Here is a 72,089-nt window from a genome sequence, read left to right as displayed (position 1 = left end):
CACTGCAAATAACTCAATTGCATTTCTTTTTATGGCTGAGTAATATTCTACTGTATATATGTGCCACATCTTCTTTATCATTCATCTGTCGATGGACACTTAGGTTGTTTCCATGTCCTGGCAGTTGTAAATACTGCCACAATGAACATGGTGGTACATGTCTCTTTTTGAATTATGGTTTTATTAGGGTATATGCCCAGTAGTGGGATTGCTGGGTCATACGGTAGTTCTATTTTTAGTTTTTTAGGGAACCTCCATACTGTACTCAATAGTGGCTGTATCAATGTACATTCCCACCAACAGTGCAAGAGGGTTCCCTTTTCTCCACACCCTCTCCAGCATTTATTGTTTGTAGATTTTTTGATGATGGCCATTCTGACTGGTCACAGAAAGAACTTTGGCATGGTGTTCATCATCTAACTTATCCTAACATGCAGATATTTATGAGAGTAAAGTCAGGTCTTTGCCAGAGTGGGTTGCTTATTTGGGCAACTGGGTCAAATCAAGAAGGGCAAATGTAGGCTGCCAGGGTAAATAAGGAGAGGATAAACAAAAAGAACGAGCCATATCATTCATCAGTGATTTTCCCCCCAATATTCTTAGACTCCACCTATCTCCATCTCACTGGTAACACAGGAACTAGACTGAACAATCAGGTAAAAGGTCTCTACGGAAACTGAGGTAATATAGAAAATTAAAAAAACATAATATTGTACATTTTCTTCCTAGGGATAATTGAGATGATACTTCAATAATAACATAAGATCAGGTGAAGTCTAAAGAAATTTTAGAAAACCTGGATACAGTAAGAAAACATCTGTTCGCCAGCATCTGAATGTTAGAGAGACACCAAGACATGTGGGCCAAGTTCAGGAGAGAAGGGAAACACAGACGCAAGCTTGACATTTGGTGCTTTTCTCCTTGGGGCATTTGCTGATTCAACTCATACAGCCTAGGACCTGAAAAGCCAAGGAGTTCAAAAGACTGTAACCACAGAAGGCAAACAGCAAGAGCTCAAGCTAAAAGCAACAACTAATGGAATGACAAGCTTCACGTATCCTTAGTCTCAGAGGGCTGGGGGAACCATTACATTTAAAGCCTAACAAATACAAGGGTAGTTGGGAATAGGGAGAATCCAGACTTTCACATGGTAATCCCAAAGGGCAACACCGGTAGAGGAAGGACAAGACAGAAATAGAGCACCCTTCACACAGACTGAAAAACAGCTTTGAATGAGCTCAAAATGAGAATGGACTAAGGTTTCCAGTCCCTATGGTAACTGTCTGCCATGGGCAAGAGGAAATCTTTTCAAGAGAACGATAACAACATCCAGAATATGGAGGTATCTTTACAGTTTCCTAAAATAAGTTAAGCCCAATTTTAATATAAAAATAATTGGACATACCAGGAAAAAGACTAAATGATCAAAAGCTCAAAAAAAAGAAAGAAAGAAAGAAAAAAGACAATATAAATAGACACAGGAGGACAAGAGTTAGTGGGCGTTGGTTAAAAAACAAAACAAAACAGACACATGGCAAATAAGCATATGAAAAGATGCTACACATTCCATGTCGTCAGGGAATTTTAAATTAGAACAATAACGAGATACCACTACACACCTATTCAAATGGCTAAAATTCAAATAATGAAATACCAAAGTTGTTTACGATGCAGAACAACTGAAATTCTCATTTGTTGCTAGCAGGATACTTGGCAGTTTCTTACAAAACGAAACATACTTTTACCATACAGTGATCTAGTAATCATGCTCTTTGGTATTTACCCATAGGAACTGAAAAGTTATGTCTGCATAAAAACCTGCACATGGATGTTTATAACAGTTTCTTTCATAATTGCCAAAACTTGAAATCAACCAAGATGTTTTTCAATAGGTGAATGGATAAACAAGCTATGGTATATCAGTACAAAGGAATAGCATTGGGCAATAAAGAGAAAAGGCTATGAAGCCATGAAAAGACATGGAAGAAGCTTGAATGCATATTGCTAAGTGAAAAAAAGCCAATCTGCAAAGGCTATATGCATATTATACGATTGCAGCTATATGAAATTTAGGAAAAGGCAAAAGTGTGGAGACAGTCAAAAGATCAGTGGTTGCCAGAGGTTGTGGGGAGGGAGAAAAGGATGGGTGAAGCGTGGAATTTTAAAGGCAAAGAAATTCCTGTGTATGGTTTTGTAATGGTGGATACAGGTTATTGCACATTTGTCAAAAATCAGATAATGTACAAAACAAAGAGTGAAGTCTAAAGTAAACCATGGACATTAGTTAGTAATAATGTATCAATATGGGTTCATTAACTATAACAAATGTCTTACGCTAATGTAAGATGTTAATAATAGGGGAAACTGGCTAGAGAGGTAAGGAGGTATGAGAACTCTGTCCTTTCTGCTTAATTTTTCTGTAAACCAGAAACTTCTCCTAAATAGTCTGTCAATTTAAAAAACAAATCTAGACCTGCATATAAAACTTGCACATAAATCCAACCACAGCAGCATTATTATTCATAAGAGCCCCAAAGTGGAAATAACCAAATGGCCATTTACTATGAATGGATAAATGAAACATAGTAATATCCACACCATGGAATATTATTCAGCCATAAAAAGAAATCAAGTACTGATGCATGCTACAACATGGATGAACCTTGAAACCATGCTAAGTAATTGTATGATTCCATTTGTATGCAATGTCCAGTCTAGACAAATCTGTAGAGACAAAGTATATTAGTGGCTGCCTAGGGTTTGGAGAAATGGGGGAGTGAGTGACCTATAATAGATTCTTTTTCTTTTTGGGGGTGGATGAAAGTTCTAAAATTGATTGTGGTGGTAGATGCATAACACATTAAATTGTACACTTTAAATAATATGGAAAGTAAATTATATCTAAATGAAACTATTATTTAAAATTATGATTAATGTATTAAAAAAGGGACATGTACAATTTAAGCAAAAATTATCTGAAATGCAACCAAAAGAAACTTCTAGAATTAAAAAAGTTGAAATTAAGCACTCAGAAGTTTGGTTGAAGAGTACCTTAGTCAAACAAAAGAAAGGAATACAAATGTCAATTAAAAAATAACTACACAAAAATTTGGAGGGAAAATGATGGAAAACAGAGAAGTAAGTACTTAAGACATATAGAGTATATGTGAAACACCGTGTCTAGCCAGCCGCAAGTCACACAGCCTAGGGAGGAGACACACAGCCTACCTGAATCACGAGGACTTCTCCAAAGTAAAAATGAGGTTCTGATGCCAGAAGTGGAAGGAATGAATTACAAAGAAAAAGAACAATGGTAAACTATGATGTAGATACACATCGGTAAATACATAGGTTCCCTGGGGTTGTGATCTGGTACAAACAATAAAAAAAAAGATAAGACTCATAGTAGAGGCTGCTAGATTCTGCTGAGGAAAATGTCCAGGGAGGGAAGAGTTGATTTATTTCATTACTTTTTTAGAGTCCACATATAAGTGACATCATGCACTATTTGTCTTTGTCTTATTTCACTTAGCATAGTGTCCTCCAGTTTTATCCATTTTGACTTAAATGATAGGATTTTCTTCTTTTTTAAGGTTGAATAATATTCTATTGTATATATATACCATATATCCTTTATCCATTAATCTACTGTGGACACTTAGGTTGTTTCCATACCTTGGCTCTTGTGCATAATGCTACAATGAACATGGGAGTACAGATATCTCTTCAAATCATGATGATGTTTCCTTTGGATATATACTCAGAAGTGGGAGTGAGGAGGAACTTATGACACAAATCAACCATGTGTAAAAGATGTTGTAGGAATGAAAAAGTCTGAACACCTAGGAAGAGTGTGGAGTATCTGGAAAGGTCATTGTTCAAGGTCGTACATAGTTTAAAATTATGACATTTCAGTGAGCCTGTGTGCATGAAGGCTTGCTTATATTTTGGGATTTGAATACAGTGCAAAGAAGTGTTGCTAAATTTTTGATCAACATCAAAAAAAGGGTGGAAATGTTTTGTCTTTGATTATGAAACTGCAGGAAAGGCAAGCCTAGAATTCTAGGCCCACTAGAATTTTCCCTGATGATAGTGCTAATTTAGGAGAAGAAGAAGGATCCAAGGCCATAGAACAATTTTGAAAGCAAAATAAGACTGCTGAGTCTTCACCCAGTGTATGAGATTAAGTTTTAATGGCGTATGATGAAGTGGCCATGACACAGCCGGCAGAGCTCGTTGAGTTGTTGAAAATGGCTCTTGAAGCTACAGGAAATGGACAGTAGACATAGAAAAAGAACAAGGTAAATCCCAAAGAGTGGAAGGACAAAATTAATCAAGAGGAAAGTCAAAAATAGAGAAGAAAAGCAGTACACTTGACAAATAAAACCAAAAGCTTGTTCTTTACAAAGATCAATAAAATAAGCAATATTTGGCAAATATGATAGAGATGGGACTAGCTATAAAACAGAGAATTTTTTTTAATTATAAAAGAATACTATGGTAGCTTTATACCAACACATTTGAAAATCTGGACAAAATGGCTGATTATTGATTAGTTATATGCAGACATTATTTATACCTGTTTTGAGTAGAGAATACAAGAAGCTTTATGAAAATAGAAACTATAATCAAAGATATACACCTTAGAAAGACATGAGTTATTTTCCAATGTATATAAAAAATTAGACGAGTCCTAATACAAAAATCAGATATGGGGCTTCCCTGGTGGCGCAGTGGTTGAGAGTCTGCCTGCCGATGCAGGGGACACGGGTTCGTGCCCCAGTCCGGGAAGATCCCACATGCCACAGAGTGGCTAGGCCAGTGAGCCATGGCCCCTAAGCCTGCGTGTCCAGAGCCTGTGCTCCGCAGCGGGAGAGGCCACAACACTGAGAGGCCCGCGTACCACAAAAAAAAAAAAAAAAAAAAAAAATGAGTGAGAACTTAAATGATATATGAAATATTTTGCTGACTTACAAGAACATGCAGAATTAAATATGACCCAGTTGAAATGTTAATTTTATTTTAATGTGTATGTCGGGGTGGAGTCTTCAAGGTGCCAGAAAACAAGCATTCACCCATCCTGTTTGGAACTGCAGCACACAGACACCTTCAGTTACCAGTTCTGTTCATTCTACAGAATCATGTTGAGAAAACATACTGTTTTTTATGGACCTGGTATATATCTTAATTAGTTTGAAGAATTTCCCAAATACCTGTTAATATATAGTTCTCCAATTCCAATCTTGTCACGTCCTGTACCAGTGACACAGCACATAGGAGTTTTATTTCTCTTTCTTTCTCTGGGTTGTTCACAACCCAATGAAAGAACAATGGAATGGCATCAAAGAGATCAGGGTTCTTGACTCAGATTTACCATAAAATAATAGTGTCCTCTTGGGAAAAGTATAGTTATTCTAGGCCCCTTTCCTTTTCTTTCCTTTGACAGAGCTGCACTAGATGACCCCAAGTAACATGCACTCTTTGCAGTAGTGGCTTAGATGTTATTGGTTTTCTGAAACAAATGAAGACAATGACACATGAAACTGTGCAACATCTCTGCAACTATGTTTTCTTAGAGTTGCCTCCATTCTACAGATGATAAGATGGCTGAGCACAGAAGTAGATGTCTTGACCAGAGGTTCCAGAGTAGATGGAACTGAACCTCAAGTTTCCTTCTTTCCTGAAGCTCACTTAGCCAAAACATAGGCTTCTGAATATTAAGCTGTAAAGCATATTATCAGTATGCTTTAAAAGAAGTGGCTCTTCTAGGATTTCCAATTAATAGCAGGAGGTTTTGAAATTCTTCAAAGATCATCTAATTTTGTGAGATTTACAGCTCTATTTTCCTGTCAAGCAAGTTGTATTAGTGCCAGATAATCATGTGAGCTTCCGGATGCTTCTCTGAACCTCTTGGAGTTTTCTTTTTGCTATCTGAAATTCATGCCAGATAAGCCTTTTTCTAGAGCATATGTACAGACTTGTGTGTTTTTATACAGAAAAGCGATGCAGTGAGTCAGGATGGGGGTTAAGCCCTCATTCTCAGAGTGGTGTTGAGCTCCTGGTGAAATATAATCATCATTTCCTCAGAATCGAAAAGCAGTTATCTCTAGTTTTTAATCCCATTAACTATTTATACATTTATGTATGATACATGTATTTATTGTACCTACTAGGTGTGTTCTCTTTGGGAAGTACAAAGCTCTTTGAGACATAGGTTGTTCATTTTTTTGTTTTCCCACAAATACTGTGACCTTTTGAGCAGGAAGGTCTATATTTTACTAACATCTAGAACCAGCAGTTAACACGGTGTCTAAGATGTAGTCAATAAATATGAAATACATAAATGAACACATTTTTAAGGAAGGGCCAGGACATGAACAAATAGAAATTTTTCATTTTCAGTCACAAAGCAACCAGAGACATAAAACTGATACAGAAAACAAGTGCTGTGGTCATTCAAATAAGGCATAGAATAGATACAACAAGGATCTCCTCTATGGCACAGGGAACTCCACTCAATATTTTATAATAACTTATAAGGGAAAAGAATGTGAAAAAGGAATCACTGTGCTGTACACCTGAAAGTAACACAACATTGTAAATCAACTATACTTAAATTAAAAAACAAACAAACAGACAACAACAACCAAAAAAAACTGAAAGAGGTCATAGAAGTTTTTATGAGATTCCATAAGAGAAGCCAAATGAGGATGGGAGAGACGGCTTTTGAATCAATTCGGAGGAGAAGTTACAGAGAAACTTGTCTTTGACCTGAACTTGAGTTTCCATTAAAATTGCATCACAGAGATATTACAGATGAAGGTAATCACATAAACTTACTACACTGAGACTTGCAGAGGTTATGAGCATTGTTCAAGGTCCCAAAGCAAGTGCAATGTGGAATCAGAATTTTAAGTGAGGCCTAATGAACTAAAAACAAACAAACAAAAAACCAAGCCCTTTCTGTGATACCATGTTGCCTTTGAAGTCGTTATTTTGGTGGGTTGGTAGAAACTGGTTCCAGTGTTTCTTGCAAAAATGACTAGTTCTGTCCCCACCGCGGCCCCCCACCCCCGAGTTGATCCTCAAAGTTTCCTTTAGAATGGACTTGCTAAAATGCAGACCTGCAAGTATTCATGACGCCTGTGTCCAATCATTTCTCCTGCCATTGCCTACTTCACTTCTGGATTATATGAACAATTCACTGTCTTCATTTATGCTTTTCCCTCCTCCAAGAATTCCTTTCTCCCTATGGGGTACCTGGGCAACCCACTTCATTTTTCAAACCTCAGTTTACACATTATGTCTTTTGTGCAGTCTTCTTTTTAGTGTTGTGATCACACGCTCCTTTTTGCTACCCTTGCACTTCTGCGTTCCTGGTTGTTGCACTCGCTACACTGGATTGTGATTGTATTTTTTTACATATATCTGTGTTCTCCTGGGCAACATTCCTTGGGGCCAGGGACTACCTTTTTTCATCTATTGATGTTGCCTTAGCGTGTTACTTGTTGCGAAGTAGTTATAAAAATGAGATTTGATTAAATTGAAAATTGTTATGCACATATTAGTTATTATCATTTACAGATATAACAGGAAAAAATATTAATGTTGGTGCTGAAAGTTCACTTCTAGTAAATGGTGGTGGTACATGACTTCACTTATATTATTTTCCCCACTATTTTATATCTTTCTACCTAATATCTCTTCTTTATTTCCATCTCTTTCTTTATTACTAAACCAAGAAAAACAGGGATGAGGGTAGGGCTAGGCCATACTTGGCTGGAATAGTAAAGAAATTGTGTGGGGTTTTGGTGAGAGAATCCTGAAGCATACAGGTCTGCATCTTCCTATATTTTTTATTTATTTATTTATTTTTTTTGCGGTACGCGGGCCTCTCACTGTTGTGGCCTCTTCCGTTGTGGAGCACAAGCTCCGGACGTGCAGGCTCAGCGGCCATGGCTCACGGGCCCAGCCGCTACGTGGCATGTGGGATCTTCCCGGACCAGGGCACGAACCCGTGTCCCCTGCATCGGCAGGTGGACTTTCAACCACTGCGCCACCAGGGAAGCCCCTGTTTGAAGTTTTTTGATAAATAAGATTCGATAACACCGTTTTATAAAAACTTAGTTTGGACATTTCTGAACCTCTTTTCTTGTTTCCTTATGGAAGAAAGCTGCTTGTTAAGGGTTAATACTAATTCAATGGGGGTAAGATTTACACAGGACCAACCCTAGCATTTATAGTGTGTGGCACAGGAAACAACTTTGAATGGCCATTTCAAGGAACAATATACTTAAGTGTATACAATGAATAAAATGGATGAACTACACAAATTTATGAGTTGAAAACCATAGAATCATAGAATTTTCTCACTGTAAAGGCTCTTACTTTTCCAACTGCTTAACTTCAACCTCTGTTAAAGCACTTCAGTAACCGGGAGTTCTTGAGTTTAAAATGCAGTCGGTCCATTTTATAGTTGAAAGGTTCTACTTGTCAAAATATTCATCCTTTTATCAACCTAAACCTGTCTACCTGCTCTAAAATCTTCAGTGTGGGACAGTCTAAACCCTTTTTCATAGGACAACTCCTAAAATAGTTTAGAGCGACCACCTACTTCTCTCCTGGTCTTGTTTCATGTCATCTATTCCCAGTTCCTTCAATTACTTCTTATATAACAATATTTTAGATTCCAGACACTTTACTGAATTCATCACTTTCTTCAGTATAATAACTCATTTGCTGAATGGGATATTTTGATCCTAAAGGGATTTGTTTACTGTTTTCCGAAAAGAATTAAAACATAAAATGTCCAATCAACCAATAATTCTTCACCTAACATGATTCATATACACCAATTGATAAGGAAAAGTTAAAAATTCAAATTACTTCATTCTTAAAGAGTGATCATAGTATGTCCTTATTTATAATGTGCAGGAAATATGAATTTTCTTTCTGTGCATCTGTAACAGTGCCCTCTTGCAGGGTACAGAGGATACTCCATTGATGCTGCCTAATGATGTGTATGCGATATCCTGATATTTACTAAGAAGTTAGACATTCAAGAGGATTTTTTGTTCCCAACAGACATACATATATGAATTTTGATTCTCTATGTTTTGTGTGTTTCTAACTTTTATTATTCATCTATTGGCACTTAAGTGCATTCACCAAACTGCATCATAAACATCACAGCAGATTACTTCACTTTACCTTTTATGAGATTATTATACTTATCAACCAATATCTGAGCCCTTAATATGGGCAAATCATCCTAGCCTGTTAAGCACAGAGGTACAGAGCATGGAGTTGAAAGGGCACACACCAAGATTTGAACAAATTACTTAATCTCTCTAAGTCTTCATTTTTGTATGTGAAAAATGAGAATAATTACAATGATTGAACTCATAAGGTGGATCGTAGAAAACATCTAGGTGCTACATGTAAAGAGCTTGTTTGACTACCTGACAAAAATATCCATTCTTTATTAACATGATGGTGATGATGATGATGATGAAGCTACCAGCAGGTGTCCTTATTAGGTCGGTAAGAATGGTGAACAAGACACAAGATCATGTCTGTGAACATTTGCATTCTAAGGCTACACTGCCTTTGCCTTCCCAACTCCGGCTCCACTCCTCATCTGTTTAAACATCTCCCAAGATAGCTCAGGTCTTCTCCTCTATGAAGCTATTCTGAACGACGCCTCTAGAATGAACTTAAAGTACATTGCTTGCACTTCTATTAATTTATATCAAGTACAAACTTCTGCAGTGGAATTGATTACACTTTCTTGTAATTTTTGGCTCTATATCAACTTGCAACTCTTTTGAGGAAAGAAACTGGGTCTTATTCCTAGAAACGAAAACAGTGACAAGCAAATAAGTCATAAATGTCTAAATCAGCACATTGAAGTTATTTTTTCTAGAATGTTAGGGAAAACACTTAAGGGAAAGTCAGATTCATTGTTGTTCACACAGTCCTAAGAATGGACTTTCTCATAACTTGTATAATTCTATATGTAGCAAGTGAAGATTAATCAATGGCAGGTTTTCCTTCATTTATATTTATATAATCTTAAACTAATTTAAGAAAAGCCATCTCATCCTTCTGAGTTAAGTTACAAACATTAAGCATTTTAATATTTAAATAAGAGTGAGACTAGCTTTCTTCACAATTCTGTGTTCTCATATTTTAAAAGGATGTCAAAATTTAAACTTTTTTGTCTATCATCTTCTTCCAGATTCACTTAAAGTGTGGTTCTTAACATAATCCCAAGTTCTGAAACTAATTGAAGGTTAAACATCTAGTGATTTCAACCTCTTTTGGTCAGCCTCAACATTTCCTTCAAAAATAATTCCCACTGACCACAATATCTATACTTCCTGTCTATTTTTTCCCTATAAAAACAAGAAAAAATTCATGGTGACAGTTCCAGATTCATCCATGAGGGGGCAAACATGTCTCATACACACAATGAAGGGAAAACTAGTAATAAACTAGTTACACTGGGAAAAAAATGGACATGGTGTCAATAGCAAGATTTGGCCCATATTAGAAAGAAAACAGTGATCCATATCTGTTTGAAGATAATATGTTTGTTTAATTTTTACATTTTACTCCTATTTTCAATGCCAGAGGAAGAACACCTGAAGGATGGTGCTTGGTGTAATAGTCAAACAAATGTCTCTTTAGAGAAAAGAAAAGCACTTGAAAACATTGCAAGCTCTGTTAAACTTATTTCTAGTCTAACAACTTTAACATTAAAAGTAGTCTTGTAAAATGCATTTCTGAAAGACTTTATCAAAAATGCATACCTCACCTCAGATAATGGCACTGAATTAAGGATCAAGAAATTAGAGACAGGAATTCAGCTGAAAGAAACATGGAGAATTCCTGTGTAACAGAGTGAAATGTGGAGGTTCTAGCTGTGTTTGCCCTTACCATACCATTATCAGTCAAGATTTTCAGTTTTGTGTTCCAACCTGCAGTTAAAATCAAGTGTAGCACTCAAGGCGTAATTCCTCAGTTCTCTGCTTACCCTGATTAGAGCCCATGGTCTGTCATTAGAATCACTCTTTTGCAGAGACACTGTGAAGTCCCTTGGCCCTCACTCTTAGTCATATTGGCAGTGCAAAATGCCAGCCCTAGTGAAATAGAACTTATGCCAATTCAGCATCTGGGCCAAACAATTAAACATGGCTGGAGGAAAAAACGAGCAACCTTTCTAATTTGCCTCATTGAAATTCATAATCATTTTACCCCATGTGAACTCTTAGTACTTACTAGAAAACTGATTGCTGAATCAATTCTCTTTTCTTCTGTCCTAGAGAACAATTTCATAACTCCTCTTTCTTTACGTCTATAACATGTCTTCCTCTAAATTCTCAGCTGCTTCCTAATTCTCTGAGAATACAGGAGGGATCAAAATCGAATATCCGTGAACTCCAAACACCAAGTCTACCATCCTGCCTGGATCTCTCTGAAACCACGTGTTCTGCCTTCCTTCGTCCTTGGGCAGAAGAAATGTTTGTCCTCTGTTCTAAGGCCGAACCCTCTACTCTGCACTGGATCCCTCCCTTCTGGCCGAATCAGGGATTTCTCTTCCACTATGTCTCCTCTTCCCTGTATCTTCCATTGTTTGCTCTCTCCCAGATGCTTTCACTAGCATGCAGAGATCTAATCCCGTTCATCTTAAAGGGAAAAATTCCTTCTCTCTTCCCACATCCACTTCGAATCATGGCCCCATTGCGCTGCTCCTCTTTAGAGCAAAACGACTCAAGCAATACAGCTCTACTTGATGTTTCATTGCCTTATCTCCCACTTACCTATTCTTGTCCTCTCCATTACACAGAAACTGTTCTTCTTAAGGTTATTAGTGACATCTATTATATGTTGCCAAGTCCTATATTAAAGGATCAGTTCTCATCTTAATCTACCAGTAGGATTAATAATAACGCCCTCTTCCTTCTAACACCTACCACTTGGCTCATGAGACAATTCGTCTTATCTCCCTGCTCACTTCTTATATCCTTTGCCGCATCCTCTAGAGGATGGAGTGTCTCCTGGCTCAGTCCTTCAACGTCATGTATTCTCTGCCTACACCTACTTATAAAGTGATTTCATCTTTAAATCTAGAGACTTTAAATACCATGATGATTTACCGATTTTCATCGACAGCCATGATAATCTCTTGCTGCTGAAATTCAGACTAGTATATCCAGTTGTCTACTTCACATGTCCACACATGCCATCACAAATTTAGTATGTCCAAAAACAAATTCTTAATCCTCTAAAGTTCTCTCTTGGCCATCGCCTAAAAGACCCTAAGTGATTTTTCGCTAACCTAGCTTTCTAACCTTATCTTCTAACAATTTCCCCTTTGATCATTTCACTACAAACAAACTAACCTCCTAGTCTCTGGAACACATAAAGTATAAGTCCACCCACCTGCATACACCAAGCCTCTTTTTCAGTGTATTCATATGGTTTGCTCCCATACTTCTTTCAAATCTCTGCTCAAATGTTCCCTGACCACCCTATATACTTGCCCTAAACCTTGCATCGTTACGCTGCTCCTTCATGGTCCTTCCACTAACTAACATGCTATATTTATGTGTTTATGGTGGTCTCCTTCCACTGGAACATAAGATCCATAAAGAAGAGATTTATTTGTTCACTCCTGGAGCCTAGTGCTCTAGTGCCTAGAACAGCAGCACATATTAGACACTCCATCAATATCTGCTGAATGGATGAACATCAACTTGCCTGATGACCAAACACAGTTCATTGAAACTTACTTTTTAATCAAATTTAAATTTCCTCTTCTTATTAGCTTAAATTTGATTTGAAAAGCTGAATATTCATTTTTATAAAAAATGAATAATTATAGAGACATAATTCTTTATAAATACTATTTAATAATCTATTCATTACAAAACAAAAGTTTTATTCAAAGTATACCTTTCTCCAGAAGGGATTTTTTGGTTTTCTTAGATTCTTTAAAAACTTAAGGTTAAAAAATTTAAAGAGCAATGCCTAAGTACATTGTTTTATTTCATGACTTCTACATGATGATTTATTTTTAAAAGGGTTTATTTGAGAATTACTTACACCACACTATTGAATGTATCATATGCCATTTACCAAGCATCTCACTGAAGTACACATACATTTCTCAATTAAATCTAGGCTTCCAATTATAGAATACTACCTGTATTATATAGGTCTGGTATTATATGTGAACTCCTTACCAGTAAAAACAAGGTGAATTCTTAGTGATGTCTAAAGAAACAGTTACTGTTCTGTTTGTAGTCATTTCCCTTCTTCCATTTTCCTATTTCTGTTACAGATATTCAATATGAAATATCAATCTTCATATGAATGATCATTTTCTTGTATTCTTGTATCCGTGCTTTCATATTAATGCAGGAAATTTTTAGTCCAGCTATAATTACTTGAACGCAATTCTATTTCTATTACTATAGCTTTGCCATCCTGGACTACATTTGTGCATATTTTACATGATACACTTTCTGGCCTCATTGAAATGGTAGATGTTTATCATAAAATTTTAAGATTTCTGTAGAGTATGATTAATCAACCTAAGCTGAGCAGCTACCACACACACACACACACACACACACACACAAAGGTACTATTAGTATAGAAATTCTCCTCCTACCCTTTCTCATAAGTCAAAATTATGTAAAACAATATTGATTGTCATGCAGTGAGTGCCCAGTTCTTTCCTAGTAAACTAAGTTCCCAGCTTTAGGCAGACTCCTATGTAGTGAAGAGGGCAGGAGACCTGGCAGTCAGTGGATGACAGATGCCTGGGCCAAATCACCCTGACAACTCCTCTCCATAATAAATCTGAGAAGCTAATCTCTGCTAAATTGTTAATGGCTGCTAATCAGATACTGGATACATGGTTACCCCTCTTGATAGTATATTTGCATTTAAATGAGTCCTTTCTGGAAGGACTCCTTAACCCAAAGGAGTGGTTCTAATGCTGACAGCTTCAGGCACCCAGGGCCTCTGGCTCAGGTTTTCATATTGTCCTTTGCGGATACCCATGATATCATGAGGCCATTTGATCTCTAATTCCAGAATATCAGAAAGGAATTACTGCAGACCTCAAAGTCATGATCTGAAGATTGTTTTTTAAAAAAGGGTTGTTCAATGAAAAGTCATAGATTAAAAAACTGATCTATTTCACCTCACCCTAGCCACTATTCATTAAATTAAATTATCTGGCAGACTGGTGTATGTCAAGTTCCAAGCAGATAGATTCAAACCGTACATGTTGACGTAAGACATTTCTCATCGCATTTTTTTTCTTTCTCTTTTCCCTATGTCTCTCGCCATGGTATAGTATCTGAAGCAGTTAATTCCTGCCATTTAATATCTTTAATTTTTGTTTTTTCCCAAGCATCATCAACACTGATTGATTGTCTTCTATGAGTAAAAAGCACCTGGCAAGGGTACTTTCATGGATGAAGGAGCCTGAATTATCATGAGAAACTATCTATACCTCCAGTGAGTCTGGCTTCACAGAGTGAAAACTATACAAGGAAGGACAATCCACTATGTTATGTAACTGTCCCAAGTCGCCACACTTCATCCCCACTGTCTCAAACAAGTTGAAAGAAAAGATTAAACATCTACTTTCACTCTTAAGGACAAGCCTATGTAATGGCCATTGTTCTCCTTATTTCAAAAATGAGACAAAGTCAGGCTGTGAATGGAAGGATCCAATCCCCAGTCTGTTCAACTACAAAACCCCTGACCTTCAGGGTCATCCTTGTCTTCTTCTCATCCTCTGTCAACCTTATATGGACCTTTACCTCCAACACTGATACCTAGCAAATCCTTCCACTACATTATAAATTATTAACCATAAGGTTTAGCATGTTCTCTCTTCCAAGGTATTTAGAACTTTAAAGGAGAAAGAAGCCTGCCCAAGTGGACAAAGCTAACACTTATCAAGCATGAGCTCCCAACATTTGCACCAGACAATTTCACATCATCTCCTTAGAAACTGACAATAATCTTTGTAAGGTTGAGATCCTAACCTTCTTTTTACTGTGGATCCCTTTGACAATATGGAGTAGCCCATGTAAATAGTCTTAAAATAACACTTTTAAATTCATAAAATATAATAGAATCTCAAAAGAAATTAGTTACTATGTTTTTTTGTTTTGTTTTGTTTTGTTTTGTTTTTTTTGCCGTACGCGGGCCTCTCACTGTTGTGGCCTCTCCCGTTGCGGAGCACAGGCTCCGGATGCACAGGCCCAGCGGCCATGGCTCACGGGCCCAGCCGCTCCGTGGCATGTGGGATATTCCCGGACCGGGGCATGAACCCGTGTCCCCTGCATCGGCAGACGGGCTCTCAACCACTGCGCCACCAGGGAAGCCCAGTTACTATGTTTTAAATGCAGTCATTAGAATATTTTAAAAACCAAATTTGTGATATAGAAACGAATGGGTATTTAAACTCATTAAATAACAAGTTACAACAGAGACTCTATTAACTACTCTACTTAAAAATAGTGATGTTGGGGTGATGGGTTAACAATTCTGATACATGTGTACTGAAATTGAACAATTAAATAAATAGATGGTGGATGGTGGTAGCCACATTTCTCAATATTGAAGTATGAATTTACAGATAAACAAGAGGAGAAAGCTAAACTAATCTCAGCATTAATGGATTATAGTTGCAGACATCAGTATACACTCAGCTCAATACAGATATAGATAGTTATACATAGAAATGTTTACTGATATGTGTATATACATGGGTTACTATACATATCTATTTCTTTGTTCTCTCAGTGAAGAGAGCCTAATCAAATAACACCCCATTAGCAACAGCACATCTAGAGTCCAGCTCTTGGTTTCTATTACTACTCTCCAATAAGAGGAATCAGGGCTCCTCAGAGAAACGACTGATTCTAGGACTGGGGCAGGAAATACACAAAATGAGCCTGGAGCACCGTGTGGTACCAGAAAGTCGGGAAGTGTTAAACACACACACAAACATGCATGCTAAACACATATACACACAGATACACACACACACACACACACAAACTCACACACCCCAAAGGGAGTATGTCAAAGGAGTACAGGCGCCAAAAGCAAAAGCTCCCAATGGCCAAAGCTGGAACAATTCAAACAACAAACTAAAGTAGTATTGGATTATAACCCAAAGGATAAAATAGATATCCACGAGTCTATACTGATATAAATAAATATCAATAATTGAATAAATTAATATTTGGGGGAAATAGACAACTCTGTGTGGAAGAATTCCAAATACTTTATGTACATATCTGTCCTCAAGGAGGTGGATCATAACTCTCCACTCCTTGGGTTTGTGCTTCACACAGTGACTTCCTTCCAACAAGTGTAGTGTGGAAGGGGTGGGGGAGTAACTTTACAGTGGAGAAATCTGAGACACGACCCCAGCCAGGTTATCAAGGTCAACATCAACAGCCAAATCACATTGACAGCATGTACCCTTGAGAAGATGTTATAAAAAAGGCACTCTATCTGGTTGTCTTCCCAATAAACCATAATCCCAGTCTTACCATGAGAAAAGTATTGGACAGTTTACATTAGTGAGGTATGCTACAAAACACTTGATCACTGCTCCTCAAAACCGTCAACGTTGGGGCTTCCCTGGTGGCGCAGTGGTTGAGAGTCCACCTGCCAATGCAGGGGACACGGGTTCGAGCCCTGGCCTGGGAAGATCCCGCATGCCAGGGAGCAACTAAGCCCGTGAGCCACAACTACTGAGCCCATGTGCTGCAACTACGGAGGCCCACGCGCCTACAGCCCGTGCTCCACAACGAGAGAGGCCACTTCAATGAGAGGCCGGCGCCCTGCAACGAAGAGTAACCCCCGCTCTCCGCAACTAGAGAAAGCCTGCGCGCAGCAATGAACACCCAACACAGCCAAAAATAAATAAATAAATAAATAAATAACTGTCAAGGTTATCAAAAACAAGAAAAGCCCGAGAAACTACCGCAGACAAGAGGAGCCTAAGGGGGCTTGATAACTAAATGTAATGTGGTGTCCTGGATGGAAGCCTGAAATGGAATTAAGGACACTAGGCAAAAGCCAAGGAAATCTGAATAAAGTACAGACTCTGGTTAATATTATTGTATTAATATTGGCTCATTAATTGTAAAAAAGGTACCACACTAGTGTACGGTGTCAATAATAGAGGAAATTGGGAATGAGATATATAAGAACTCTTAATTTTTCTGTATATCTAAAACCATTCTAAAATAGATATAGTCTATTAGATAAAACAAAAAAGGTAATGATGATTTGATTGTAACATCAGAGTAGGGATACTTTGAGATATCTATAAAAAGTGCCTTAGGAAATTGTCTGTGACATCTGCTGGGGATATAGTCACAGGTACTCCTAATATTATTGTGGTTTGTTGTCTGCATTTAGATTTAAAGGACATGCTAAATACTAAATTGCAGTTAGAGGTTAGTGAAATTAAAGATGTAATATTCCCATCCAGATTCCACATACACTTTGATACATATTAAGAATCCCCTGCTCTTTGGTGAGGTCTAATTTTATGAAAGTGAAACTCAGAGAGATGAATTAGGTTGTTCCAGCTTTTAAAAAGCCCACATTCTAGGGTCAAGAATTCTTACTGAGCCTTGTTGAAACTGTTTGCTACACTACCTCCTAATTTTGGAACTGCCAAACAGAGAGTTGGGAACTCTTCCTAGATTAAAAGTACTGCCTTGGCCTTGTGCAATTATACTGTTTAGGTTGCTGGACAAATCCAAGGATAAAACTGGCCAGGACCTAGTGATGGGCAATTCCAAAAGCAAGCTGAATGTGAGAAGTTCACTCACAGAGAACCCTAGTGTCAAAAAGCCTCTCTACTTGGGAATGGCTCAACACTGGGAAAATAAACCCTGGTTCAGCTGTAAAGAGAGCACATCCTTGGCCTTTTTTCCCCCCTTAAGTCCGGAAACTGATGATCTGGTCAGCTTAGGAGAGGGAGGGAGGGAAGGAGGGAGGGAGGAAGATGAGAGAGAGAGAGAAACCTGTTCATAGCTGGTGCCAATTTAAAGAGAGGAGGAAAGGGCTTATTATATACGTATATGCTAATATTATTCTTAAAGCCAATTCTGATCAATCCTTCGGGAAAGAAAGAGATGCAGCCATCTGTTAATGTGGCTTCAGCCTCTTTGTTTTCAAATGTTACAGCTGTCACCAGACCAGCCATTCCACTTGGGGCGAGGCCAGGGGGTTAGAGGGGGAACATCTGTCCACTAAGGACACCACTAAACAGCAACAGAATCTTGGGGCGACCCCTCTCTCTTTCCTCGAGTGCTTTCGCTAGCCGGTCCTACTTCCCCACTCCTTTGGGAGTTTCCTGTTCCATTACGTAGGCAAGAGGGCGAGAGGTCCCAGCTTTCCTAATTGTGAGTGGTTTGGCTGGGTGTGTACGTGCGAGTAACTGTGTGTGTGTGGGGGGGAAAGTGGAGCTCGCTACAAGGGGCTTAGAAAAACTCGTCGCCAATTTAAAATATTTTCGGAGTGTTTGAATGATATCTTAAGAGCGAATCCCACTCTCAAATTCAGCGAAATGAACAATACAGATAAGGACGATGAAGAGGGTGGAAAACCCACACAGCGGAATGGAGCCGTCCATGCCGCGGGAGTGACGGGGGGGGCGCTCCGAGGAACGGCGCTCTGCAGGGAAAGTCACTCTGGCTCTTCTCTCTCGGTCCACCAGCCGGCGACGCTTCTTCTGTAAAAGCGTTCCTAGAAAATAACCCTACAACCGGGAAGGGTAGCGATCGTGGAGCTCAGTTTCCAGGAGCCGGTCCCGGAGCCGGGAGAGGTCCCTCTCCCCCCGCGGCTGGCGCGGAATGTGGCGATCCGGCCCGGCGCGGGGGATGACTTCCTGCGGCCGGCGCTCGGCGCCGGGAGCAGCTGCTGCAGCTGGCAGGTGGGGTGGGGGCCGGCCGAGCTGACCACGCACAGACCCGGCGCGGCGGCACTGTGGCCCCGGGACAGCCCGCGCCGGGGACATGCGCTGATTCGATCCCTCCGGAGACGGTAAGCAGCCCGGCTATTATTAGCCTCGGCCACACTGCGCGGTGCTTTCTGCTTGGTTAGTAACGGGGTTTGTAATACAGAGGGAAGAAGGGGAATATCCCTGCCGCCTTCTGCAATGGGCAAAGGAGCAACAGCTGGAATTGAAATGTTACTCAGCCAAGTGCTTGAGATTATTGGAGGAGCGGTGTTACTGGGCCAACAAAGAAGGCGGTCAGCCTCTGTAATCTTAAGATAATCAACCATTGCTGTGCCACACTCGCTTAGATATTGAAGAGGATTCAGAATGTAAAATAATTTGAGTTGCACGTTTCTACCTTCAACCTTCGCTTGGTTAATTTGTGGTTTGCGAGCAACAGGTTCTTGTCAGCAGCCTGGAGAAGTAATCGGAAGTCTTCCCTCTCCTTTTGCCTTCCTCAGTCTTCTCCCTTTCCAGTTATCAGAATGGGTCTGCACATTTCAACGTCAAACACCCACTTCAATATTGAACCTTTAGAAGGAATCTCAAATTAAGGAGAAACTTACCTCCTGGAGTTCAGCTTGGGTTGAGCAGCACTTGTCCCCACTTTTCCCTTCATTTACCATCTTCTCTTGTCAATCATTTCATTGATTCCTCCCACCCCCACCCCGGGGATGCTGTGCCCATTAATAAGCCAGCTCTTGTCAGCTCCTGTCCACCACCTCTGTTCCGTGACTGATTTTTCAAGGACCCAGAACGGGCATTGCCTTATACCACGTTTGGACTATTACCTGTGTCCTTCCCCAAAATGCATGGCATGAAAAATCCTTTAAGCCCAGTACCAACATGGTTTCCGATAACTCCCTTCATTGTAGTCAATGCAGCTACCAGATGGGTTTCAAGGACAGCAGAATCTGTTGGGGTGTGAGAAAGAGGACTATACCTACATCTTTTACTCCATGTGCATAAGAGTAGGTGGAAGTAGAAATGCAAATGTCAGTCTATGCCGTTTTTCTTGAAGCTTTTTTAGTCCAGCTAGGTTGTGAGACACCTAGCTGGGTAGGGTATGGGGCAAGTCCTCCTGCAAAAGCAAGCAGTGTATTTGTCCTAGGATTCCCCCAATAACCTCAAAAGAGTTTCCAGAGAGGCTTTTCCCACAGGTAGTCAGAAAGCCAGGGGAGGTGGCCAAGGTAAACCTCAGGTTATTTGGGCATCTTCAAGTTAGTCTCCCCTTTTAGGGGTTCTGACCTAGGATTTCCCCACAAACGCCTTTCTGCTGAGCTCAAGTGCCCATTCTTGTTGCCCACCTAGGGATGTACAATTGAATGATATTCTGTGAAATGGTGAAGATTGCTATGGTGGGGATTGCAAATATGCCACTTCACCAACAGAGAACAGTTGCAGTAAGCCAGACTGTGTGGTGTCTGTGTGCCAATATTCCATTTAAAAAGAGATTTGTTATCTTTAAATCTGAAATTAAAGAGACAGTTTGACTCAAAAGACCATGGATTTTATTTTAACAAATTAAAATAGGAGATCAATGAAAAAGAGGGCCAGGGTTTATAGCTAACCTTCTTACCTTCTTTTTAAATATTGCTTTTAGAACAAGATACTGGTTCTGAAAAATCATGTTACTTCTATTATATATCATTATTGTTTTTCTGATTACAAATTCTCTTTGTAAATACACTTTGAAAAAATTTGAGTTGGTTTCTTTGTCTCTATCTTCAGTATATGAGGCAGAAGGAGTGGAGAGGGGTGGGCAAATCCCACTCCACATGGCCCACTCAGAGAACTGTTCCCCGGACCATGCAAACCTCTGGACCAAAATTTTTTTGGCTTGTTGTTATTATCATCTTTAAATGTGGTTTGGGTTTGAAATATTAAATTTTCAATATTCTAAGATTTTGACTCAGGCACACCAAGTAGAAGAGAGAACAGAGAACAAGAATAGCAAAACTATTTTCCACCTTTCTTACCTAATTGTAAAATATTTAATTATATGAATAATTATTCTGAATAATAAGTGAAAACATATTAAAATAATAATTCATTTTTAAGAAAGTAGCCCAAGGTTTATGAAATCCAGGTTAGTGCAATTGAGCTTAAGTACAGTAAAAATTTCTGTAATTTTAAAAGGTGTTTTTATGTTGACTATTAGTACGTGAAAATATACTAATGATGGTTAGAAATTGAAATGTCTGTTACTTGGTTTCTGAAGAAACTGAATTCTTTGGCAAGAAATGGGTCAGGATTAGGGGACTGGAGCCGCCAAAGCCGGCATCATACCTGCCAGTGATTTTATAGGTGAGATGAATGCATTAACTTATGGATTAGGGCTGGAGAAACCTTCTGGGGAAGAAAGAAAACAAGATAGAAAATAGAATTTGTTATTTTAGTGCAACTAAGATAATTAAATTTAAGGTATTTCTGAATTTGGACTTCGTTATATTTAAACAATTTCTGAGGAAAGTTTCTAAATTCAAAGCCCTAGGTAGAAATAGTTGTATGATTTCCTATCCAAAACTGATTTATGTCTCTATTTCCTTTGTTAAAAACGTTTCCCAGAGACAGGCAAAATTAATTGCCCGGTGTTAAGGAGGAGGAGTAATACCAAATAGAAGGATTTACACTATTAGTTTCTAAATGAACTGTAGGAACTTTTTTGTAGATTTGACAAGATAGAATTGAAATCAATCTGTTGATTTCCAATCACGTAAAAAAAACCATTTAGTCTGGTGGGTGGTCAGTGTTATCAGTAATTTAAGACTTGAGTACCGATTTAGGATTCAAAGTTACCTCTCCTTACAAAAGGCACTTTCTGGTGCTGCATTACTGCCATTAGCTACAATTGAAATAGACTTATCCTGAGATTTTGAAAAACAGAAAAAGAAATAGTAGGATTAATAAGACTTTGCCTCCACTGAGAATGGGTAGAAAAAGTGCTATTTTGAAAGTTATCAATGGCCTCTTAATTGCCAGATTTCTGCGCTGTTTCAACCTGTTCTTTATGTCTTTATTTTTAAGTTCTCTTCTAAGTTCTTTTTTAAAAATTTTACTGCTTAGTGTTTTATTCACTAAAATAGCATTTTTAATTGAAGTATAGTTGATGTGTAATATTATAAAGTTACAGGTGTAAAATATAGTGATTCACAATTTTTAAAGGTTATATTCCATCTATAGTTATTATAAAATATTGGCGATATTTTCTGTGCTATGCAATATATCCTTATAGCTCATTTTATAATAATAGTTTGTACCTCCTAATCTCCTATCCCTATATTGTTCTTTTTTTTAAATTAAATACTTGTGTTCAAAAGTATTATTAATAAGTAATATATAAAGAGATATCTCTTTACCTAGTTTCTCACTAATCCCCTTAAATTACCTCATGACCAGCCTAGAACAAGTGCTGTTTATTTCTAGTTTGTGCCTCATGATATCACGACTATATGTCTTCATTTGTTCCTTTCACTCACCCTGCTACACGTTGAAACCTTGCTCACAGCATACACTGCCTCTTCTATGAACCCTTCCCATACCCACCTTCCTTCTCATTTCAGATGTGTTTCTCCCTTGTCTAAATTCCTATGGCACTTTCTATTTTGGTCTATCCTTTAGTTTGAACATGATTTGCTGTTGTAAAATAACCCTAGTTATTGACTAACAACTTTTTATTACCTGCAACTCATAATACATTGCCTAGCTATGTATATGCAAAGTAGATGTTCAGCAATTTGATGTTAGTGAAGAAATTAGCTATTATTTTCCAGGGGTGTATATCCACCTACTCTAATATCCAAGTTAGGCTCTAAATAGTGTGTGCAAGTACATTTTAGTTTAAAATCCCTATATAATAATATAGTGAAAGTACATTGAAACAGTTATATTCAACAAAAGTTATTGTGAGCTTACATGCCCTTAAGTGGATATTGGCTCATCCGTATCAAAAAGCATAGTAAGCATTACAAAAGAAAACTTTAAAGAAGACATTGTACCAGCTTTTGGTATGCTTTCATTCTACTGAAAACAAGTAAGCAGGGGAAGATGTCTTGCATAAATAAGTACTAGTCTTAAAGCGCTCTGCTAGGTACTTTCATCTATGGTGTATAACTTCATCCTTGTACTATATGCTAATTTTACACTGAGACTCAGAGATCTCACCTAAATGGCAGAGATCCTTTCCACATTCACATGCTGTTCTTTGAAGTGCTAACGAGTGAAGGAAAACTATAAAACATAATCAGAGGAGTTTAAAATGGTTTTGTGATCAGGCTTTCCAGTGCTTTTTAAACTTTTGCGTCTTAACATCCCCTTTAATAATTCAGTAAAGGCTATGCATCCACTCCACAAGTACATACACAACACACACACACAGAATTTTGCCTGTAATTGCAGGTGTTTGCGGACCTAATAAAGCCCTCCTTTGCAAATGCTTTAAGGGCATCCACGCTGGGCTCAGTTTTTCTTTTTGCGTGTTCTATGCTTAATATTTATTTTTGTACCTATTAAAATTAAACAACTTGTTATCTGTTATAGTTGAGGTATAAACCTAAGCAGCTTCGTACTTTACAACTTTTCTTTTTGCATTTCTGTATTCTGTCCTTCTCTCTCACACAAACACACACATTTATATAAAGGAGATCAAATAACACTTTTTTGTGAAGAGAATGCTTAGAATTTATTCTTAACGATTTTTCTATATATCACACGTCAGTGTTAGCTATAGTCATCATGTTGCACATCATGTCCATAGTATGTATTTATCTTACAATCGGAAGCTTGTACCTTTGACCGTCTTCCTCCAATTTCCCCTCCCCTGACCCTCTGTCTCCTGTAACCACAGGTCTGATCTCTTTTTCTATGATTGTTTTCTTTTTTTTTTCGGTTCCACACATAAGTGAGATCATATAGTGTTTGCCTTTCTTTCTCTGACTTATTTAACTTAGCATAAAGCCTTCAAGGTCCATTTCTGTTGTCTCAAATGGTAGCATTTCTTTGTTTTCTTACAGATGAATAATATTTCAGTGTGTGTGTGTGTGTGTATACATATAATATGTATATATCTATAAATATATAAAACAACCTCTTTACCCATTTGTCCATCAATGGGCACTTAGATTGTTTCCATGTCTTGGCTATTATAAATAATGCTGCTATGAACATGGGGGTGCAGATATCTTTTTGAGTTACTGTTTTCATCTTCTTTGGATATATTCCCAGAAGTGGAGTTGCTAGATATATGTAGTTCTAGTCTTAATTTTTGAGGATCCTCTGTACTGTGTTCCATACTGGCTTTACCAATTTACAGTCCCACCAAGAGCACAAGGGTTCCCTTTTCTCCACATCCTCACGAGCATTTGTTATCTCTTGACTTTTTGAGGATGACTGTTCTAACAGGTGTGAGGTAATATCTCAGTGTGGTTTTACTGTGCATTTCCCTAATGACTAGTGGTATTGAGCATCTTTTCATGTACCTGTTGGCTTTTCGTGTGTCTTCTTTGGAGGAATGTCTATTCGGGTCCTTTGCTCATTTTTTTTAATTGGGTAATTTTTTTTTTGCTATTGATTTGTATGAATTTTCAATTTATTTTGGATATTAACCCTTATCAGATATATGGTTTACAAATATTTTTTTTCCCATTCTATAGGTTGTCTTTTCAATCACTGTTGATTTCTTTTTGTTTTTGTTTTTATTTGCTGTGCAGAAGCTTTTTAGTTTGATGTAGTTCCATTTGTTTATTTTTTATTTTGTTGTTTGTGTTTTCAGTGTCATATCCAAAAAGTCATTACCAAACCCATGTAATGAGCTTTATTCCTATGTTTTCTTCTGGCAGCTGCATAGTTTCAGGCCTTACATTTGAGTCTTTAATCCAATTCAAGTTAGTTTTGTGAGTGGTATAAGATATTGGTCCAATTTCATTCTTTTACATGTAAATATCCAGTTATCCCAGGGTTCCCTTGTATGTAACTTCTCTCTTTTCTCTTGCTGGTCTTAAGATTCTTTCTTTGTTTTTGAATTTTGGTGATTTAATTGCAATGTGTCTCAGAGTAGCCCTATTTGAGTTCAACCTATTTGGGCTTGTTTGGGCTTCATGGATCTGGATGTCCATTTCTCATCCTAGGTTTGGGAAGGTTTCATCCATTATTGCTTTAAATATACTTTTTTCCCCCTTCTCTCTCTCTTTTCTTCTTCTGGAATTCCCATAACATGAACATTGTTTACTTTATTGTGTCCCATTATTTCCATAGGCTTTCTTCACTCTTTTTATTCTTTTCCTTTTTGTTCCTTTCACTGGGTAATTTTCAATGTCCTATCCTCCAGTTTGCTGATTCTTTCTTCTGCATGGTCGAATCTACCTTTGAAACTTTCTATTGAATTCTTCAGTTCAGTTATTGTATTTTTTAAATCTAGTGTTCCTGTTTTTTTGATGTTGCTATTTCCTGGTCAAACTTCTTGTCTTGTTCATGCATTGTTTTCCTAATTTCACTTAGTTGTCTGTGCTTTCTTGTAGTTCACTAAACTTCCTTAGGAGGATTATTCTGAATTCTTTGACAGTTCATAGATCTTCTTTTTTTTTTTTTTTTTTTTTTTTTTTGCAGTGTGTACGCCTCTCACTGTTGTGGCCTCTCCCGTTGTGGAGCACAGGCTCCGGACACGCAGGCTCAGTGTCCATGGCTCACGGGCCCAGCCGCTCTGCGGCATGTGGGATCCTCCCGGACCGGGGCATGAACCCGCATCCCCTGCATCGGCAGGCGGACTCTCAACCACTGCGCCACCAGGGAAGCCCAGATCTTCATTTTTTTAAGGTCAGTTATTGGAGTTTTATTACTTTCCTTTGGTGGTGTCATATTTGCCTAATTTTTGTGATCCTTTATTCCTTACATTGGTATCTGCATATTTGAGTAATTGGGCTCTTCCTCCAGACTTTACTGGGTATTATATTCAGTAGTAGTAGTAGATAGGGCTATGAATTAGTTTCCTGGCAGAGAATCAGAGCCTGTATAGGACCTGGCTCTGGACAGGACCCAGAGCCTGTATAGTTCATTGTTTGGGAACCCAAATCAGGCCAGAGTGTGCACTTAATTCCCTGGTCAGGTGAGGGCACTGGTTTTGCCTTGCAGATGGGGGAGGCCACAGGCTGTGCTGTCTATTCCAGTGCCACTGTATAGGGGTGTTTGATGGGCTGTACAGCTTCCCATGTTCTCTGGTTAGGTTCCCCAGTTGGACGTGCTGAAGGCTGTATTCAGTGATGAGCAGGGCTATGAATTAGATTTCCTGCCTGGGTGCAGCAGGAGAAGCAGCTCTAAAGCCAGTAAAGGTCTTTGTTGTCTCAACTCAAGCGGATCCACACTCCACGTTCTGTGGCTGAACAAGGCCCCTGGCTTGGCTTTGCAGACTCTCAGCTCTGTCTACTCTTCTCTCGGCTTGAGCACTGTTGGGCCGCACAGTGTCTAGGAGTTGTCACCAATCCTTCTAGTCAGATGGGCCAGGAAGACACTCTCCACAGCAGATGGGGTGGGGCTAGTCCCAGTTCCTTTGCCTGGGTGGGATGAGGAGGGGCCACTGCAGGCTACTCTTAACTTCTCAAACAGGCTCCCCAGTCGGGAGGAGCTGGGAGCTCCTCTCAGCCTTGGATATGAATTAGTCTCCGTGCCTGTGCATGGTACAGGATCCCTCCACACGTGGTACTGGCTCTGCTTTGTACCAGAGCCAGTGATGAGCTCTGGCTGCCTGCCTCTTGGCTGGAGCACGACTGGGCCAAATAGCTTCCAGGATTTACTGCCAGCCCTTTTGGTCAGATGGCCAGAAGCCACTCTCCACAGTGGGTGGGCTGTGACTCTGCTCTTTCCCTGGCTGTGGGCAAACCAGGTTCAAGGGCCAGATGCGTATCAGGTGGATCTGTACCCTGCTGAGTGCCCTGGTTGTAGTGCCCCGCCAGCCTGGCTCTGTAGATAAGCAAAGATGCCCGCTGTGATCCCTACTTGGGCCCTGCAGGTATGACTTCCATCGGTCGCCATCCATGTGCTGGCTGTTGCGTGCCCCTTCCCCCTCCATCACAGCCCGACTCTTAGTGGTCAAGCCCTGCAGACTCCCCTGCAGTCCCAGTGGAGCAGGTTAGAGCAGCGGCTCCCACAAAGCAACCCCAATGCTAGGGGTGGTGCTTGCTGTCCCCCAGTTCTCTTCTCCTACTGGAGGAACCAGAGGTTCAGGGGAGACCGCACCCATGGCGCTCCACGGGCCTGGGGGAGGGGCAGCGTGGTCAACGCGTAGCTCCTGCTCTCACGCTTCTAATGCAGTCTGTCTTGGTCTCTGTGGTGCACGGGGGTGCTTCAGCCTCACCTCCACGTTCTAGGATTCTCTCAACTAGTGTCCTGTTTCCAAATATTTGTTAGTTGTTCCTCCTGGGGGGGACGCGGAGCCAGGAATGACCTTGGTGATGTCACCCCACTCTGGGCTTACTTTGAGAATATGTGTGTCCTTTATAGCCCAGACATTTCTGGTACTTGAAAGGAGGTTCTCCTTTTATTGTTCTCCCTGCTTTAGGACCTAAACTGGGAGCTCTTCCTTAGCACTGGCACAAAGGCTGCTGAGATGACTAGGAAGCAAGTGCCAAGGAGAATAGTGAATCAAAGAACCTTGATTCATGGAAAAGGAATCCCAGAAGGAGCTCTAAACGTTACACATTCCAAACGATTTATTCAGGGTTTTCCAATAGAAATCATTTTTACAAAAAAGAAACAGTTCTCAGACTTAGAGTACTATACTGCCAAGTATGTGGAAGAACATTGCCAGCAGTTGAGTGGTGTGGTCTGCTTTGAAATATATTCAGTTTTCTTAGGATGGACATATGTCTACTTCAAAGTTACTATTTCTTTCTAGTAATGCTGTCTACAGTAATATATTTGCTTTTGCCAAGTTAAGAAAACAGTGACATCCCTCCCAGGTTCTAAAACAATTACCAGCATAAAAATACATTAAAATTTTTCGCTGATACTTAAGGAAACCAGTACTAGCTAGCATTCCTACTGATGCTGGTATTCAAAGAGAGGCGTGACAAAACCATGAATCTGGAAAACACCGGGTTGGAAAGATGGAGAGAAAGAACTCAAGAGGACTACTTAAGCTGTTGCTTTCTTTACATGTCCCCAAATATGATAATAACCATATAAGCTCCTAAAATAAGTGCAACTTTATGCAAACTTCATAGTATGCCTAGTAGGAGGTAAATTTTTACTTTATTTTATAGTATATTTTTTATTTTGTTAAAATGTCCCATAATGTAAAATTTACCATTTTAACCATTTTTAAGTGTATCATTTATAGGTATTAAGTACATTCACAATGTTGAGCAACCATGACCATTATCCATTTTAAGACCTTTCTTATTATCCCAAACAGAAACTGTACTCACTAAACAATAACCCCTTATTTCTCCCCTCCGCTTAGCCTCTGGTTAACTCTATTCTATTTTCTGGGTTTATAATTTGCCTATTCCAACTACCTCATATAAGTGGAATCATACAATAGTTGTCCTTTTGTGTCTGGCTTCTTGCACTTAACATAATGTTTTCAAAGTGTATCCATGTTATAGCATGTAGCAGCATTTCATTCCTTTTTAAAGCCATACAATGTATAGTGATTTTTAGTTGCAAAACACTTTTAGTACATTGTGTTTCTATTATATTAATGATATCTAGCATATATCACTACCATATTACCTTTAGTAGATGCCCAGTAATGTGTACTATGAGTGAGCCATAATTTCGTTCAGTCAAAACCCATTGATAAACATTTATTAAGTTCCAAACAGTTTTATGATTTCAAGAAATGTGGTAATGGACATAGAGGTTCATGTCTTTGTGTACTGGATTTACTTTTGATGGAAGAATTCTTGGAGTGGCATGGAATGGTATTGTTGGGTCAGAGATTATGCAGAAACATTTATAATTTGAATACTTACATTGACTATAAAAACCATAAACTTCTTCAACAAATAATATTCCTGTATTTTATGTAACCATTTATGACTATCTTAAAAATGAATGCAAGTAATATAAGGGAATCCACTTAATGTGACTTGAGCAAGGAAACATTCTCACTTTTTTCATTTCTAGTTCATGAAAGAAAATTCCTATACACAAGTATTGAAATATTTCAAGTCTCTGGATCACACATTTCATCATTTCAAAAATATTAGAGTACACCACGGATGTCAGTCAAGTCTTGTAACAACAGTGTAGAAAACTAGTAACATTTATAGCTATTTTTTTTTAAGCTTCAGCAATGGATCAATTCTATCCAGCCTAATCTGTAATTTTAATTAGATTAAGTTTTAAAATAAAAAAGATTAATTTTTAATTTAAAAGTATTTTTAGTTCATATTTATGTACCTGCATTATGGTAAATCTTTTATTTTGTTGTTTTTTTTTCTGAGTTTCTCTTTAGAGTATCTTTTAAAATTTATTTTATTTTATTTTATTTATTTATTTTTTTTATTAGTTTCTGCTTTATAACAAAGTGAATCAGTCATACATATACATCTGTTCCCACATCCCTTCCCTCATGCATCTCCGTCCCTCCCACCCTCCCCATCCCACCCCTCCAGGCGGTCACAAAGCACCGAGCTGATCTCCCTGTGCTCTGCGGCTGCTTTCCACTATCTATCTACCTTACGTTTGGTAGTGTATATATGTCCATGCCTCTCTTTTGCTTTGTCACAGCTTCCCCTTCCCCCTCCCCATATCCTCAAGTCCATTCTCAAGTAGGTCTGTGTCTTTATTCCCGTTTTACCCCTAGGTTCTTCATGACATTTTTTTAAAATTCCATATATATATGTTAGCATACGGTATTTGTCTTTCTCTTTCTGACTTACTTCACTCTGTATGACAGACTCTAGGTCTATCCACCTCATTACAAATAGCTCAGTTTCGTTTCTTTTTATGGCTGAGTAATATTCCATTGTATATATGTGCCACATCTTCTTTATCCATTCATCCGATGATGGACACTTAGGTTGTTTCCAGCTCCGGGCTATTGTGAATAGAGCTGCAGTGAACATTTTGGTACATGTCTCTTTTTGAATTATGGTTTTCTCAGGCTATATGCCTAGTAGTGGGATTGCTGGGTCATATGGTAGTTCTATTTTTAGTTTTTTCAGGAACCTCCATACCGTTCTCCATAGTGGCTGTACCAATTCACATTCCCACCAACAGTGCAAGAGTGTTCCCTTTTCTCCACACCCTCTCCAGCATTTATTGTTTCTAGATTTCCTGATGATGGCCATTCTGACTGGTGTGAGATGATATCTCATTGTAGTTTTGAGTTGCATTTCTCTAATGATTAATGATGTTGAGCATTCTTTCATGTGTTTGTTGGCAGTCTGTATATCTTCTTTGGAGAAATGCCTATTTAGGTCTTCTGCCCATTTTTGGATTGGGTTGTTTGTTTTTTTGTTATTGAGCTGCATGAGCTGTTTATAAATTTTGGAGATTAATCCTTTGTCAGTTGCTTCATTTGCAAAGATTTTCTCCCATTCTGAGGGTTGTCTTTTGGTCTTGTTTATGGTTTCCTTTTCTGTGCAAAAGCTTTAAAGTTTCATTAGGTCCCATGTGTTTATTTTTGTTTTTATTTCCATTTCTCTAGGAAGTGGGTCCAAAAGGATCTTGCTGTGATTTATGTCATAGAGTGTTCTGCCTATGTTTTCCTCTAGGAGTTTGATAGTTTCTGGCCTTACATTTAGATCGTTAATCCATTTTGAGCTTATTATTGTGTATGGTGTTAGGGAATGATCTAATCTCATACTTTTACATGTCCCTGTCCAGTTTTCCCAGCACCACTTATTGAAGAGGCTGTCCTTTCTCCACTGTACATCCTGCCTCCTTTATCAAAGATAAGTTGACCTTATGTGCGTGGGTTTATCTCTGGGCTTTCTATTCTGTTCCATTGATCTATCTTTCTGTTTTTGTGCCAGTACCACACTGTCTTGATTACTGTAGCTTTGTAGTATAGTCTGAAGTCAGGGAGCCTGATTTCTCCAGCTCCGTTTTTCGTTCTCAAGATTGCTTTGGCTATTCGGGGTCTTTTGTTTTTCCAAACAAATTTTGAAATTTTTTGTTCTAGTTCTGTGAAAAATGCCAGTGGTAGTTTGATGGGGATTGCATTGAATCTGTAGATTGCTTTGGGTAGTAGAGTCATTTTCACAATGTTGATTCTTCCAATCCAGGAGCATGGTATATCTCTCCATCTATTTGTATCATCTTTAATTTCTTTCATCAGTATCTTATAATTTTCTGCATACAGGTCTTTTGTCTCCTTAGGTAGGTTTATTCCTAGGTATTTTCTTTTTGTTGCAATGGTAAATGGGAGTGTTTTCTTGATTTCATTTTCGGATTTTTCATCATTAGTGTACAGGAATGCCAGAGATTTCTGTGCATTAATTTTGTATCCTGCTACTTTACCAAATTCATTGATTAGCTCTAGTAGTTTTCTGGTAGCATCTTTAGGGTTCTCTATGTATAGTATCATGTCATCTGCAAACAGTGACAGCTTTACTTCTTCTTTTCCAATTTGGATTCCTTTTATTTCCTTTTCTTCTCTGATTGCTGTGGCTAAAACTTCCAAAACTAGGTTGAATAAGAGTGGTGAGAGTGGGCAGCCTTGTCTCGTTCCTGATCTTAGTGGAAATGGTTTCAGTTTTTCACCATTGAGGACAATGTTGGCTGTGGGTTTGTCATATATGGCCTTTATTATGTTGAGGAAAGTTCCCTCTATGCCTACTTTCTTCAGGGTTTTTATCATAAATGGGTGTTGAATTTTGTCGAAAGCTTTCTCTGCATCTATTGAGATGATCATATGGTTTTTCTCCTTCAACTTGTTAATATGGTGTATCACATTGATTGATTTGCATATATTGAAGAATCCTTGCATTCCTGGAATAAACCCCACTTGATCATGGTGTATGATCCTTTTAATGTGCTGTTGGATTCTGTTTGCTAGTATTTTGTTGAGGATTTTTGCATCTATGTTCATCAGTGATATTGGCCTGTAGTTTTCTTTCTTTGTGACATCCTTGCCTGGTTTTGGTATCAGGGTGATGGTGGCCTCGTAGAATGAGTTTGGGAGTGTTCCTTCCTCTGATATTGTTTGGAAGAGTTTGAGAAGGATGGGTGTTAGCTCTTCTCTAAATGTTTGATAGAATTCACCTGTGAAGCCATCTGGTCCTGGGCTTTTGTTTGTTGGAAGATTTTTAATCACAGTTTCAATTTCAGTGCTTGTGATTGGTCTATTCATATTTTCTATTTCTTCCTGATTCAGTCTCGGCTCGTTGTGCATTTTTAAGAATTTGTCCATTTCTTCCAGGTTGTCCATTTTATTGGCATAGAGTTGCTTGTCGTAATCTCTCATAATCTTTTGTATTTCTGCAGTGTCAGTTGTTACTTCTCCTTTTTCATTTCTAATTCTATTGATTTGAGTCTTCTCCCTTTTTTTCTTGATGAGTCTGGCTAATGGTTTGTCAATTTTGTTTATCTTCTCAAAAAAACAGCTTTTAGTTTTATTGATCTTTGCTATCGTTTCCTTCATTTCTTTTTCATTTATTTCTGATCTGATCTTTATGATTTCTTTCCTTCTGCTAACTTTGGGGTTTTTTTGTTCTTCTTTCTCTAATTGCTTTAGGTGCAGGGTCAGGTTGTTTACTCGAGATGTTTCCTGTTTCTTAAGGTGGGATTGTATTGCTATAAACTTCCCTCTTAGAACTGCTTTTGCTGCATCCCATAGGTTTTGGGTCGTTGTGTCTCCATTGTCATTTGTTTCTAGGTATTTTTTAATTTCCTCTTGGATTTCTTCCGTGATCACTTCGTTATTGAGTAGTGTATTGTTTAGCCTCCATGTGTTTGTATTTTTTATAGATCTTTTCCTGTAATTGATGTCTAGTCTCATAGCATTGTGGTCGGAAAAGATACTTGATACAATTTCAATTTTCTTAAATTTACCAAGGCTTGATTTGTGACCCAAGATATGATCTATCCTGGAGAATGTTCCATGAGCACTTGAGAAAAATGTGTATTCTTTTGTTTTTGGGTGGAATGTCCTATAAATATCAGTTAAGTCCATCTTGTTTAATGTATCATTTAAAGCTTGTGTTTCCTTATTTATTTTCATTTTGGATGATCTGTCCATTGGTGAAAGTGGGGTGTTAAAGTCCCCTACTATGATTGTGTTACTGTCGATTTCCCCTTTTATGGCTGTTAGTATTTGCCTTATGTATTGAGGTGCTCTTATGTTGGGTGCATAAATATTTACAATTGTTAAATCTTATTCTTGGATCCATCCCTTGATCATTATGTAGTGTCCTTCTTTGTCTCTTCTAATAGTCTTTATTTTAAAGTCTATTTTGTCTGATATGAGAATTGCTACTCCAGCTTTCTTTTGATTTCCATTTGCATGGAATATCTTTTTCCATCCCCTTACTTTAAATCTGTATGTGTCTCTAGGTCTGAAGTGGCTCTCTTTTAGACAGCATATATATGGGTCTTTTTTTTGTATCCATTCAGCCAATCTGTGTCTTTTGGTGGGAGTATTTAGTCCATTTACATTTAAGGTAATTATCGATATGTATGTTCCTATTCCCATTTCCTTAATTGCTTTGGTTTCGTTATTGTAGGTATATTCCTTCTGTTGTGTTTCTTGCCTAGAGAAGTTCCTTTAGCATTTGTTGTAAAGCTGGTTTGGTGGTGCTGAACTCTCTCAGCTTTTGCTTGTCTGTAAAGGTTTTATTTTCTCCATCAAATCTGAATGAGATCCTTGCTGGGTAGAGTAATCTTGGTTGCAAGTTTTTCTCCTTCATCACTTTAATTATGTCCTGCCACTCCCTTCTGGCTTGTAGAGTTTCTGCTGAGACATCAGCTGTTAACCTGATGGGGATTCCCTTGTGTGTTATTTGTTGTTTTTCCCTTGCTGCTTTTAATATGATTTCTTTGCGTTTAATTTTTGACAGTTTGATTAATATGTGTCTTGGCATGTTTCTCCTTGGATTTATCCTGTATGGTATTCTCTGTGCTTCCTGGACTTGATTAACTATTTCCTTTCCTATATTAGGGAAGTTTTCAACTATAATCTCTTCAAATATTTTCTCAGTCCCTTTCTTTTTCTCTTCTTCTTCTGGAACCCCTATAATTCGAATGTTGGTGTGTTTAATGTTGTCCCAGGGGTCTCTGAGACTGTCCTCAGTTCTTTTCATTCTTTTTTCTCTATTCTGCTCTGCAGTAGTTATTTCCACTAGTTTATCTTCTGGGTCACTTATCCGTTCTTCTGCCTCAGTTATTCTGCTATTGATCCCATCTAGAGTATTTTTCATTTCATTTATTGTGTGTTTAATTGATGCTTGATTCATCTTTAGTTCTTCTAAGTCCTTGTTAACTGTTTCTTGCATTTTCTCTATTCTATTTCCAAGATTTTGGATTAACTTTACTATCATTATTCTGAATTCTTTTTCAGGTAGACTGCCTATTACCTCTTCATTTGTTACGTCTGGTAGGTTTTTATCTTGCTCCTTCACCTGTGTGTGTTTTTCTGTTTTCTCATTTTGCTTATCTTACTGTGTTTGGGGTCTCCTTTTTGCAGGCTGCAGATTCGTAGTTCCCGTTGTTTTTGGTGGCTGTCCCCAGTGGCTAAGGTTGTTTCAGTAGGTTGTGTAGGCTTCCTGGTGGGGGGGACTAGTGCCTGTGTTCTGGTGGTTGAGGCTGGATCTTGTCTTTCTGGTGGACAGGTCCACGTCTAGTGGTGTGTTTTGGGGTGACTGTGGCCTTATTATGTTTGTAGGCAGCCTCTCTGCTAATGGGTGGGGTTGTGTTCCTGTCTTGCTAGTTGCTTGGCATAGGGTGACCAGCACTGTAGCTTGCTGGTCGTTGACTGAAGCTGGGTGCTGGTGTTGAGATGGCGATCTCTGGGAGATTTTCGCCGTTGGATATTGCGTGGAGCTCGGAGGTCTCTTTTGGACCAGTGTCCTGAAGTTGGCTCTCCCACCTCAGAGGCACAGCACTGACTCCTGGCTGCAGCACCAAGAGCTTTTCACAATGTAGAGAACATATCATGGGAAGCACATAGAGAGTTGTTAAGCTACTCCACTATATGATAAAATTCTTGAATTATTACATTATAAACCGGTCCAGGGAGGAAGGTGCCATCCGGGAGCACGTAAGGGCTGCGCGGCGCAGGCGGCGGGCAGGGCCGAGTGGTGGTGGCGGCGCTGTCCTAGGAGAGGTACTGGAGCCGGGGGACGCCGAGGCGGCGACAGCGGCGGCGGGGGCGCGGGGCCCTCTCTTTGTGTCTTAATGAACAAAGGATAACTGGGCCTTTTTTGAAGTCTTTGCTTGAGTTGAAGACACAAAATGCAACCTGTACTCTTATAGTGTGTTCAGTTTATCAGCACACAAACTTATAAACCGTGAATTTCCCTAAAGTTATTATACCATTTAGAAGATGTTTGCTTGGACGTTTACTTAAAACCAAACAATTGAGGTCTATATGTCCAAATTATTTCCTTCTCTCTTGCTGTCTCCATTTCAGTTTCCTGAGTTTCTGGGAAGGCCTGGTTTCCCCAAAGGAACGATTTCTGATAGAATTCTGAAGGTCTGACCCAAGAAAAAAAATCCAATATAGCCAATGAATTGAGGACAAGAAGGTTTCCAGTCAGGAACATTTAACCTCATACATTACAATCACCTTAAGTAAGGTGTGCTGGTAGCTGGATATGATTTAACTGCTTGGAAAAAGATGCATACATAACCTACCCCACAAGGAAGCTGTTCTCAATTCCCTTAGTGGTTGTGGTGTTTATCAGAGAGTGCCTTGGGGGAAGATGAATACAATAACAGTATGATGCTTTTCTTTTCATTTTTAGCTCATTGTTGCCACGTACACTTGGTGATCTTGGTGCCTGTGGTTTAATCCCAGGAGGTTAGACATGTGGAACAGCACATTAACCCTTTTTAGTATTTTCTCCCAAGACAAATCATTTTTATAGGTTGTCTCCATGGTCTTCTAGTTGCTTATCAATATTAAGCATCAAGTCTTCTAAGTGAGCAATAGCCCAGTCAGTGTGACGAAATCAGCTTGGTTCTTATTGGGGCACAAATTCTTGGTCTTGGCACAAAGTGAGTTCACATAGGGAGTTAGAAGGAGGAGAATGGGGCATGCGAAAGGGGAGTTCTCTGTTCTCATTTCCCTATGCATGTTGAAACTCCACTAACAGTTTTATTTTCATTAGCAATTTGTGATAAAAACTTAGGGTAAAGGGAATAATGAAGCTGTCCCATTATATGGCAGGACAAAAGATAGTAGTGACATCAAAATCAGGGCCTATCCATCTCATTTGCAGTTATATACTCAGTGTTTAGCATAGCATTTGACCCCTCATCAGTATTCAATAAGAAGATGCGTGTTGAATGACTTAGGGATGAATTAATGAATGAAAAAAGTTAATATGGTAGAGAATGTGTTTTATCCTTGTAGTTTCATGTGTTGACTTCTGTATTTCAAGACCCAGCACTGTAACTGACACATAGAATATAAGCAGTAAAATTTGTTGAAAGAATGAATGAGTCCCCAGAATTCTAAGAATAATTTTAAGACCAACACAGACCCCATATCTGCCAAGGTCTATGACAGAAGTATCCAGAGATGAAAGCCTGGATCTCAGCGAGTGGTAGAGCTGACAGAATTTATCTAGTTTTAATAATTTACAGCTCATCTCATTACATCTAGGCATAGTACCTACGTGAGCCATACAGTTAAATGTTGACTGAAAAAAATGCACAACCTAAAAGTTGAGAATTATGTTTTATTTGGAGGACATACTGAGGACTTAAATCAGGAGACAGCCTCTCAGATAGCTCTGAGGGACTGTTCTGAAGAGGTAAGGGAGGGCACAGGATATTTAGGGGTTCTTGCAAAAAAAACCCCCAGGTAGTTGGAACATCAAAAGATTACTGTTAATTAAAGAAACTAGACATCTTAAGTTAATAAATTCAGCACTTTTCTATATATGGTGAGATGTAAGAATCTGGTCTCATGGAAATCATTCCCTTGATATGCACTTTAATTATCTAGGGCCAGTATCCTGTTTTCTCCATCCTGAATCCCCTCAGGGTGCAGCATTGGGGGTGGCTTCAGTGGCTGATGGCTTGATGGCTATAACATCCTTTGTTACTGATACCACAGGCTACATTCTTTGTCCACGTAAATGACTTGAATATGGATAGTAAATCTGTGGATTTGCAAAACGTAATTCTTGGAGCATTTTTAGAAGGACAAAGTTAAGGGCAATTTCAGAATCACTAGCAGCTAAAATTGCTATTTATACTTTTCCACCGGTAGGTAGTAACCTGCTGTTGCTATCTTCAGTATTCCCAAGGGATAACAAAAGCCATTTAATTCAAGAAAGAAATGTAAACTTTAGCACAATGCAACTTCCACAAAACCAAACACACACCCAACTTTCACAGATATGAAGTAATAATCTAAAATAGAATCCTGGAACTAATTGGAAAAAAAGAGCAAATGTACTCATATTGGATAATTTTATTCTTTTATTAATGTTTGATATATATATAGATATGTATTTATTAATAAAATTCAGAGGTGCTATATGGAGAAATAGCTTTGTACGAATATTGTCTTTGTATGTGTTTATCAATAATGTATGAGATTGCCTCCTATGCTCCTTTTCCTTTATTCTCTTGCAGGCAGTAGATGTAGTTATCAGTTGTTTTTAAAATTTCTAGGCAGCCAAAGGACTAGCATCACTTAAATAAAGAAGGCAAATTGTCCCAAAGTAGGAACAATTTTCCTTCATTATGGAACATAAAGTCCTCATATGAAGGGGGAAGAATTTCATAGCTAAAAGCTTTCAACTACAGAAGATTTATGAGTAACTATGTATGTTGTTTCAAAGTGGACTCTCTATAATTAATGTCTGGGGGTTATCTTTGGTATATAATGGATTTTCATTTTTTAAATATTATTAGATAATATACAAAATAATATGTTTAATTATATGTAAGTTATGAGAGATAATAAAAACTCCTGCAAACACACCACCGAAACTAAGAACTAGAATCAAAACTGCTGAGTCTTCTCTCTGTTCTCTACCCTGATCCCACCTTCCTGCTTTCACCAAAGAAATCACTCTGATCTTGGCTTTATGTTCAACATCCACATAATTTTTATCTGATTTTGCTTATTATTGAGATTTATAAAATTGATATCATACTTTAGTCTTCTGTGCTTGCTTTTTTTACTCAACATTATGTTTCTAAGGTTCATCCACTTTGCTTTAACTAGTGTTCATTCATTTGTACTACTGTATAATATTTTATTGTATAAATACAAGAAAATGTGTTTATTATTCTATTAATGATATTTGGGTTGTTTTGGGCCTATTACGGACAATACTTTCATGGACATTTATTTTAATGTTTCCTGGTACACATGTGCAAGATTTAACATAAGTAAAAGAGTAGACATACTAAGAGTAGAATTGCTGAGTTGTAGGGAATTCAAATATTCAACTTTAAAAATTCATGTCAAAATGTTTTCTGGGCCTCCCTGGTGGCGCAGTGGTTGAGAGTCCGCCTGCCGATGCAGGGGATGCGGGTTCGTGCCCCGGTCTGGGAGGATCCCACATGCCGCGGAGCGGCTGGGCCCGTGAGCCATGGCCGCTGGGCCTGCGCGTCCGGAGCCTGTGCTCCGCAACGGGAGAGGCCACAACAGTGAGAGGCCCGCGTACCGCAAACAAACAAACAAACAAACAAACAAACAAACAAAATGTTTTCCAAAGTTATGGAATCAATTTTCAGCCCTTTTGCTCTATAGCTTCACCAGTTAGAATGGCCATTTTAGTCTTTTGTTCCTTGTATTAGTCTGCTCAGGTTGTCCTAGCAAAATACCTCAGATTCAGTGGCTTAAAAAACAAGTGATTTATCTTCTCACAGTTCTGGAGGCTGGAAGTCCAGGCTCAAGATGTTGGCAGTTTTGGGTCCTCCTGAGGCCTCTTTCCTTGACTTGCAGATGACCACTGCTTTGTAGCTATGTCCTCACATGGCCTTTTCTCTGTGTGTATACATCCCTCGTATCTCTTCCTCTTCTTACAAGGACACCAGTCATATCAGTTAGGGCCCCACCATTATGACCTCATTTAACCATAATTATGTTTTTAAAGTCCCTGTCTCCAAACAGCCACATTGGGAGATGGGGCATCAACATACGAATTTTAGGGAACACAATTCAGTCCGTAACAGTTTTAATTTGTATTTCCCTAATTACTGACAGGCTGCGAATCCTTTCATTTGTTTAATAGTTGCCTCTGTTTCCTATTCTGTGAAGTCCAGAGAATATCTTTTGTCCATTTTTCTACTGTTTATCTTTTTCTTACTTATTTCTATGGTTCTTTAAATACAAGCAAATAATCCTTGGTCAGCTATATATGACACAAATAAGTTATTTCATTCCTTATCTTTTAATAAATAGCGGCTCTCAATTTTAATGAAATCAAATGTATCTTTTAGCTTAGTGTCTTTTTGTTCTACTTAAAATGTCCTTCCCTAGTTTAATGCTACCCAGATATAGTATATTTTCTTCTGAAAGTTCTAGTGTATCTTTGTTTTATATTCAAGCCATTAATGCACTTACAATCGACTTGTCTGTATTATCCAATTTCTTTGTTTTCTTATGAATAATTAAGTTTTCCAGGACCATTTTGGAATGAATGGATTTTTTAGGTGTGTCTGAGCTGTTCTTGACCATTCACATAAATTTCAGAATTGGCAATCCTGTAAAACCTCTATTAAGTATTTTTATTGTAATTGTATTGACTATATAAATTAAGTTGGGGGAAACTTACACCATTATGATGAGTCTTTTCTATCCATAAACAAGATGTACCTCTCCATTTATTTAAGACTTCTTTAATATCTTTCAATAAGGTTTTATTTTCTCCATAATGTCTTGCACATTTTTATTTAGATTTATTCCTAGGTAGTCTTTTTTTTTCCATTTTAAATAATTTTTAAGCTCTCTCTTTGTTCCTGGATTATAGAAATCCAATAGATATTTGCATCTTGAGCTTATATCTAGCCATCTTGCTGATATTGTTTTTTAGTAAGAGAGGATTTTCTTAGCAAAGAGGAATAAATGTAAAATTAAATAAAAAGGTTATGGGTCAGCTCTGGTCAATAGAACTTTCCATGATAATGGAAATGTTCTTAGTGCTGTCAAAAACTACAGCCATTAGTCACATGTGTTTTTAAATTTTTAAATGTAAGTTCAATAAAATTAAAATTTCAGTTCCTAAGTCAAACTTGCCCACATTTCAAGTATTTAATAGCCACTTGTGACTAATGGACACTATACTGGACATTGTATCTCTAGACTATTAGAGTGTGAAGCCATGGCGTCCCGGGATTTTATCTTTGTCAATGGCATAGTGAGATCTTTCATGTGACAGTTATTCTGTTATTAAAAAGAGAAGTTACTTAACCTAGTCATCCCTAACTTTTTGAAATAATCCAACATAGCTTTCACCATCCATGAATTTCTTGAATCATATTTATGTTTCTAAACTATTTCTTGTGTCAAGTGTTCACTTTGTAGCAAGTTCACTGTCCTAAAATGGCACATACCAAAGTATCAAGAGGTTCCCTTATTCCTGATAAGCTGTGATTGGATGAAGAAGACCTTGTTACCCTGCCTATCTGATTTTTATTATAATCAGATGTTAACCTGTATCAGTCTCCATATTCAAAATTCACCTTCAAAATTATATGTTATTCACATGATGGTTGTCTTTATTTCATTTAGCTAGTATCATGACCTTATAAATGCAGTTTTGGTCATTTTCTACTAAAACCTCATATTTATCTGTGTGGAAATACATCTCCTACTTGTTTGCCCTCTTATAAACTCTTCCTGTAATTTAATCCTCATGAGCTTTATTTCCCCTAATTTTAATTACTTAATATTTTGTAAAACATTTAAGAGATCACTGGTATGCTCTTTTTTTCAATCATCTATACATTTAAACAGTGTGTTGCAATAAGAAATAGTACTGGTCATCGTAAGACCAGAGTCCTAGTTTTACCCATAAAAATGAACTATATGTGCATTGAAATAAGTTTTATATAAGGTTATATAAGGTTTATTCTGATTCTAAAATTGTTATGATTATTTAGAAAATTATGTTTGAAATATGACATTATTCAAAACCAATAGAGGTTTGAAATCTATTAAAAATCTACAAGGAATTCACCTATTTCACCTTTTTCCCTGATTTGATATTAAACTGTAATCCTTCATCTTTCACTTACAGCATGCTGTAGCTGCTGTTGACACAAAGACAAAATATAATGTCTAAATATTGTGTAGTTGTTTTTTAAATGGATACTTTTGTTTAAAATTGTCTTTTACATAGATTCTTGATTCCCTTTTCACAACTTTTCCATTCCCCATGCTACTGCAATCAATCACTCATGATAGAAAATTATTCTCTTTTCTGTTTGCTAAAGCTCTTTTTAAAATACCAAGTTTCAAATGATCATCAATTCAAGAAACTTTGGGAAATGAACCTCATAATTTCCAGAATGAATATTTTGTTTCACTGGCTACCAGGACACCATCCTCTCCTAGATTTCTCCCCTCTCATTCACCATTCCTTGGCATTCTCCCTTGGTGATCCCTCCCATCCCTCAACATCTGTTAGAAGGCCCTAAGGCTCATTCCTGGCCCCCTTCACTCTCCATCTACCTTAACTACTCATGAGTTTTAATCTAGTCCCATTACTTTAATGGGAAGATGACTTATGACTCCCCAATTCATACTTCTAGCCCTAAGCACTCACCTAACCTCCAGACTCCTAATTCCAATTTCCCACTAAATATCTCCAATCTATGCATAATAGACATTTCAAACTTAGCAAATAAAACTAAATATTTTGCTTTGATCCATCCACTGCACTCCAGTTTTTCCTGGCTCCATAACTCATCCAGTTGCTCAGGCCAAAAATGTTAGATTCATCCTTAAACTCTCACTTTCCCACAATTCCTATGTCCAGTCCATCAGAAATTCTTGCCAGTCTAACTTGAAAATACATCCTGAATCCACCTACCTCTCACCTTACTCTTGCCGTCTTTACTTACTCCAAGCCATCATTGCTTGCCTCATCTAATGCAATAGGCAGCCTCTTCCACAACCTCCTTGCTTCCTCCCCTCTTGCCCCAATCCTTATAGTCTATAACCAATACAATAGCCAGAATAATAAAAAAAACCCATAAATCATATCACATGATTTCGCAAAACCCGTTCCCATCACTTTAGAATAAAAATTAAACTTTTTACCTGTCCTACATGCTTTATTCAGTATTTCTTCTGCCCTACTCTCCAAGCTCGTTTACTACTACTATTCTCTCACACACACATCCAGATTTTCTTTCTGCAGTGGCCTTCCCAACATCAGGGCCTTTGCACTTGCTATTCCCTAAAACCTGGAAGATTTTAAAAATCTGTAAGATTTCTCCAAGAAGATCTTAGAAGGCATTTACATTTCATTTTGTAGAGACATTTGGTAGAAGACATTTTTGCAAAAGATAGATACATTTTACTTTGGCGGCTATTCACACATCTAGCAATTTCCAAGTTGGTTAAATAACAAATGTGAATTGATGAAGCTAAAATAAAAGAACTGTAGTTGTTGAGACCTATGTGTTTTAAACCGTGAACTTTGAGGAATTGTAGACATGCCAACTACACCATGGTTTCAGTGTTAATGTGTGAGAGTTAGCTAAGGTATTTTTCAAATACTCATTACTCTCTAAAGAGCTTCTGAGCAGGAAATCAGGACAGGGCCTGTGGACCTGAATTTTATCCAGTACCTCAGTTGATTCTGTTGCAAATGGTTTTCAGTCAGCCCTTTGAGAGACACCAAGCTGGGGTATTTGCCCAGATATAATTGCCAGTGGTCATGCAAGACACCAATGAAATACAATCGAGAATCAACAAATCACTGAAAAGAGTGACAAAAGAAGAAGAGGATCCAGTCAGGACCAGTAGAGACGCTATCCCAAGCACTCTTGGCTAGGAGTTTTACAAATCCATTCATATACATGGACTGATAGTTAACAGCCAAATGGCACTGCATAGTTTTGTAAGTTGCTGAGTATTAAAGTGTATGGCTAAGCATCATAAGTTTTGTTAAATTATATTTTGGTTGCTATAAAATTAGATGTACATTGTGTGTCATAGATATAGGGATACAGATGTGTAAATATATGTTGTTGTTTCAGTTCTTCAGCTGACACTTCATAATGTCTTTGCAACTTCTAAATGAAGGACCTCTTCAAATATTGTTTAGAAAAACAAGAGCCTGTTCATCCCTGTCCACCTCCTTGTCTTCATCCCCTTCCTTGTCCCTTCCCTTCTTTTTTTAATATCTTTATTGGAGTATAACTGCTTTATAGTGTTGTGATCCCTTCCCATCTTGAACAAATTAGTCCATTAAGTGAGGTAAAATAACCCTTTGTCAGCATGGGGAAGGTGGGCATTCGAGGAACCACATGACTTGGCATTGGGTCTCAGAGTCTGAGAAAGGGGAGAGGATGTCTGCATAAGGGAGCCTGGAGTTGATTGCTGAAGTCTGATTCGTGTGAAAGGGCATCCACATGAGGAAGTGGCCTTGGCAACCACTCTGTACAGATAGTCATAACCCGTGCCAGGTGGAGAAAATGGGTAGGATAGGAAAGTGGCAGCTACAAGAATTTACTTAAATACAGGAAGACTGATCAAATAAGTAAGGATATTAAGGATATGGTAATCAGTGTTATTTTAATATCTGTGGAGGGAGTTTAAATATGAAAAGGGCAAAAACTAGAAGGAAAGGGCGTTGAAAGGGAATGGAGGATGTTAATGTGAACAGATGATTTTCAATATAGAGACATTATAGAAATAAACATAGACAATATGTTTGCATGTGTTTATGAATGTCTTTGTGAATATGTGTAAATGGTTATGAATATGTTTTCATATGTGTGTATGTATATATGTACCTAAATCCCCTAGCTCTGCCCATTGAGAGTACCTGGGACCACTACTTCCCAAGAGCAATGAATACACCTAGTGTCCAGATCTTGGTTTCTAAATACAGCTCTCCAACTGAAGGAACTAAAGCTCTTTGGAGAAATGGCTGATTCTAGAACCACTACAGGGAAAATATAAGATGACCCTAGAACATATTATTGTTTCAAGAAGTAAGGGATCAGCCATAAAAAAAAACCGAAATTGAGTTATTTGTAGTGAGGTGGATGGACCTAGAGTCTGTCATACAGAGTGAAGTAAGTCAGAAAGAGAAAGACAAATACTGTATGCTAACACATATATATGGAATCTAAAAAAAAAAAAATGTCATGAAGAACCTAGGGGTAAGACAGGAATAAAGACACAGACCTACTAGAGAATGGACTTAAGGATATGGGGAGGGGGAAGGATAAGCTGTGACAAAGTGAGAGAGTGGCATGGACATATATACACTAGCAAACGTAAAATAGATAGCTAGTGGGAAGCAGCCGCATAGCACAGGGAGATCAGTCCAGTGCTTTGTGACCTAGAGAGGTGGGATTGGGAGGGTGGGAAGGAGAGCGATGCAAGAGGGAAGAGATATGAGGATAAATGTATAACTGATTCACTTTGTTATAAAGCAGAAACTAACACACCATTGTAAAGCAATTATACTCCAATAAAGATGTTAAAAAAAAAGAAGGGAGATATCAAAGAATAGTTGGGAAACATCAAAGGATATAGAAGCCAAACTGAAGGGGTTTCCACTGGACAAATCTTGAACAATCTAAGCCTCAAAATAAATAATGGTAGAAACGTATTATAGTCAATTGAATAAAATAGGAGTCTATGAGTTCATACTGATTTTAAGAATTAAATTGAGTAAATTATGTTTGATGAGGAACAGGATATTTACATAATTACAAAGTGCCTTACCACAAAAATTATTAATAATGAAGGAGAAAAAAATAACGTTACAATGGAGAAGACTGGGTGATACACCTTAATCAAATGAGTAACATGATATTCCAGTAAGGCTACAAGTTAAAAGTTTGCCGAAATTGTTTGATAGGAAGCAGTGAGAAGAACAAAGCTTCACCACTGAGTTATTCTTGCCAACTACACATATCCTGAATAATCATGAGACAGATACAAACAGCTAAATCCTACAAAATAACTGATCCATATTCTTTAAAATTTTCTAGTTCATGAAATTCAAGGGAAGCCTGAGAAAATTTTCCAGATTAAAAAACTAAAGAGACAGGACAGCTAAATGCAACATGTGACACTGGGCTGATCCTTTTATTATGAAGGACATGATGGGGATAATTGACAAAACTTGAAAGGGGTCTGAGGATTAGGAGCTCTGTGGTCATGTGTCAGTGTTAATTTCCTGATTTTCATGATTATATTTGGATATATGTTTGTAGGAAATACTAGAGGATTTGGGGGAGACATTGCATTGTGTTGGCAACTATTCTCAAATGGTTTGGGAAATAAATTATTTGTATTGTCATTTCAATCTTTCTTTAATTTTCGAGATTGTTAAAAGAAGGCAAAGAAAGAGGAGAAGACCCCTGAGTCAGGTAACCCTCCTTTTCCTGGCGACTGCCATAGTTAAAAGCTCAGTTTACAATGGTGGTCAGTTTTTCAGTCTATTTGTGCTAATTTCTGTTACTAACAACATAGCATCTTATTTTCTATTTGAGGTTTTTGGATTTTTCCTAATTATGCTTTTGCTTTTTATTCTATCAAATGTCTATGAATTTGATAAAGTCCTCGGTATTAAAACAAAATCAGTAAGATTCATAAAAATAAAAATAAGTTCTTGGAGAAATTTATAAATTTCTACCTGCATTCAAATTGGAGTAAGTTGGCAAGAAATTTATAAGGGGAAAATACTATAAGGAGCACTCCCATTCAGAAACTCAAAATGGTTGCACGTGTTTCTCCTGTAAGAGGTCTGTGATGAAACAGCAGGATGAAGGCTATATGTCCAAACTTAAATGCAATCTTTTAAATCACCTTTCATGTCAGGCCATGTAAGAACTGGGCAATTCAAGAAGTAAATTAGAGCAATTCTTATTTTCAATAATTTCTTAGGTCAACACTTAGAATAATGAAAAACTTATCTTTAACTCCAAGAAATCTGGACAGTTATTAAAGCAAATGTGTTGTCCTACTGGCCTACACCTGGTTATAAACAGCAGTACGACTTCAGAAAACCCTGGACACTCAGTGGACTTTCTAAATATAGCTTTTTCTTTCTATAAAGGTGCTTTACAAGAATGCTATCTTTTGTGAAAATGTGGCCTTTATAAAGGGTACACTAAGGTCTGTGACTTTTAGACCTAGAAAAGATTTGAAATATTTTCTTAGCCTGGGAATCCACATTTTAGAGGCATAGAAAGAGAAACCCAATGAAATTAGATATTTTGCCCACCATCACATGGCAAACAAGTAATAACGACAGCACCCGAGCCTCTGTCTTCTGAATCCATTGAACGCAGCATAAATAGACTTGCAATAACTGCTGATTTTCACTGTCCTCAACACTACATTTCTTCTGTGCCTCATCCCTCTTCTTTTAAGAGGGATGACAACATTATCTGCAAACTTCATCTATAACTATTTTTAAATTTTGCTATTTTGTAACTCATTTTTGAAAAATTCTGTTTCTATGTTGAAAATGTGTAAGGACATTTACCTTCTTTCTTGAAACACCTTTGCCTGCGTTTATCACATTTTACTGTTGAACTATTGTGCAGCAATAAGGACAAAAGCACATCTAGTGGAGGAGATAATGTCAGAGGCAACAAGGTGTGTGTATGGGGGGGCGGGGTTAGAGTTGACATACCTTAAGGGAGATGAGGAGAGAGGGAAGAGAATAGAAATTGTATTTATTTGAAAAAATATGGCAAGTTAGAGAATTTTGGCTAAACTTAATACAATATAGCTTTCCTTAACTTAAATTCCGGGTTAACTTCCACTGTTTACATTGCCACAGACTAGGGAATAAACAAACTAAATAGATTTTTGGTAACACCATTTTGTGTTAATTTCATAAAGATTTCTACAAGACTTTTTAAAACTAAATTGAAAAACGAAAGTCTTGTCTTTAGCTTATTTTCCCTGCATGCTTGCACTTTAATAAGTTGATAAATGACATTTACACTCAATAGTTATGATTAATTCTGTCCCACAATTTTTAAAAGCACTGGGGATTGTGTGTGCGTGCATGCGCGCACCTTTACAACCAGTAAAATAAAGTTCTTGATCAAAAAATTATTATCACTTAGACTATTGAATAAAATCAGATATGATAGAGGGGCCAGCTGTTGGTAGATTTAAAAGTCACCGTAGGTGATTAATTCATGCAGCAGTGTTGCACGTCTCTCTTTAGATGAAGCACTTAGAAATATAACCATGTATGGCTCTAATTTCATATCTGAGACCTGTTTTTTTTTTTTTTTTTTTTTTTTTTTTTTTTTTTTTTTTTTTTGAGGTATGTGGGCCTCTCACTGTTGTGGCCTCTCCCGTTGCGGAGCACAGGCTCCGGACGCACAGGCCCAGCGGCCATGGCTCACGGGCCCAGCCGCTCCGCGGCATGTGGGATCTTCCCAGACAGGGGCACGAACCCGTTTCCCCTGCATCGGCAGGCGGACTCTCAACCACTGCGCCACCAGGGAAGCCCCTGAGACCTGTTTTATTTAGAGTTCTTTGGCAAGTGCTTGCTCTATGTGTTTTTATAGTCTTTGGTTGTGCTATAAAAACATCAAAATTATGAATTAACAGATATGCAAAAGTGAAATCCTAGAAGATAGGATAAACATGAAGTCCTCTAATTATCACTCAAATAAGTTTGGTTGACACAGAACTGGGAATCAGATAAAGACATTAATAATTCATAATGCTGAAATTAAAATCTTCTAGTTAGTACAAAAGAAATCCTAATTTGTACCACAAGGTAATGAATTCAGTACTTTTCATTTGTTAAATATTTGCTTATTACCCTGCACCGTGCATATAACACTGTTCCAAAATTTGGAGGGCAAACAGGAAAAACAAACTGTCTACTCTCAAGTTGTTTATACTGCAGTCAGTGAAATTTCTCTACTTTGAGATCTTTTAATTCCTCAGTTCATTGTAACATCTTCCTCAGATGAATTGTTTTTTATTTGTTAAAACCAATGTTTAGCACTTGAAATAGTTTCTTCAATGTTCCTGATAGTGAAATAGAGTCATAATGCTAATTTCCAATACTAATTATAGAGTTGATAGGAGAAATGCTCAAGATTGATAGTAAAGTGATTTTGATAATCTACAAAATGTCTTGAGGTTTCCCAGATAACAACTTGTCTCCCAGACAAAAATGCACTTATTATTTATATTCCAAGCTTATAAACATTTTTGTATTTTAATCATATATAGATTTTACAACATCTTTTAATTCACATTTTAAGATATTTTGTTCAGTAGATTATCTCATTTTGAAACTATTGATTTAGATATACATACTATGTAAATATTAGTATATATTTCTCAACGGCTAGATTAGTGCTTTCTTAACTACTTAAATTTGTTTAATACATATTGTTGTTCTTCAGCATTTCTTTTACTCACTGGAGCCTATCCTACTGACTTCAAAAAGCCTGAATTTTCACTGTATGGAAAATCTTTAAAATAACATATAATAATGGTAGAGAAGAAGAGTATTTAACATTGTGCTGAGATCATTCCATTAATAAAGAGATTAATCAATAATTCTAACATTCAGACATATATTAAAAATGAAAAACAATCATAATACTGAGCAATGACATTTTCACTAAAGGGAGATATTAAATATTGTATAGGAAACTAGTATCTGCAAAGCAGATAAGTTGGCAATGATTATACATATATTTAAAATACGTTGAAACAGTCATAGACAGTTTTTCTTTTTGGCTGAAAAGAGGCATATTGAAGTGTTTAAGCACTACTTCGACTGGAATAGATTAGACACTATACAGAAAACACGATTGCAGAAGAGCAGGTATTAGCAGGTGTGTGAATGTGTGTGTCTTTAATTAATGCATTTTCATTCATTCAAAAAGGAGAAGAACGCCAAATTTAGTTTAAAGGTGGCATTGTGATACGTTAAAGTTCCATTCTTAGACTTCTGCTGCTGTTGCTGTTCCTTCAGTATTCACAAAGAGTACCGTCCTGTCATTTATCCAAGTTAGAAATCTAGGAGCAATCCTAGGATTCTCATTGTAGGATCCCCTACCTTCATGCTGCCCCCTCAATAAGTAACAAGTTCTTGGCTCTTCTGTAGAGGAAAGCTCTCTCCAGTGTACGCCCGCTCTGTCGCTCTCCGGGTCCAGCATCTCTGCCTCAGCCTCCCACTGAAGTCACTTCTAGTTCATTCTGTGCCATTTTTAAACCTTCCTCAGTCCTAGGCAATTGCCCTTTTAGAAGCTCTACCCTAAATGTTATCAGATGCATTAAAATGTGCCCAAGTCACATATCCAATATAATTTCTAGGTAACTATATGAAAGCTGAGTAACATTTCTGTTGTAGTGATATTAGTTGAAAATATTAATTACACAAGTTTTTCTCTCAATTTTGCAGATTTTTTCTTCATATTCTGGAGCCGTTTTTTTCAAGTGTCAAACAATTTTCTAAGTCCTTCTCAAACTCCTAGTCCCTAGTGAGTGTGCTTTTACTGTCACAGGGTTGAACAGCCCAGACAGCAAGATGTCTGAAGATGAAGACCATCACATGGGTGAGTAAATCAGATACGTGGAAGTTGGAATGCAAAGTGTTTGTAGAAAAAAAAAAACAAATCAAGGAAGAAATTGCAGTGTCAGTTAATATGATGTATATCAGATGATAGTATTAAAAAGCCAAGTGAAAATAAAATAACTTAATAATGTACATATTTGTCAGATTGTTCACTAGTGATATACTGCTCAGTGTAAGGTGAGAACCACAGATACTATCTTCTGGAAAAAAACCCTTTAAGCCCTAACAGATTCAGTTTACAAATTTCCTCTCTAATAAATGAGGAATAAAATAATTTACAATAAATTAATTATTTCTTCTTCTGAAGGTACTAATACTACAAATTCAGTGAGAAGATGGATCAAGTTTTTCATACATTTCTCTCATTTCACATTTTTTAAATAAATGAGACTATATTTTGTCTAATGACTTCCAGAACAACTATCTGGAAACTGTGACTTCATTATATGTGAGACAGTATTTTAGGAGATATAGATGTATATTTAGATGGAGATATAAATATATAGCATATATACACAATATTTAAGAAGACACAGGAAATGTGGGATAGCTCCAGAGTGGTACACCCTATGTTCTGAGCTGCTCCGAAATGCAGTTCCTTTTTCTTTTTTTCTTAACATCTTTATTGGAGTATAATTGCTTTACAATGGTGTGTTAGTTTCTGCTTTATAACAACGTGAATCAGTTATACATATACACATGTTCCCATATCACTTCCCTCTTGCGTCTCCCTCCCTCCCACCCTCCCTATCCCACCCCTCTAGGTGGTCACAAAGCACCCAGCTGATCTCCCTGTGCTATGTGGCTGCTTCCCACTAGCTATCTGTTCTAATGGGAGTTCTCTGGGCACAAAGGGCTTTATTTTCTGTAATGAGATTAGAAGAAAGGATTTGCTAATAATTGCTTCAATAGCAACTAAAAATCTTGGCATCCCTCCTTTCACCGTTTTGAAAATCCTAAAGGGGATGTTGTCAGTAACAAAAAAATTGAAGACTGATAATGTATTTAAATTAATCATTCTTCAAATTCATCTGCCCTTTCGCCTTTTAAATTGATTCATGCTTCTCAGAAAATAAAATATGCTAATCCGCATATCATTTTTCCACTGCGTAGAGCAACTATATCTAAAAACAAAAATACTATAATTTTAGTTTCCTTTACTATATTCCTCCACAACTTGTGTTGTACTTTCATATCTTCTTTTCATTCTGCTAGTGAGATATATATACATATATGTATATATACATATATGTATATATACACATAATATTTAGATTTTAGATATTTGCATTATGCAGGACAATCCATAAGATGGATAGATGCTTAATTTTAATACCATTGAATACAATTTTCATAATTTTATACTTTAATTATTTTTGGAAGCACAAACCAGAAAGGGTAAAGCAAATTAGAAATGAAAAAAGGTGACCAAGCTGGCATTTTTCATTTCAGACTTTATATTTGGACTACTCAGTGGGACAGATTATATTATAATAACAAAATTTTGCTTTTGCAGGGAGGTCAATCTTTGCTTCTGCATTGCCTCAACTCTTTTAATCCCATCCAGTTTATCTTTCATCTCAGAAACTATATTTTTCATCTCTAGGAACTCAATTTGGGTTATTTTTATATCCTCTATATGTCTATTTAAGATGTTGATGCTTTCCTTTAACCTTTTTGAACCTATGAAAATTAGTTATAATAACTGTTTGAATGTCTTTGTTTACTGATTGTACCATTTTCAGTCTGTTTTCATTAATTAATTTTTCTCCTTGTTATGGGTTATATTTTCCTTTGTCTTTGCATCCCTGGTAATTCTCGATTGCATGTCAGATATTGTGAATTTTACTTTACTGGTTGCAGGGCGTTGTTGTATTATTTTTTTTAAGATTTGTAACTTTGCTCAAAGAGGTAGTTAAGAAATAGTTTGATCATTTTGAGGCTTCGTTGTAAGCCTTATTAGGCTGCAACTGAAACAAGTTAGTCTAGGGCTAATTTTGTCCCACTACTAAGGCTATACTCATTGAATAGTCTGTGTATTGAATACTCTAGTTGATGCTGCATGTATTAAATTATATCAAAACATATTTGTATAATCTTAAAGCAATAAATGCAACACATAAAAATATAAAAAAATTAACTTTTATTAAATAAAACAAAAATGTTTTCTTCTAGTAATTGTAGTATTTTAACATGTTTAAATACTGCATCCCTATGAAATTCATTTTGTTAATAAATATGAAAAGAGAATCCACCTTTATTTTTTACAGGTGACCAGGGACTTGTTCAAACACCAACATTTAACTGTATTACACAAAACATTATGCCACTGGGTTATCATTATAATTAACAGCTTTATACAACCGTTGTCTTGTGCTGTTTGTTTTTCAATGTCTAAAATTATTGTTTAATATATATATTTTTTTACTTTTAGCAGTTTAAGCCAGGAGAGTAAATCCAGTTCCTATTACTCCATCCTGTCCAGAAGCACAGGTCTTAAGTGAAATTTAATACCAAAGAAACAGTTGCAACTTTTACAACGGATCTATCACTGGTTGTTAGCATATCTTCCCACACCCAAGACACCAAGATAACTTCTACTCACTGTTAAAGCTTTATGATGAGCAAAACTTCCACCACTGTGCTTCCTTAGCATGTGAGTATATTTTTAATTTATTGGTTATATATATTCTCTAATTATCCATTATTTTGTCCTTCTTTTTGATTAGATATTGATATCCACATTTTCTTTTCTAATAGCTCACAGAAATTTCCCTCATTAACAACACCAATAGAAATAACAATAAAAATCGCCTTGGGGCACCAAATTTATATCACATTACCAAGTTTTTATTTTGCTCCCATAAAACTTCTGCAAAATACAAGCACTATCTATCATCAGTATCCTTAGAACAAAAACAAGGCATTCTAATCTCAAAAGCAAAATATATTATTTAACTTAATAAATTTCACATTATAAAAATGTTCTCATAGCATCATCCTTAATTCCTGAGTAATCACTAATATTGGGGGATTTTTCTTTCAGTTATTTGAGACTAAGGATGATTTTATTCATCTCTACAGCCTGGTACTTATATGTACAATGTTTGTCAAAAGGTGGATATTCAAAAAAATTCTTGACTAAATTATGGTAATTCATGTGATCAGTTCTGCAGTTCTTAAAACTTTAAATTACTTGTTAATTCTAAGAGAAAGTCAGATAATTTTTAGAAGGATTTCCAAACCATGCTAAAGTGTCAGCCTTCATTTCCTTGTCTGAGGGAAACAGGATAGAAATAGATGGTTTTAAAGTTCTCCAAGCTTCTGTGTCCTTTATACATCCACAATTTTAATCCTTATCATTTTCAAGATTTGCTAAATTATTTGAGGTGATCCACTCTCTTATTAAAGTTACATATTTTATGTCACATACTGAGCATATTAACAGATAACTTACTGATAAATGACTATGCCCATAACATCAGGTTAATCTGATTTCCATGAAATGAGCTATAACTTCAAGAATATTAATTCATCTAATAAGGGTGATGATTTACATAATGTTGCCTAAAATATTTCTCTTGATTATTTAAGACAGTTTTCCTAGGGGAAAATAGCTGGGAAGTCAATAGAAAAAAAAATACAACCATGATTAATTTAATTCCAGTCTAAAGGACTCCATATATAATGTATTTGAGAAAACCAAGTCACTCTTATAGATTCAGATAAATGGCTGTAAATATGAGATATTTTTAATGTAACCCAAATTATAAGAAATATTTTTTTGGTATAGAAGCAACCACTCTTTTACCTAAAGAAAAATATAAAATCTGAGTTCATTGAAAATTTGCCTCATTGCCCTCTGTTAGTTTGTGCCTGCCCCATCCATAGGGGCCCAGATAAGAACTATTCTATCATCCATACATCAGAAGAGAATGTCTGTGTTCTATGTTGATAGTCAGTCTAAACAAATATTTATACAGTTGAGATCAGAGATATACAATGTCAGTTCCAAATCCACCCATGATGGCACATATACCAGAGAGATGACAAAGGTTATACAGGCCTGTGAAATACTTGAATCATATTTTGCAACCCTTGAAAGAATTCAAGTTCGAGATTAGCAGAAACCAGGCTCAGTTCTGTGCATAATCCCCTTTATCTGTCTTCTAGCCAACAAAATGAAAACCTGAAGCCAAGCGGACAAATAGAGTGTGAAGGGCCTTCTACTGCATTTAAGAAAAAACTGAGACTTGCTACAGGTAGAAATTATCTTTTCTATTACTCTTATTTTTGATGTTGTTGTTATTCATAGAAATAATTTAAAAAAACCCTAAATAACATTATTCTGCTGGATTCTTTACTATATGTAACACAATAAATTAACTCGCTTCATATTACACTGGGCATATAACATGAAAACATGTGCAGAGAACAGAAATCAGTATCTGTAAAGACAAATGCCCCTGTGATACAAAAATCTATTATTTTAAGTCCAGACAATTAGATCTATTAAGGTGTAAGAGTATTTCAGTACAGTCCTGCTAAAAGTAAAGCTTAAAAGTAAATCGAAAAAAAAAACCAGAAAACTGATGCCAGTTAGAAACAAAATATAAGATTATGCTATGTATATGGGACAGGATAGAACTCTGAATGCACTCACATGTAGAAAAGCAATATTAATGACAAGTCAACTAATGTCCTTATTGAGCATAGACATTCCAAGAAGGGTGAAGAGTACTGTATATTAGACGTAAGACTCATAATATTCAAGTTAGTTGTAAAAGAAACAAGGTAAATGCTTTCAGTCAATAGGATAGGCTGAACTGATACTGAGAATCCTTTCTTCCAATCTGAACACACAGTTTGTTATACTTGTGTTTTCTTTTATATGTTGCTTTTACATGTAGCAACACATAAAAAGCAAATCAACAAACAATAAATGAACAAGCTTACAAAAAAGGGGGGATCCCCAGTCTCAGGATTTAAGGGGAAAAAACAAATTCAACATTAGAGTAGTGAGTAGGAGTAGAAACCAAGAAATTCAAGGAGGGCCTGGAAATAATAAGCCTTGTTTTTGAGGGCTGGCTTTAAATATCCGTTGTCTTATCAGAAAACAGGTAGATGCTGTTGTCTTATCAGAAAACAGGTAGATGCTGGAAAACAATAGAATAATATCTTCAAAGTACTGAGGACGTATAGCTATCCAAATTAAAATTCTATACCTCATTTTAAAAAACTACTCAAGAACAAGAAGTAAAGAAATTTTCATTCATAGACAAAGAGGAATTACCACCCACAAACTGTAACAACAACAAAAAATGACTAAAGCAGTAGCAGCAGCTATTGGAATTGTCTGAAGGCATTAAAAAATATTCTGATGCCTGAAGCCAATACTTGGAGATTTTTTTTTTTTAACCAAAGTGATCTAGGTGGTGTTTCAATAATGGGAGCTTTAAAAACTTCTCACATAATTCTCGTGTGTTTTAGGCAAGATTGGAGACCATTGTACAAAGAATGTTCTTCAGTAAGAAAGAAAATAAGCATAAAAAGAAGTAGGAGGGTGCACCGAACAGTGACCAGCAAAGAAATTTGTAATGTTGGAATGAATCTGAATAACGGTTGAGTGTAAAAAATAATAGCCAATGTTGGTATGTACAAAGTAAAACTAAAACACTAGATAATATACTGAAATACTGGAGATCAGATTTAAAATTTGAGGGGTCCATGAACCGCTTAGGAGGAAGATGAGATAATTAGTTTTCGACTTTTTAAAGTTAGAAATATATGTCGAATTTTCCAGAAAACACTAAAAATGAATACTTCATATATGATTCATAAAAAGGTAGACCCTAAAAAGAGAATGAAAAATGTGTTTAAACGAAGTTAGTACCAGGAGGGATAAAACATGGAAAAATAAAGGAGAAATAGATCAATAATCACAATACATTTGATCACAGAGACAATAAAAATAAATTTAAAAATTCCAGTTTATGCTGCTTAGAAAAGACATATATAAACTATTTTTAAGATGCAGTGCCATACTTCACTCAAAATAATTAATTATATACATGATAAATGACTTTAAAGATTACATATTTGGCATGATGACATGTATACAAATTGTTAAAACTCAAAGCAATCATGTATTTTTCATGGATTCATTTGCATATAGTAAAAAATTCAAGCATGGATTCAAAGTATTTATATTCAATTCATGATACCAGTTATCTAAGAAAAGGAAAAATGGGACTGAAATGAGAATAGAGGAGAAAAAAGAAATGTGTGTGTATCTGTGTGTTTGTGTGTGTGTGTGTGTGAACACATGTACAACAGTCAAATATGTGCTTCTTTCACAGCATGATTCACTGTATTCCATCACAATATTAATAAGATTTCATACAATATGGGCATCTCCGCAGAAATTAAAATTGTCACCTGCTTATATGTATTGGGCAATGAGCTCACCTTACTATTTCCATCCATTCTTCAATTAAAATCTAGAAATGTGAATGGGCTGTTAGAATTTAGTTAATGAGCCAATTATCTTTACAGAACATGCTAGTTATTCACAGCCTTTCCTTGGCTTAATTATGTTTTAAAATAGCAGGCATTCATTTTACGTCTTTAATTGATGGCTATCACACACAATTAGTTTGAAAATTCTTATCAATATGCTTGAAATATATTTGGTTGAATCATTGGAGTAATCTTTTTTGAACTTACCCAAAAGTATGTGTTTAGCCTTCCTAAACACAGTGGCACATTTCCAAATACAAAGTAGTTGCATTAGAATTATTCCTAATATGAAGACATTCAATATTTGTGGAAACAAATTTTCTCTTGAAAACTTAGCTTCCAGACGGAAGAAAAATAAGGGTAGAAATGTATTTAAAGGCAAATTTGAAGATGAGAAATCAAAATTCACATTCCATAGTGAAAGAAAAAGGGTTAGTAATTATATAGAGAAAGGCAAATGCAATGCAAAAATTATTGGAACATATTTTGCTCAATTACAAACAAACTTACATGGTAAGTTGTAGCTTCCATTATTGCACCAATTTTTAGCATATTTTAATATTTTCATTTTGAAATGAAAAATTTTAAAAAGTCATCTATTGTTTTTTTAGAAAGTAGAGTGGTTGAAGTGAAATAACTTCCAGAAAATGTGTTAAAATGGGGCTACAAAAGACTTAGGAGGACATAAGCTTGGTTCTTATTATTGACAGTTTGCAAATCAGCCATGGGAATACACATTATTTCCAATTTAAAATGAATGATGATTCTATATACATATATATGCATCTTATCATATTGATTATAAACCAAGTAAAATCTCATGAAATCTAAGTATGTTTGAAAAACTTAAACCTATTTTTATGTTTTTCCAAACACTAGAAAATGAAAGCAATTTCTGTTGTTTGTCATTTTCTTTTGGACTCTCTTGGCTTCCTGAAAACGATTATGTCAAGATATTGGAGAAATATTCATAGGAAGCAACAGAGGCCATGAGAATAGAAAACTACACTGCTTCCTCATTAGAAAAAATAAAATAAAAATTCCTGTCTATCCATTTCAAATTACACTCAGGGATGCTTATAATATACAATTTGAAAATTGAATACATACTAGTTGTCAAGTAGTCAGCCCGTTTGATTACTCATGCATTCCATCCTAAGTATGTTGTTCTTAGAATTCAGAGGGGTCCTTTAGTCACACCCCCCATCTTGACCACTCACATCTCCAGATTTTCCTACTTCATGGCATATTGGTGTTTAGCTTATTAAACAAATATTTGTTGAACAATTACTATGCATGCTAAGCAATGGGGATCAAAGATGAATGAATATTCATTTGTCTTTAAGGAGACACAGTCTACCGGAGAGAGGCAGAACTGTGAACAGATGACTGCATAAAGAGGCAAAGTCAAGTCTTATTTATTCAGAGGAAGAAGTCCCCGTGATCAAGCAACAAGTAAAATCATTTCATTGTGCAAGACATGGATTTGTGATTGAAAATGCACAAGCATATTTCTCTTATTATCCATCACATAGATGATCACCTATTATAATCAGAGAGATTTCTTACTGGCACAGCATCTAGAGGAGGACGTCATGCACGAACCTGTCACATTCAGAAAGTAAGGAAGTGGCACAGTGGGAACAATTCAGGAAAGTAAATAAACATGACAGTAGATTTAAAATCTACTTTAATTGTTCTTACTATTATTAATCTATTTGAGCAAGTAGTAGTTTTCATTGATGTTAGCATTTTTTATCCATGACTTGAAATCAGACATTAAATATTAATATTATAAAAATATTACAAATTGAATTCATTCACAAATTTATAAAAATAGATCACACCAGAGACCTATTTATTGGAAACAAAGTAGGTAGAACAATCAAACTCATTTATAGTTCCTCCTCAACAAAGTGGACAGAAGTTTTATATGTAGAGGTCAATCCTGGGCCAGAGGCTATTTAATATTTTCATCAAGATTAGGATGATAGAAAAGCATGTGGATTTAGTAATTTACAGTTCTCTTTAGTTGATAAGACTGATTAATACTTTGTCAAGATCAAAATTCAACATGACCATAACATGACCTTGACAAATTGGAGAAGTGGTTTAAAACAATGCAATTTAATAAGTCTAAGGGTCAGATATGGGCTTTAAAGGGATTGGGAAGGAAATGGAAATTATAATAATGCAGGTGATACCATGCCAGTGAGAATGCATTTGCGTGAGTAATATAATATGTAACAAATAATATTGAGTATGACTTGAGTCAAGAATATAACAATAGCTTTTAGTTTTTTCTCTCTCTCACCATGGCATAGTGCTTACTCACTCACGAATATTTCTAATACATTTCATCAAAATTTAGTCATTAAATCCTGTATCCCTGCTGATAAAATTAAAAGTAATTCTAAGATATATAAATGAAGAGAAGGGTATAAAGGTACAAGTAAGTGGGTGGATATTAATGAAATTACTTTGTATTGTGCTTTACAAGTACGATTTATGCATTTATCTTGTTATTAACACATTCATTCATTCATTCATTCATCAATCATTACATATTTATAGAATTTCTACTATGTCCCAGGCACTGCATTAGGTGCTGGTAATACAAGGTGGGGTAAAGCAAGCATTGTCCATATTTCTTAGAGCCTGCAGTCTAAAGAAGAATTACTAATTGTAGTAAATATAGACAAGATACTATGAGCCATGGAACAGGCAGCCTTTCTCACCTGGAAGGATGAGGAAAGGCATCCCTTGTGAAACGTCTTCTTAATTGATGTATGAGGTAGGTAGCCTAAGGGGACAAGGGAGTAAAGGAGTAAGTATTTCTTGCAAAGGGGAAAGCAAATATTAAGAATTTGAGCCTCAAAAAAGGAATGCTTCACGTTGATATTACTGTCTCAACAAATACAATTAAATTGCTGGCTGTTAATACATTGCATAAAAGTGGAGGAGTGGATTTCTGCCAAAATTAGGGCATACAGTTAGGATTAGAAATGTGCTCTGTGATATCAGTGACTTTAACATTGCTGTGAGACTGGGAGAAAACACGTACAAAGAGGTTATCCTCTGGACCCAATGGCACTGCTGTACATCAAGGCTTTTGCTGAAGTAGAAAACCTGCTATTGATATTGAGATGCTCTTGAGTGAAACAATGACTTCAAATAAGAGTTCCAAACTGAAACTCAGAAAGACCACCAATCTGACATGACTTAAATTTGAACTGCTTCTCAGATAGGCAATTTATACTTTGGGGTAAGTGGAAACTGGGCTTGGTTTCACTAATGACAAAAATGACATTTTGCTATTAAATTTGGTTTAATATTTTCATTTTACAAATCCCTAACTTCAAAAACTCTCTAAGGGAAAGTAAGGGGAAAAGGATAGGACTCACTTGTTTAGTTACATTACCTTGAATTTTAATTTAAATTGAGCTGCGCTATCTCCACCAATGCTTGACTAGAAGCCTGCACAGTGAGTAGTTGTAATGGAGGAGATTGGCTCATTTTAATGGCCACATCTGATGGATCTCAAAGAAATTCAGGTAAAACAACTCTTTGCATAGTTCATAGTCAATTATTTCTACTTACAGAAAAATGCCAAAGCCTAGAAAACTTTAAATGGTGGATAATCAGCAACATTCACATTTTTCCTTGAGGTTTGCCAGGATTGTACAAACACATTTAGGCTTTGAAAGACATGATTTGGAACTTTACTGGAGGTATTCTAAGAAATACCTTCATGTTAAAACAATTTCCAAATATTTTAGGAATAACTAGAATCTCTCTGTAAATAATTCATGCCTCAATTAATTATTATAATTGTGAGGAATTAATACTGAAGTATTTCAGAAAAAGATGACATATTAAGAATGTGACACTGCTTCCATGTCATATAAGAGCATGAGGATATCTGTATTATGAAACTTACTGCATTTTGCTACAACATTTTTGTCTATCTTCTCTTCCAGATTACAAGCTTCTTAAAAAATAGACTGTGCACAGATCTAACTTTCTGGCCTACATTTGCAGCACTGGAGACTACTATTGAAATATTAATTCAAAGGATATTTTAGAAAACATTATAGACAGAACTCTACCATAAAAGAGCATATATAAATATAGCATATTTTCTGATGTTATTGAATCATCTTAAATATTGGTTAATGCAAATTTCAATCTCTAAGGCACTTCTACAACACACCTGAAAAATGATTGTCATCTTGTACTTGAATGTCCTCACTGAGAAAGAAATTGCCAACTCAAAATAAGTTTATTTCATTTTTAGGAAGCTCTAATTGTTATAAAACTCACTCTTAAAATAAGTTAAAATCTCTATTCCTCAACTTGTATGCATTTTCTTGGTTTTTAAATTAGGGGCAACTTGATCTTTTTTTGATTTTACAGCTCTAACATAGCTAAAGCTGGCTTTCAGGTCCTTTGCCCCCTTACCTACTCTTCATAATTTTTTTTATTAAAAGAAATATATTGTGGTATAATCTAAAAATATACTAACTTGAATGTACACTTTAATGAATTTTGACAAATGTAAATATTTTGTAACTTCTGTTTCCATCAAGGTAGACAATTTTCCTATTACCCCCTTTGCAGTTTTCCCTTTCCTCTTTGCAGTCACTCTCTACTCCATATATGATACAGGCAACTGCTGATATGTTTTCTGTCGCCAGAGGTTCATTTTTCCTTTTCTAGAAAGTCATATAAACAGAAACATAAAGTACATACTCTTGTGTGTCTCGCTTTTTTCTCACCATAATGTTTCTGACATTCATCCTTGTTGCATTCCTCATAATTCTATCCTTCTGCTGTATGATATGACATTGTATGGATACACCACAACTGGTTCACCCGTATAAATCTTTTTGGAGATTTTCTGATGATGGCCATTCTGACGGGTGTGAGGTGATACCTCAGTGTAGTTTTGATTTGCATTTCTCTAATGATTGGTGATGTTGAGCATCCTTTCATGTGTTTGTTGGCAGTCTGTATATCTTCTTTGGAGAAATGTCTATTTAGGTCTTCTGCCCATTTTTGGATTGGGTTGTTTGTTTCTTTGATATTGAACTGCATGAGCTGCTTCTAAATTTGGGAGATGAATCCTTTGTCAGTTGCTTCATTTGCAAAGATTTTCTCCCATTCTGAGGGTTGTCTTTTGGTCTTGTTTATGGTTTCCTTTGAAGTTTCATTAGGTCCCATTTGTTTATTTTTGGTTTTATTTCCATTTCTCTAGGAAGTGGGTCAAAAAGGATCTTGCTGTGATTTATGTCATAGAGTGTTCTGCCTATGTTTTCCTCTAGGAGTTTGATAGTGTCTGGCTTTACATTTAGGACTTTAATCCATTTTGAGTTTATTTTTGTGTATGGTGTTAGGGGAGTTTATTTTTGTGTATGGTGTTAGGGAGTGTTCTAATTTCATACTTTTACATGTACCTGTCCAGTTTTCCCTGCACCACTTATTGAAGAGGCTGTCTTTTCTCCACTGTATATTCTTCCCTCCTTTATCAAAGATAAGTTGACCATATGTGCATGGGTTTATCTCTGGGCTTTGTCTCCTGTTCCATTGATCTATATTTCTGTTTCTGTGCCAGTACCATACAATAAATGCTGGAGAGGGTGTGGAGAAAAGGGAACCCTATTGCACTGTTGGTGGGAATGTAAATTGATACAGCCACTGTGGAGAACAGTATGGAGGTTCCCTGAAAAACTAAAATTAGAACTACCATGTGACCCAGCAATCCCACTACTGGGCCTATAGCCTGAGAAAACCATAATTCAAAAAGAGTCATGTACCAAAATGTTCATTGCAGCTCTATTTACAATAGCCAGGACATGGAAGCAACCTAAGTGTCCATCATCGGATGAATGGATAAAGATGTGGCACATATATACAATGGAATATTACTCAGCCATAAAAAGAAACGAAACTGAGATATTTGTAGTGAGGTGGATCGACTAAGAGTCTGTCATACAGAATGAAGTAAGTCTGAAAGAGAAAGACAAATACCGTATGCTAATACATATATATGGAATCTAAGAAAAAAAAAGGTCATGAGGAACCTAGGGGTAAGATGGGAATAAAGACACAGACCTACTAGAGAATGGACTAGAGGATATGGGGAGGGGGAAGGGTAAGCTGTGACAAAGTGAGAGAGTGGCATGGACATATATACACTAGCAAACGTAAAATAGATAGCTAGTGGGAAGCAGCCGCATAGCACAGGGAAATCAGCTCCGTGCTTTGTGACCACCTAGAGGGGTGGGATAGGGAGGATGGGAGGGAGGGAGATGCAAGAAGGAAGAGATACAGGAACATATGTATATGTATAACTGATTCACTTTGTTATAAAGCAGAAACTAGGGCCTCCCTGGTGGCGCAGTGGTTGAGAGTCTGCCTGCCGATGCAGGGGATACGGGTTCGTGCCCCGGTCTGGGAGGATCCCATATGCCGCGGAGCGGCTGGGCCCGTGAGCCATGGCCGCTGGGCCTGCGCGTCCGGAGCCTGTGCTCCGCAACGGGGGAGGCGACAACAGTGAGAGGCCCGCATACCGCAAAAAAAAAAAAAAAAAAAAAAAAAGCAGAAACTAACACACCACTGTAAAGCAACTATACTCCAAAAAAGACGTTAAAAAAAATCTTATTGGATATTTTGGTCATATCCAGTTTTACCTATTATGAATAATGGTGTTACACAGTTTTTGAACAAATTTGTGTGACATGAGACTTCATATCTCTTGGATAAGTATGAACTATTAGGTAATTGCTTGGTCATATGTAAATATATATTTAACTTTAAAGCTTTCTTGCTACAAGCCCATTAACAATGTATTCATGTTTCACTAGGTCCACACCAAAAGTTGATATTTACAGTTTTCTAAATTTTAGACATTATAGTGTTATGTAGTGGTATCTCATTATAATTGTAATCTGTACGTCTTTGATGGAGCAATCTCTAAATCTATACAAATTATATATACTTAATATATATGTTATATACAATATATGTCAATATTTTAATTAATTTTTTATTGGAGTATAGTTGATTTACAATGTGTTAATTTCTGCTGTACAGCAAAGTGAGTCTGTTATACATATACATACATCCACTCTTTTTACATTCTATTCCCATATAGGTCATTACAGTGTACTGAATAGAGTTCCCTGTGCTATACAGTAGGTTCTTATTAGTTATCTATTTTATATGTAACAGTGTGTATTTATATAAAAAATATAATTAGGCACTTAAAAATAAAATGAAGATATGCAAATAGCCAATAGGCATATATTCATAGATACATATACTTTACATTTATATATATAACATATCCATAAATATATTTTTTCCATTTTCTCCCATTGGATTGTCTTTTTATTTTTGAAGTGTAAAAGTTCTTTAATCTGTATATAAGTTCTTTGCCAGATATCGATATTGCAAACATTTTCCAAGTTTGATCTTTCCTGTTGATTTTCTTAATTTTGATTTTTATACAATAGAAATTTTTTAAAATTTTGATACATACTAAATTGTCAATATTTTATTTTATATTTCATAATTTTTGTATTATCTAAAAATTGTTTTCTTGTCTTTAGACCATGTGTTTCCCTTTGTTTTCTTCTAGACGTGTTACAATTGGGGTATTATGCTTAGATCTATGAGTTAATTAGAGTTATTTTTATGATTATTTCATATAAAGGTCATGGTTACTTTTGTCTGTATAGATATCCAATTGTTCTGTTATTCCTCAAAAGCAGTACTATCCAACAGAAATATAATATGAAGCACATATAATTTTTTTATCTCATAGTAGCCACATTGAAACTGTAAGAATAAAGACATAAAAATAATTTTACCATATAATTTATATTACCTCATATATACAAAATAGTATTATTTCAATACATAATCAATATAAAAATATTAGTGAAATGAAGAATAAAGTTCAATGAAATACAAACTACAGTGGCTATAAAAGGTATACCACAAAGTAAAAGTGTAAATTGTCTGTTAAATCTGAGAGTGAGCAACTAAGAGAGAAGCAAAAAGGCAAAGTTACGTATGAGATGTGGGATCTAAACCACTGGAGGATAACAATGATTTTAGAAAAAGAAAAAGAAAATAGTATAAAATACAGTGATAAACTTTATGAATAAGAGCATATCGACCAGAACAAGGGAGGTGGCAACACAGGATTACACAGCACCTAGAATGATGTCTTTGCTGTCGGGCTTGATACGTTGCAAAGATGTGTGCAAATTCTGCTTCCCTTCTCTTAGGGATCACAGTCCTTAGATGCCTGTTGTAAATTTCTACAAACATATGATTAATGTATTTTGCAGTTTTCTAGTTGCTAAAGAAGGGCAGAAGTCTCTTATCCTTAATGGACAGGATCGGATTGTGGCATCCAAGGTTGGGAGTTTCTTTCTGGTACTTTAAAAATGCCATTTTATATTATTTTGGCTTACAAATCTTCTGACAAGTCTGCATGACTCATACCTGTATTTTCACATACATAACGTGTCATTTTTTCTCTGGTTGCTCCTAAGATATACTCTTTATGGCTGTTTTCAACAATTTAATTATGATAGTAGTGGTTTCATGAGATTCATTGGCATTTATCTATTGTTAAATAGTTTTCATCAAATTTGACCTTTTTTCTCACCATAGAAGATCTACAGGTGACAAGTTAGCATATGAAAAGATATTCAACATTATATGTCATTAAGGAACTGCAACTTAAAATAACAATGAGATACCACTACACATCTATCAGAATGACCAGAATCTAGAACACTTACAACACCAGATGCTGATGAGAATGTGAAGCAACAGGAACTCTTTTTTTTTACTGAAGTATAATTGATGTACAATATAGTGATTCACAATTTTTAAAGGTTATACTCCATTTATAGTTATAAAATATTGTCTCTATTCCCTGTGCAGTACAATATATCACTGTAGCTTATTTTATACATAATACTTTGTATCTCTTAATCCCCTATTATACTGCCTCCACTTTTCCCTCTCCCCACTGACAATCACTAGTTTATTCTCTATATCTGTGAGTCTGCTTCTTTTTGTTATATTCTCTAATGTGTTGTATTTTTTAGATTCCACATATAAGGGAATTCTTATTCCTTGCTAGTGGCAATACCGAAAGGTACAGTCACTTTGGAAGACAGTTTGACATTTTCTTACAAAACTAAACATGCTATTTCCAAATGATCCAGCGATCATGTCTTTGGTGTTTACCCAAATGAATTGAGAACATATGTCCACACAAAAACCTGCACACTGTTTACAACAGCTTTTTTGATAATTAGCAAAACTTGGAAACAATCAAGGTGCCCTTTGGTAGGTGAGTGAGTAAATAAACTGTGGTACATCCAGACTGTGGAATATTATTCAATGCTAATAAGAAATGAACTATCAAGCCATGAAGACACATGGACGAACTTTAAGTGCATCTTACTAAGAGAAAGAAAGCAATCTAAAAGGCTACCAACTGTATGATTCCAACTAAATGACATTCTGGAAAAAGCAGAACTGTGGAGATAGTAAAAAGATTAGTGGTTGCCAAGGAGGAGAAAGAAATGGAGGAGCAGGCAGAGCACAGAGGATTTGAGGACCGTAAAACTGCTCTGTAAGACACTACAATGGAGGACACATATCATTATACATGTGTCAAAATCCATAGAATGTACAACAGCAAGCATGAATGGAAACTATGAACTTTGGGGGATGATGATGTATCAGTGTAGGTTCATGGATTGTAACAAATGTACCATCTAGTTTGGGATATTAATAGTGGAGGAGGTTGTGGAAACTGGGAGTATATGGGAACTCTCATTCTTTTCACTCAATTTTGCCATGAATATAAAACTTCTCTAAAAAAATAAAGTTTATTATTTTAAAAGTTTGACTTGTTTTTTCAAATACCTGCATGATTTACCTCTTGATATTATCCCATAAGTAAGTGAATCTCAGTTTACTGTGGTTAGACTTTGTTTTCTCTTTATTTCAAAGATTTGGTATAAAAAAGAAATGTAAAAATGTAAAAAATTTTATTAATAATTTTTAGGAATCAATAATTACAATGATTCTTCCAGTAGAGCGGCTTATACACCTTCGTATAGTTGCATTTGAATAGTAACTGTAAAGAAGGAAAATATTTTGTATATGCTTCTTACTCAGTCTTGCTCATTATGAAAACCGGAATCTTGACTAGAATTGTCAGTTGGAAATCCTCATATTTGAAAGGAATTTTTAAAACACAGGACTTGATGGAAAATATAAAAATATCCATGAAGAATAACTTAATATAAAAAGTAACACTATATTCTATATTATCATAACAGCTTTTTCTGTGTGACAGGTATATACAATATATGTAGCATTTGATAATAATTACTAATAATTCATGTAGAAGAACTAGAGCTGCATCCTTGCCATATTCATCATCTCTCTAATCGTCAACTATTTTTTTTGCGGTACACGGGCCTCTCACTGCTGTGGCCTCTCCCGTTGCGGAGCACAGGCTCCGGTCGCACAGGCTCAGCGGCCATGGCTCACGGGCCCAGCCGCTCCGCGGCATGTGGGATCTTCCAGGACCGGGGCACGAACCCGTGTCCCCTGCATCGGCAGGTGGACTCTCAACCACTGCGCCACCAGGGAAGCCCTCTAATAGTCAACTCTTGAATTTTCTCTTCTTTATTCCCTTCCCAGATCCTTTGTTAGGTTTATTGTTTGTTTCAATGGAAAAGAGAAATGTGTCTACTTTATATGTTAAAAAAAAGTTAACATCATAAATGAGAGTTCCCATAAACTGATTTCTAGAGTGTTGGTATTTTCTTCAATAACTTCACAGTGTCTACTAATATCTCCCCATTGACCTAGTTTTTGTTTGTTTGTTTTTTGCGGTATGCGGGCCTCTCACTGCTGTGGCCTCTCCCGTTGCGGAGCACAGGCTCCGGACGCCCAGGCTCAGCGGCCATGGCTCACGGGCGCAGCCGCTCCGCCGCATGTGGGATCTTCTTGTACCCGTACACGAACCCGCGTCCCCTGCACCGGCAGGCGGACTCTCAACCACTGCGCCACCAGGGAAGCCCCCTAGGTTCTTTTATTAACTTAACCTTTTTCTACCTCTCATTGAAATCTTGCTAACCACTGTTTATTAATATTCTTTCCATGTGCTTTTATTTTCACTATGATCATCCCTGAGTACTTCTGGGAAAATAGAATTTTGATGGCCCACACATTTTTTCAGAAAAAGCAACTTTTAGATTCTTTGCAAGCTGTAAATAGAAATATGAATACCACTCTTCTTATATGAGAGCTTTAACATTTAAATCATTGTGTGCAATATTTGTGGAGACTGTAACAGTGTAAAGTTATTCTTCCTCCAAATGCTGCCTGATAGATTCTTGAAAAAGCATTGCTGTTAATAAATAACTTCTTATCTTGATATAACTTCAACATTTCTGTTCCCAAATGTGGGAATAATATATAGAAATACTTAAGTTACATCAAGATAAAATACCGGATATCTATCTATCTATCTATCTATCTATCTATCTATCTATATATATCATTACTGATGTAGAATCTTTGTTTAAAGACAATAACTTCAATAGCAGAGGGAACTTTACCATTGCAGGCTTCAGGTAACCGCTATATTTCTCAGATTTCATGCTAAACCATAAAATGTGCCATATTGTGTCTGAAGCTATTTTTTCAACAGTCCATTTTCTTAAATGAACTAACAAAGCAGTAAATACTGAGGAACATTTTGGCTCCCAAATCCTAAAGCCATTCTGATTATGCCTGGATGATCATGGGGACATCACTGGAACTACCAGAGGACTGGCTGAAATACCAGTGTTCTGGCCGGCTTATAAATTAGAAATTATACAGAATCCAATTTTATTTTTTTGTTAAGTAGTTCCTATGAGGCTTTTGGGATGTCAGTGTAAAGTCCTTTGATGTGTAATCTTTATCCGTTAGATAGGGAACAATGCCAATCCCCGTCATAAATACTTTGACAATCTGACACTGAAAATCCACTGTAGGGCATAGGACCTGCAAAGAGGATATGAATCACACACATCCATCCACTCATTCAGACAATCCACAAATATTCATTTTTAAGTCTACTATATGCCAATAATGTACCGGGCTCGAAGATGCTAAACCGTGCTAAATGCTGAAACGGACATACTCAGTTCTGGCCCTCCTGGAACTTATGACCTACAGAAGTGCCTTCATTGTAAATGGTCAGGTCTCAGCCAATGCTATTATCATCAGCAGGTGACCAGATGATAGAGCTTGCTTTCTAAACCAGCTCCACACTCTTTGCTTTCAACATTTTTGCTTTCCTTCAAGGCACAGAATCCAGTGGTCAGTTTCTCCCAGTTAGTGAGGTTTGGGGAAAATGTACCCAGTGAACAATTCCTTGCGGCCTCACTCTTTCCTCACACTCCCCTCTGTGCTCTTGAGCTAAAGAGACCCGGATTCAAGTCACTTGCTCTAACCTTATTATTTTAAAATAGGGCTGCTCCTGCTTTGAGGATTTCCACTGGACCAACACAGTAGCAAAGCAGCACTGAATCAGAAGCAGATAAATTTCAAAATGACAGCTCTAAAAATATCCACTCTCCTTTTCTTCTCCTCCTATCCCTTTGCTCTGAACACCTCTGCCCTGAGGCTTTGCCTTTACCCTCCTCTGATTACTGCTCCAAAAGGGTTTCCAAGAGCGGGGAGTATTTATGGTTTCATTTGCTCCCAAGTCCTTGGTGGGAAAGGATGCTTTCTTCCTGATTCTTACCAATTCCACACTCACATCGTTTTAAAATCATTAAAAAAAAATTTCCTCAGCTTCATATATCTTCTGGGCCAACACTGAAAGAATATTTTCAAAGAAACAATATCCTCTCTGCTTTACTCTTCTGAGTTTCACGTTCTTACCTCCAGTCTCATTTTCAACCCTTATTACGGGATGCATCACAAAAATAGAAGAAAGTTCTTTGTGCTTTCCCTGTACCAGCCAATTACTCTAATTTCTTCTATCTCTAACGAACAGAATGCAAAATCAACGCAAAGCCTGATTATGCGACCTCTTCCAAGGGAAAGGTCTGAGAGTTGTCTATTTACTGATGAAGCTCAGTGTGTATTAAGGGTTGACTGAAGCAATCATCAGGAATTTTCATCCCTTAAATTAGTGTTTTCCACCAGATGCACATCTTTCATTTCGGATAATATAACTTTTAAGCTCAGGATACAACTGGACAAAAGAAAAGAAAAAAAGGGTAACCAACACAACATCTGCAGTAATAATACACTAACAGCTATCATCCTTCCCTGAGGAATTCAGCCGACTTTATGGACACAATTTCGTACAAACTCATAAGAGAGCTAACAAAACCCAAAACCACTTCACAATAGCGTAGAGAGGTAAAGGTCAAAACCTATTACTGCCAGGCCCAGCAGACCATGGCACCTACCGGAAAGAGCACAGGACAGGAAAACCTGGAAGCCTGTATTCCAGTTTCCGTTACTCCTGTAAGCATTAGTAGGATCTGAGTGAACTCAGCCTGCCCTGCTTTTTCCTTTTATAAAAGCCTACATCACCCTCTCAGTAGAGTGAAATGCCACATCTGAAAAGTTGCAGATCTCTTTAGGAAAGAAACAAAACTCACACTTTCCAACCAAAATGGAATAATTCAGTCAATGGAGACTTAATAAAAATCTGCCATAAAGCAACTGTTTACTTGAAATCTATCTTTTGTGGTATAATTTATTGGGGTAAGGAGTGTAACGAAATCATAATTAGAGTTACCAATTATTCCAGAAATCAAGGTCATTGAGTTCAGATTCCAAGTTTGACCTTGACCCAGGCTTACAGAGATGTAACATGTCCCAATACCTCATATCCACCATACATGGGAGAAACAAGGTATGCAGACAGATCCTCTTATGTAGTGGTTTTAATACAGGGTCTCAGATTCGTTGCCATTCTTCGCATCCAGATGTGGCCATTTTCCCTTGAATTTAGGCAGGCTTTCCATGGCTTCAAACAATAGAGCAGGGGTCAGTAAATTATGGCTGGGGGGCCAAATCTAGCCATCTACCAGCTTTTATAAATGAAGCTTTATTGGAACACAGCCATGTTCCTTAGTTTATGTATTGTTTCTGTCTGTTTTCACATCACAGCAGCAGAGCTAAGTAGTTGCAAAAGAGACGGTATGGCTTGTAAAGCCTAAAATACTGAGTGTCTGGCACTTTATGGAAAAATGTCCCCAATGCCTGCAATAGTATATAATGAAAGTGATGCTTTGTAACATCTAGAACTAGATCATAAAAGGTCATGCAGCTTTTGCATGATTCTCGTGGAATGCTTTGACTCTGGACACTCATTCTTGGGATACTCTATCGTGAATCCTAACTACCACGTTATGAGAAGTCCAAGCCACATGGGCAGCCATCTATAGGCACTCCAGGCAACAGTCCTTGTTGGGCCCAGTCTTCAAGTCATCCCATCTCAAGAGCCAGACATGGGAAATAAAATTTTCTAGATGATTCCAGCCCCAGCCATTTGAATCCTCATGAGCTGACGTTTCAGATATCAGTCATGGAGTAGAGACAAGCCATCTCCTCTGTGTACTCTTTGAACTGCTGACCCACAGAATCTGAGCACATGTTAAAATTTTTGTTTGTTTCACCACTAAGTTTGGACTTCTTTATTATGTAGCAATAGACAATTAGAGCACTGTGTACACAGGAGATCTACATTTCACAGAGCACATACTTTTAGATGTGAATGTTGACTGCTCAATTTCTAAGAAGAACGTACACACACGCATAGGTACAAAATGTTTATGTATATGTAAATATTAGACCTATATAAACTAATCTATATTATCCATAAAATGAGGGGCCCTTGATAATGGCTAACATTTCTTTTTGGTATTTATTGTGTTTCAAGAACTGATAAATTCTTGCATTGTATGAATTTTCTCTTTTAACCCTCATAGCAACTCGCTGAGAGAAGTAATGTTATCTCTATTTTATAGATGAGAAAACTGAGGCAAAAACAGATAACATGTTCAAGAGAACTCAACAAGTAAATTTTAGAGTCAAGATTTGAACCCAAGTTCTCAAGTTTTAGATTGCTTACTCATAGTCACCAAGCTGTATACTGAGGAAGGGGATGAATGCTGAAGCCGTCACCTCATGCTCAAGTAGTTAGACAGAAACTTAGCAGGTATGGTTGAAAGAAGACAGGACTTGGAGTCGTAAGTCCAGAGCCTGAGTGATGAAATGAATTCTCCTCTCATCTAGACACAGGTTTGTTTTTAGAAAATGAAGAGGAGCACTGCATATTTTGATTGTTAATTTCTGTACTTAATGATTACCAAAGCGTGGAATTTTACAGGGAGCTATTTTGCAATGACATAAATCATTGATTCAAAATCAAACTTTTATTATAAATTATTGATTCAAAATCAAACCTTTATTAAGTCTCCCTTGCATCAGAAATCTTTCCCACTCTTCATTTCTTTTTAAACCCTTTCCTGTCTTCTCTTGGCCAAAGCTTGAAG

The 72,089-nt window shown here is 36.8% G+C and overlaps 1 long non-coding RNA gene across 2 annotated transcripts; it reads left to right on the top strand.

The window, feature by feature from the left end:
• Positions 1-18,998: 18,998 nt before the first annotated feature.
• LOC309797341 lies at positions 18,999-61,221 on the top strand. 2 transcript variants are annotated; one of them, XR_014292596.1, is made up of 5 exons: positions 45,698-45,751; positions 49,883-49,956; positions 52,401-52,609; positions 54,127-54,215; positions 57,819-61,221. It is a non-coding gene; the product is annotated as an uncharacterized lncRNA (long non-coding RNA). The 2 variants fall into 2 exon arrangements; XR_014292595.1 differs by lacking the exons at positions 45,698-45,751; positions 49,883-49,956 and adding an exon at positions 18,999-19,107 and having other exon boundaries at positions 52,388-52,609.
• Positions 61,222-72,089: the final 10,868 nt, after the last annotated feature.

This window comes from Mesoplodon mirus, assembly GCF_964341445.2.
Source record: "Mesoplodon mirus genome assembly, contig: HAP1_SCAFFOLD_317, whole genome shotgun sequence".
Taxonomy (NCBI): domain Eukaryota; kingdom Metazoa; phylum Chordata; class Mammalia; order Artiodactyla; family Ziphiidae; genus Mesoplodon; species Mesoplodon mirus.
The sequence above is the reverse complement of the archived record's forward strand: the minus strand, read 5'-3'. Positions and strand labels throughout refer to the sequence as shown.